We start from the raw sequence: 60,948 nt of genomic DNA, 5'->3' as shown, positions 1-60,948 counted from the left end.
GAAAGTCCCTGACTTTTACTCCCTAGTGGGACACTGGGTTGTTACCAGAATCTATGTGCCTCAAATTGCAATTCTTTGATCCCAAATAAATGTTTTTTTTTCTTGATTATTGCCTCCTAGGTTTATTTAGGTTGACAGGAACCAGAATTCCTTGGAGAAATGGCTGATTCTAAGGCTGGGCAGGAAATATACAAGATGAGCCTGCAATGTCTTGTAGTACCAGAAAATAAAGGAAGTGCTTCAAAAAACAAAATGATGGGGTATGTCAAAGGGACACAGGAGCCAACTGAAAGAGCTCACAATAGCCAAAGCTGGAACAATTTGAGAAAAACAAACAAAAACAAAAACAAAAATACATAGTATTGAATTATAACCCAAAGTATAAAATAAATATCAATGAGTCCATCCTGACATAAATAAATGGTTGAATAAATAAATGGGGGATATTGACCAAATCTCCCATATAAAAGAATTCTAAATAATTTGTGTGGATTACCCGTCCTCGAGTAGTTGAAGCATTACTCCCCACCCCTTAAGTGTGGACTGTGCATGGTGACTTCCTTCCAAAGAGCATAGTCTGGGAGGAGGGATAAAGTAACTGTACAGTGGAGAAATCTGGCAAACACTACCTTGGCTAGGAATTCAAGGCTAATATCATCAGTGATAAGTTATGTTGATAGCATATACCTCTAATATGATGTTGTAAGAATGGCAGTTAGTGTGGTCTTCCTCCCCCAAATTCAAACCCCCAGCCTAACTAGGAAAAAAAATTAGACAATCACAACTTCAGGGACATTTATAAAACAACTAACCAGTACTCCTCAAAACTGTCAAGGACATCAAAAGCAAGGAAACTCTGAGAAACTGTCACAGTCTTGAGGAGCATAAGGACACAGAAGACTAAATGTAATGTGGTATCCTGGATAGGATTCTGGAACAGAAGGACATTAGGTAAAAACTAAGGAAATTTGACTGGAGTATGGGCTTCAGTTAATAAGAATATACAAATGTACTGTAGTAGTATAAGACGTTAACAAAAGGGGAAACTGGGTGTTCATTATTCGGGAACTCTGAACTATTTTTGCAACTTTTCTGTAAATCTAAAACCATTCTAACAGAAAAAGCTTATTTAAAATAAAGTAGGGACTTCCCTGGTGGTCCAGTGGTTAAGAATCCGTGTTGCAATGCAGGGGATGCCGGTTCGATCCCTGCTTGGGGAATTAAGATCCCACATGCTGCAGGGCAACTAAGCTCGCGTGCCGCAACTACTGAACACTCGAGCCACAACTAGAGAGCCCGTGCACCGCAGGTACTGAGCCCACGCACTCTGGAGCCTGCGCACAGCAACGAAAGATTCCCGAGTGCCGCAACTAAGACCTGACGCAGCCCATAAATAAATAAACAAACAAACAAACAAATAAATAATTTAAAAAATAAAAGTATGAGACTATAGAACAAGACAATGGGTGCAGGAAACTTGCATTAGACGTTTTAAATTAAGGAGTAACAGTGAAAAGTGAGATTTATATTACTATACTAGAGTGCTTTAAGGATCCCAATGGCAAAAAAGTGGCTGAACCTCAAGAATTTGGAACAGAACTTTAAAAACTCAGTTAGGCCTCTGCCTTGCCCCCCACCACTGCCCTCCACCTCACTCCTTACCTTCTGAAATACCAGAAAGGAAAGAGTATGCATAAAACCAGATTAGGCTTTTCTAAAACCAATCTGCTTTCTTGGAGATTAAACACATGAAGTAAATAACACAACAGCTTGGCTGAATAGTAGAATTGGAGATATATGGAAGAGTAACTATAAGAATAGAAAAATCATGCTTAGAGTTTCTCCCAAAATTCTGTGCAAAAGGATAAAAGTGGAAAACATGAGAGAAAATGACATGTGAAAGGCAGTGCCAGAAATTCTAATGTCTGTCTAATAGGAATTCTACAAGGAGAAACCAATAATAAGGAAGAAAAGGGAATTTTAAGAAAAAAGGAAGACAGAGAAAAATTTTGGGAGGTGAAAAAAGACAAATTTTCGAGTAAAAGTTATAAAAGCTAAAATTTAAAGTGCTCTTTCTTTTACCAGGCCTAGTTTTAAGAATGTTACATGCATTAATTATTTTTCATAACAATCCCATCATGTGGGTACTATTTCGATCCTCATGTGACAGACACAGAAACACAGAGGTAAAGCGACCTGTTCAACATCACAGAGCAATTAATGGAGGAGGCAGAATGCAAACCTGCTTTCTTTGTTAATGAAACTTTTTATTTTGACATAATATCAAATGTACAGAAAAGTTGCAAGAATAGCACAAAGAATTCCTGTATACCCTTCACACAGATTCTGTAAATGCTAACATTTACTGCATTTATTTTACAATCCTATTTTTTTCTGAACACTTGGAATTTCATTCAGAAAAGTCAGTTGCCCACGTAAGGCTCCTTTACCCCTAAATGTTTCAGTGTATACATCCTAAAAGCAAAGACATTCTCTCCCATAATCTCCATAATTACAATGATCAAAATTATGAAATTTACATGGATATAATACTTTTATTTTAATATTTACCTTATTCAAATTCACAATTGTTCCAATAAAGCCTTTACAGAAAAAAAAATTCTGTTCCAGGGTCATATATTACACTTGTCATGTCTCTTTAGTCTCCTTTAACCTGAAACAATTCCTCAAGCTTTGTCCTTCTTGACCTTGACATTTTTCAAGAGCAAAGGCCAGTTATTTTGTAGAGCATTGCTCAATTTGCATTTTTCTGTGATTTCCTTATGATTAAATTCTGGTTATGCCTTTTGGCAGGAATATCACAGAAGTCGCTCTGTTCTGGAGGTGCAGGATGTCATTTTGTGCCACACTGGTTATGTAAACTTTGATAACTGGTCAAGATGCTGTCTGCCAGGTTTCTTCACTGTAATGTTACTACTTTCCCCTTTGTAATTAATATTTGTGGAGAGAGACTTTACGATGGTATCAAATTCTGTTTCTCATCAAATTTTCACCCATTAGTTTTGGCATACATTGATGATTCTTACCAGAATCAATGATTAACTGTGATGGTTGATGGATGGTGATTTTCTAATTTCACCATTCCTTCTACATTAGTAAGTTGGCATTCTACTATAAAGCATGTTTCATGGATGCTTCTTTTAGTCACTGTATTAGTCAATGGTTTTACTCAATCTGCTACTATTATGACCTGTTTTGATGCTCAGATTGTCCAGATTTGGCCAGTGAGAACTCCTTGAGATACTGTGACTTTTTGACATATTTCAACCATTTTTTGAGCACTTCCCTACTTTCTACCCCCTCAGAATGTTCCAATCCCATCTTGTGTTTTCTCTGCTCAGTTTCTTATGCTATTTCTCCAAGGAGCCCTTGTTCCTGGGATCTGGGTGCTGCATATTCTCATTGCTACAGCGGTGTAATTGCTTCTATGTCCTCTCTGCTAGGGGGACATACATACACACACCTTTATATGAATCTCTAATTTTTTTTTTTTTAAACACGACTTTGTAGTGATACCTCCAATTGCAATCCAACACCACAGGGTTCATCCTAGCCTCCTGCTCTCCCTATTGCAATGCCCTTCTCCAGCAACAACAAACTTGGCTCCCATTATATTTACTTACTCCGAAATACAGTTACTTTTTTGCTTGATTCTAGAATACATGAAATAGTTCCAGAATTACTAATCTGTAATCACTGTGTAAATCAATCCTACTAACGAGTTAATTACTTGTTTACGGGTTTTTTTTTTCTTCTTTTGTTTTTAGCCTGAGGGAATATGGTCAAATTGTCTTCAAAAGTTGCTTGCCTAAGTCTTTTTTCCCCCTTTAGTGTGAAGGAAACTTTTTTTTTTTTTTTTTGCTTATATTCCAATTTAGGTTCTCTCCTGTTATTCACTTTTTAAAAAAACTGAACTATAGTTGATTTACAATATTGTGTTAGTTTCAAGTGTACAGCAAAGGGATTCAGTTATACATATATATTCTTTTTCAGATTATTTTTCGTTAGAGGTTATTATAAGATATTGAGCATAGGGATTTCCCTGGTGGTGCAATGTTTAAGAATCCGCCTGCCAATGCAGGGGACATGGTTTCGATCCCTGGTCTGGGAAGATCCCACATGCTGTGGAGCAACTACGCCCGTGAGCCACAACTACTGAGCCTGCGTGCCACAACTACTGAAGCCCACGCGCCTAGAGCCTGTACTCCACAATAAGAGAAGCCACCGCAATGAGAAGCTCGCACACCGCAATGAAGAGTAGCCCCCGCTCGCCACAACTAGAGAAAGCCTGCGTGCAGCAATGAAGACCCAATACAGTCAAAAATAAATACATAAAATAAATTTATTTTAAAGAAAGATATTGAGTATAGTTCCCTGTGCTATACAGTAAATCCTTGTTGTTTATGTGTTTTATATATAGTTGTATGTTAATCCATACTCTTAGTTTATCCCTCCCCACTTTCCCCTTTGGTTGTTATTGACTTTTAAAAATTATTTACTTATTTATTTATTTATTGGCTGCGTCAGGTCTTAGTTGCAGCACGCTGGATCTTTTGCTTCAGCACATGGGCTGTTTGCTGCGGTGCGTGGGCTTCTCTCTAGTTTTGGCATGCGGGCTCAGCTGCCCCGCAGCATGTGAGATCTTACTTCCCCAACCAGGGATCGAACCAGCGTCCTCTGCATTGCGAGACAGATTCTTAACCACTGGACCACCAGGGAAGTCCCTGTTATTGACTTTTAAAATTTGTAAAACATTAATATGGTCCCCAAAGTAAAAAAATACAAAAAATAAAAAGAATGTGTCACGTCCCTGTCCCTTTATGTACTAAAATCCCCTATGTATTTAGGTTTATTTATGGAATTCTGTTCTATTCCACTGGTCTGTTCATGAGTACCACATCGTTTCGATTATAGGGACTTTTTAGTATTTTTAATTATCTGATTAGACTAGTACCACTTTGCAGCTTTTCTTTTTCAGTGTTAGCCTGGCTATACTTACATAAAACCTGTATTGCTGCCACTATAGATACTGTATACACTTGAGATGAAAAGATTAACTGAATTGTCCCCCTCCAGTAACTCTCCTTCCCAGTACCTTTCTCTTCATGACCCTTATCAATATGTGAAGTTTTCTTAGTTAGGTACTCACCGGTTTTCTGCTTTCCAGATTTTCCTGGAGATTGGGGATCTTGTCTTTAATATCCACTAACATATTGAAATAGCCAGAGCACATCATGGCACCCTCCAGGTATGCATTATGCACAAGCATTTGCACGCATTTTTTTTATTAGCTATTCTGGTGGGTGTACAGCCATATCACATTGTGGTTTTAATTTTTCCTTTTTCTTGATAATTAACGAACATGAGCACAGTCTGATATCTTTATTGACCATTTGGATATCCATTTTTTGGAAGTGCTTTTTTTTTTTTTTTTTTTGGCCGTGCTGCACGGCCTGCAATGGAAGCACGGAGTCTTAACCACTGGACTGCCAGGGAAGTACCCTCATTTCTTATTTGGTTGTCTGTCACTTATTGATTTGTAGTGGTTCTTTATATATTCTTGGTCAAATTTATGTATTGTGAATATAGTCTCCCAGTCTGTGGCTTGCCTTTTCACTTTAATGGTGTCTTTTGATGAAAATAGATTTTTAAATTTAATATAGTAAAATTTACTTTTTTTTCTCCATATGGTTAGTGCTTTTTTTTTTTTTAATTATTTATTTATTTATTTATTTATTTATGGCTGTGTTGGGTCTTCGTTTCTGTGCGAGGGCTTTCTCTAGTTGTGGCAAGCGGGGGCCACTCTTCATCGCGGTGCGCGGGCCTCTCACTATCGCGGCCTCTCTTGTTGCGGAGCACAGGCTCCAGATGCGCAAGCTCAGTAATTGTGGCTCACGGGCCCAGCTGCTCTGCGGCATGTGGGATCTTCCCAGACCAGGGCTCGAACCCGTGTCCCCTGCATTGGCAGGCAGATTCTCAACCACTGCGCCACCAGGGAAGCCCTGGTTAGTGCTTTTTGTGTTCTGTTTAAGAAATCTTTGCTACCCCAAGGCTAGAAAGATATTCTATGTTTTCTTCTAAAGCCTTTGTCATATCTTCTACAATTACATCATTAACACATCTGGAATTGGTTTGTGTGAAGTGTAAGATAAGAGCCAAGGTTAATTTTTTATCGATATGGATATGCAATTGATCCAGTGCTACTTATTGAAAAGAACATCACTTCCTCTGCAATCACACTGCGAGGAACCTTTGTCATAAATCAGAAGACCACATGTATGTAGGTCTGTTTCAGGGCTCTTTATTTTGTTCTATTGGTCTGCTTGTTCGTTTTGCATCAGTATCACGTTGTCTTAATGACCAAAGTACACCTTATCACATTAACAAATTCAAGAAGAAAAATATATCAGTGTGCCAAAAAGGCATCTGACAATATTCAGCAGGCATTTTTAATTGAAAAAAAAAAAAGTTAAATAGGGACTGAAGGAAACAAGAACCACACAAGGTCTGTTTACCTCAAACAGAGAGCAAACATTACACTAAGTGATTTCCATTAAGTTGGGAAAAACAACTAGATGCCCGCTATCACCACTAATACTAAATCTTGTTCTGGAAATTATTTCTGTTAGAGTAAGAATAATAAAATAATCACTATAAATATTCAGGAAAAATCATATCTATTTGTAGTTGACATAACTGACTGCCTAAAAAATTAAGAGTCTAGTAAAAAAATGAATTTTAAAGGTTATTGGGTAATAATGAAAGTGATGATTGTATCCATATTTAAAATTTTAATATGACAATATCACAATAAAGACAGAAATAAGCCACAGTCTGGGAGAAGGTGAGTCCATCATAATACTAGGTAAAGGATTACTATCTAGAATGTTATTTTTAAGAATCCCACTATTTTTATATGAATGTTTTTTTAAAAAGGAACATGGGCAATACATATGAATTGGCAAGCTATAGTATTTAGCAATAAACATATGTGAAAAGATGCTCAACTCATTATTTACCAGGAAAATATTAAAGCACATACCAGAAGTGGGGATATAAGGAAATAATATTTCACTGGTTGAAGGGGTTGTAAATTGGTACCATAAGGATGTTCTCCTCTTCTACAGCAATATCTAGTGAGGTTGAACATGAACATAACCTCTGACTTACCAATCTCACCTTTGATAAATACCTCAGAGAAACCCTTGTTATGTATAGCAAGAAACTCAGATATTCAACAAGATATTTTTCAGTGAGGAATTATATATAACCTAAATATTGACCAATAAAAGGCTTCAATACATATGGTGTATTTATATAAAGAAAAGGACTAGGGGTTTTCTATTCTACTGAAAAGCACCATGTTAAATCCAGAAAAGAGCAAGCAGCTAGTTGGACAGCATGCTGAGTTGCTTGCCTTGCTAGATAACCATACACCTGCCACAATGCTGACATTTCCATCCTTGAAGCCTCTCCTTTTGGTTAGGGCAACATCTGCCAAAGTGGAATTACACCTACAATAGGTGTTAGGAATGGGAGCTCTATAGTGAAGTATGAGATACATTGAGTTAGATAAAATGAAACATTTTTGATGGTCTTTTGTTAGGCACTTAATGTGATTTTTTCTCCCAAGAAATATAGAATATAGAGCTTGCATGCTTGTTTGACCACAAAATCATTTTCTTCAAGAACCATTAAGTACTGGTGTTTTGTGGAACATACTTTAAGAAATGTTGAGTTAATGTACTGTCCCCAAAAGACTTCAGTTAACAAGAAAATGTTACCAGGGAGAAGAAACACATAAAAGCACTTAAAATGCTCATTGTGTATGTTACATTTTTGTGTAAACACTGTGTTATGTCCACAAATTAAAAGCAATTTGAAATCATGAGTGGAAGAGATTTATTATTCTAGATGGTGACTGATTATTCAATGACATCTGCCCACTCTGAGCAAAATGGACTTAGAGGTACAAGTCAGTGTATGACAGTGACATTCATTTGGCTGAAAATAAAGTGCTGTGGCAATACTTGTTTTTCTTTTGTAGAAGGTAATAACTTTTAAGTATTGAATGCCTATTTTTCAAATAATTTTTCATTCCTTTTATAAAATTGATGAAGCTAAAATAAAAGAGAAAAAGAAGAGAAACAATAGAAAGAAATTATTGGGGCAGGATCACGTCATTTTTCCCAACACTGTTACACTGCTCAAGTTAGAAAACCTAAATGCCTAACTAAATCACAAAAGGTCAGGCCCTGGGTATTCCTGGTAAATCATTTTATGTTTTATAACTGTTTTTTTAGACTACTGAGTTCAATTTACTGAACTTTATTTGGAATGTCTGCATGTTATCTTAAATGATACTGGTCTAGATTTTGCTTTTTAGGGATTACCCTCATCTAAAATTTTATTATTGGGATATCTGCCTTATAGAATGATCCTGCAAAATTTTGTTAGAGGTTACCTATTCTTTAAAACTTTATTGCCTGAAAAACTATCGATTCTAGTTTTTAAAAAAACAAGAACTCCACTTAAATTTCCTTTGTTTACAGATCTCATACATTATAAAACTATAACTTATAAAATCTATAAATTATAAATTGTTTAAAATATAAAATAAAATATAAAATCTATACATTGTTCAGGCTTTCTATAGTCTCTTGAGTCAACTTTGATCATTTAGGTTTCTCTAGATAGCTCATTCTCTATATTTTTATACATACTGAAATATACGTATATAGTAACATATAAATTTTAAAACTTTTAAATCTCTTTGATATATGTACCTATTTCACCATTCCCATACATAAAGCTGTAATTGAATCATCTTTTGTCCCTCAATAATAACTGCTGATTCTATATTAATGGTATTTTCAAAGAGAATATTCTTGGATAAAATCTACTACTTTATTAACTATTCTTTTACTTTTTAAAAAAAATTCTTTTTATTTATTTATTTTTGGCTGCATTGGGTCTTTGTTGCTGCGTATGGGCTTTCTCTAGTTGCAGTGAGCGGGGGCCACTCTTCGTTGCAGTGCGCGGGCTTCTCACTGCAGTGGCTTCTCTTGTTGCGGAGCACAGGCTCTAGGTACGCAGGCTTCAGTAGTTGCGGCACATGGGCTCAGTAGTTGTGGGTCGCAGGCTCTAGAGTGCAGGCTCAGTAGTTGTGGCTAAGTAGTTGGGCTTAGTTGCTCCGCAGCATGTGGGATCTTCCCAGACCAGGGCTCGAAGCCATGTCCCCTGCACTGGCAGGTGGATTCTTAACCACTGCACCACCAGGGAAGTCCCTCTTCTACTTTTTTTAAGTTGTACTTTTACTTTTATTGTATGAATTACTTCCTGCTATTTACCTTAATTAAAAAAAATAAAGGGGGCTTCCCTGGTGGCACAGAGGTTAAGAATCTGCCTGCCAATGCAGGGAACAGGGGTTTGAGCCCTGGTCCGGGAAGATCCCACATGCCAGGGAGCAACGAAGCCTGTGCGCCACAACTACTGAGCCTGCGCTCTAGAGCCAGCAAGCCACAACTACTGAAACCCACGTGCCTAGAGCCCATGCTCCACAACAAGAGAAGCCACCGCAATGAGAGACCCGCGCACCACAACGAAGAGTGGGCCCCACTCGCCGCAACTAGAAAAAGCCCGCGCGCAGCAACAAGACCCAACGCAGCCAAAAATAAATTAAATAAATGAATAAATAAATAAATAAATAAATGTTTTCTGGGAATTTCCTGGCAGTCCAGTGGTTAGGACTCCGCGCTTTCACTGCTGAGAGCCCGTGTAAAAAACACGTTTTCTGGCTTAAGTTAATGCTTTTTTTCCCCAACACTTCTGTCAACTGCCTGCTATGTGACAGGCACGGTATGTGTGGTAACAGAGTCGTGAACTAACTGCTCAATCCAGGTTTTCTAAATGCATTAAGGTTGTTTATTTCCTACAAAGTAGAGCTTTGGTGGCTTCCCACAAATTTTTTTTAAATTTATTTATTTATTTAATTTATTTTCGGCTGCGTTGGGTCTTTGTTGCTGTGCGCGGGCTTTCTCTAGTTGCGGTGAGCGGGGGCTTCTCATTGCGGTGACTTCTCTTGTTGCAGAGCACGGGCTCTAGGCGCCCGGGCTTCAGGAGTTGTGGCTCACAGGCTCTGGAGCGCAGGCTCAGTAGTTGTGGTGCATGGGATTAGTTCCTCCGTGGCGTGTGGGATTTTCCTGGACCATGGCTCAAACCCGAGTCCCCTGCATTGGCAGGTGGATTCTTTTTTTTTTTTTTTTTTTAATTTTATTTATTTATTTATTTTGGCTGTGATGGGTCTTCGTTTCTGCGCGAGGGCTTTCTCTAGTTGCGGCGAGCGGGGGCCACTCTTCATCGCGGTGCGCGGGCCTCTCACTATCGCGGCCTCTCTTGTTGCGGAGCACAGGCTCCAGACGCGCAGGCTCAGTAATTGTGGCTCACGGGCCTAGTTGCTCCGCGGCATGTGGGATCCTCCCAGACCAGGGCTCGAACCCGTGTCCCCTGCATTGGCAGGCAGATTCTCAACCACTGCGCCACCAGGGAAGCCCGGCAGGTGGATTCTTAACCACTGCGCCACCAGGGAAGCCCTTCCCACAAATTTTTATCTGTAGGGATCAAATTATCATTTATCACTAAGTAGTCTAAAATTTCATATTTTCTACTTAAACAAAAACTTTATTATGGAAGTTTTCAAATATATGCAAAGGTAGTAAGAATAGCACAGTGAACCCTATGTACCCATTACCCGGCTTCAACAATTTACAGCATTTTTCCGATCTTGTTTCATCTATCCTTCCCATTTTTTCTTTAGTATTATAAAGCAAATCATACATATAATTTCATCCTTGAATACTTCAGTATGGCTCTCTAATGCATAAGGATTTATACACACATACACACACCCACACCCATGCCATCATCATGCCTAACAAATGAATAATAATTATTTAATATAATTTAATACCCACTCTAGGTTTACTTTTTCACAATAATGTAAAAAGTTGTCTTTTTTTTTATCTGTCCAAATCAGGATTGTATTGCCTGTATTTTCTTATTTTCCATATTCTTGATGTTCTGGCATTTGGGGACTTGATCGTGGAGAGACTACCACTTCTAGGGCTCGCAAATTCCTTGACAAACAACCCTCCTGCAAGCATGCCGTTGATATATAAACCAACCAATCCAAAGTCCACACCCCTTTATCAAACATCTCCTTTATCAAACTCTCACACACCAAGACAATATTCCTCCTGCCCTAAATCACCCCAGGGCCAGGTACTGGACAACTGAGGACCACCACTGGAGCTCAGAGCCCACAAAATTATTCAATCTACCCAGTCTTAAACTTGCTCAGTGTACCTACCTGGCATCACGTCACCCATTCCTTCCTGGGAAAACTCCAGTAAAGGTTCTGAGTCATGCTCTGCCCTCTTCCGCCTTCTGCCTCCTAACAGGACTAGGTGCTCCTTCCATGTTCTCCTATGTGTACTCAGTTCCTCCTGTTGCAGAAATCTCCGCGTATAAGCTTCTTCCTTCATCATAATCATTTCCATGTCTTCGTGACTTACCATACCTGATTAAAGCAAATCCTGGGTACATTTTAACACAAGCATCTCAATACATTCCATACACTGTATTTAATTAATATGTCTCAAGTCTCTTTTAATTTGTAAAATTCTGTTTTTATTCTCTTAACATATATTGGTTAAGAAACTAGGGCTTTAATTTTGTGGAATTTCCCACATTCTGGATTTGGCTGTTTGCTTCTTTGTGTCATGAATTTGTTCATTTATTTCCCAAGTTTCCTGTAAACTGGTAGGTTTAGGGACTAAATTACACTTCTGAATCAATATTTTGGACAAGAATACTCCACAGGTAGTATACATCCATTGCATTACATCAAGAAGCACATAGTCTTGCTGATTTAATTTAGAGATGTTACTATAGGTTAATGGGTTGTCATTCTGCTCTGTCCTTTAAAATCTTAGAATAATCTCTCACCTAGTGGTTTTCACATCCACTGATACCATCAAGACCCATTATTTCATAAATAAAAAGTGTGACTTTTTGGATTCTATCATTCCTTTGACCTTTATTAGCTAGAATTCTCTAATAATAAAGAACTTTCCTTCATCAACTTTTGGTTGTCTTGAAATATAGTTCATAAAGGAAAGGCAGGATAAATGCTCCATTTCCCCTTTATTTATTAATAAATGCCCTAATGTGCTCTGTAGCTGACCAATGCATTTTGTTAGAAAAAAAGGAAGCTATCACAGGCTACAGTAATCATGACAAAAGGACAAAGGATCCAAATTGAGGGGATTCCCACTGGCCAAATATAGGACAATTTGAGCATTTTTTTAAAAGGCTACAATGGATTTTTAAAAATTGATGCTGGACTTATAGGTGACTTTTAATTTCCAAATAGTTTCTTTTTATCTTATTCTTTGTTAATTTTATGTATTTAATTGAAGTATAGTTGATTTACAATATTGTGCTAGTTTTAGGTATACAGCACAGTGATTTGGTTACATATACACACATATATGTATATACATACATACAGTGTGTATATATATATTCATACAGTGAATATATATATATACATATATTCTTTTAAAAAATTATTTTCCATTATAAGTTATTACAAGATATTGAATATAGTTCCCAATGCTATACAGTAAATCCTTATTGTTTACCTATGTTATATACAGTAGTATGTTATCTGTTAATACCATACTCCTAATTTATCCCCCCACTTCCCCTTTGATAACCATGTTTGTTTTCTATGTCTGTGAGTCTGTTTCTGTTTTGTAAATAAGTTCATTTGTACTATTTTTAGTTTCCACAAACAAGTGATACAATATTTGTCTTACTCTGTCTGACTTACTTCACTTAGTATGACAATCTCTAGGTCCATCCATCCTCTGTTAATTTTAAATCAAATTTATACTGAGGCCAGAGAGTATAGATTGTAGAATATCTTCTTTTTTATGAAAAAATTGAAAAAGGATTTCTCACTTTCACTATTTTAACAAGAATAAGTTATCTGACATTCAATAATGGATGAGTGTTGGTGGAAGGCATTTCTATATTCACTGTGCCCATAGTCTTTCATATGGATTTTCAAGAGTAATATTAATGATGATAATAATAAAACAATATTTAGTAGCTTAAAACAACAACCATTTAATTATATCTAATGATTTCGTGGGTCAGGAATTTGGGCAGGGGCTCAGTTGGTGGATTTTTCTGTTCTACACGGCATCAACTGAGGTTATTCACTGGCATTCAGCTGATGGCTGGTTTGGAGGATCCAAAACTATTTCACTCAAATGTCTGATGTTTTCATCGGCAATCTGGAAGACTGGGCACAGCAGAGTGCCTCTCCTTCTCTATGTAGTCTCAGGGCCTTTCCATGTGGTCTCTTCAGCAGAGTAGCCAGACTTTTTAACATAACAGTTCAGGTCTGAACTTGAGAGGGTATTCCAAGAGATGAGGCAATATCTACCAGTAAAGTCTGGGTCCGGAAACTAGCACAGCAGTACTTCTGCTATTCTACTGGTCAAAGTAGTCACAGTCTGCCCAGATTCAAAGGGAAAGGATGTGGATTCCACGTCTTGATGGGTGGAGTACCAAAGAATCGGCAGTAATCTTTATTCTGCCACAGTATTATAATTTTATAAATGAAGAAATTATAGCATCTAGCAGTTAAACATCTTGTTCAATATAACACAGGTAGGAAAGTGATGGGCTAGAAATGATGATGTGTCTTTCCCACATTTGTTATATTAATAGGATTAGTTTCTAGAATGAATGTGAAGATTCTCAGGTCTAAGTGATGGTGGAATATATTAAATTAACACATTCTTTTAATGATTTAAACCCCGTTATGCCAAGTCAGGTGCATGGAGGAAGCAAAAGGAACTAATTACTACATTCATAGACTAAAAAGGCTTTCTTATATTTTTACATTATGAATTTTCAGATGATGGGTAAGGTGTGAATGTTGTCTAAAGGCCTTCTTACATTCCTTACATTCATAGGGTTTCTCACCAGAATGAATTCTCAGATGCTGAATAAGAGATGAATTAAGCCTAAAGGCCTTCCTACATTCCTTACATTCAAAGGGTTTTTCACCAGTATGAATGCTCTGATGTAGAGTAAGTTTTTGGCGCAATCTAAAGGCCTTCCCGCATTCCTTACATTTATACGGTTTCTCACCAATGTGAATACTCTGATGTTGTGTAAGTTGTGAGAGTAGTCTAAAGGCCTTCCCGCATTCCTTACAGTCATAGGGTTTAACACCAATATGAATACTCTGGTGTGAAATAAGTTGTGAGTAACGACTAAAGGCCTTCCAGCATTCCTTACATTCATAAGGTTTCTCACCAGTATGAATTCTGTGATGTAGAATAAGATGATAACCACGACTAAAAGTCTTTCCACATTCCTTACATTCATAGGGTTTCTCACCAGTATGAATTCTCTGGTGGAGTGTCAGTTGCTGTCGTACTCTAAAGGCCTTCCCACATTCTTTACATTCATAGGGTTTCTCACCAGTATGAAGTTTGTGATGTACTCTAAGGCCAGAGCCACACAAAAAGGCCTTCCCACATTCTTTACATTCATAGAGTTTGTCAGCAATATTAAGCTTCTGATGTCGAGTAAGGTGTGCATACTGTCTAAAGGCCTTCCCACATTCTGTACATACATAGGGTTTCTCACCAGTATGAATCCTCTGATGGAGAGTAAGTTGTCCACGAACTCTGAAGGCTTTCCCACATTCTTTGCATTCATAGGGTTTCTCACCAATATGAATTTTTTGATGTACTCTAAGGTCTGGGCCACATATGAAAGATTCTCCACATTCCTTACATTCATAGAGTTTTTCACCAGAATGAAGTCTCTGATGTCGGGTAAGATGTGCAGTCTGTCTAAAAGCCATCCCACACTCCTTACATTCATAAGGTTTCTCACCAGTATGAATTCTGTGATGAAAAGTAAGTTGTTGGCGTACTCTAAAGGCCTTCCCACATTCCTTACATTCATAGGGTTTCCCGACAAAATGAATTCTCTGATGTGAAGAAAAAGATGAGTGTTTTTGGTAAGAGGACACTTTTTGAGATGTAATTTTCACTTGATTGAAATATTCCTCTTGTCCTTCAAATTTTCTTTTGGACTCCCAATCATTTTTTAAAATGAGTCTCTTAAGGCCATGGTTTTTAATTCTCTCCATTATTTTCCACTGGGATAAGTTTATTTCGTGAATGTCATTTTCTGAAGATAACTTCTTGGTCTCAGAGTTGGTCTCCAAATCTGAAAGAAAACAAGAGAGCAAACATGCAGTTTTCTTTTTCTAAAAGTAGTAAAATTTCTACAGTAGAAATAAAAGACAACCAAAGTACTACCCAATGAAATTCTAAAAATAGTTACATAGCTAAAAAAAAAAAAAAAAAAAAGCAAAAGGCAACACCAGGAAAATGAGAGTTCATGCAGGAAAATGAGATTAGTGACTAAGTAAATATTTTAAGTCAGTGGTTCTCAAGCTGAAATGTGAATCAGAATCACAAGGGAGCTTGTCACAAATACTATGATTTAGACACCACCTAAACCACTTGGATTAGATTCTACAGTCCTGGGCAGTCCTATATTTAATATTCTCCATTCAATGATTTTGATGGACATGAAAGGTTGAGAATTCATACATAAATTCTTTCAACAATTTCTCTTTATTCTTAGAATAAAATCAAACTTGCTAAAAGGCCTCTGCTTACCTATAACGCATCATCTCAAACCACTGTTCTCTTTACTGCTACCTGGAAAGGCCTCTTTTCAGATCTTAGAACATGTTCCCACTTACTTCCATCGGACTTTTCAGTCTGCTCTATTTCCCCACAAATCTTCTGTTTGGGCTCTTTGCATGGCTGGCTCCTTCTCACTCTGAGGTCTTAGATTAAGTTACTCACTCTAAGGCTGAATCTACTGACAGTACTTAAAGCTATGTGCTTATTATACAGTTGACCCTTGAACAACATGGGTTTGAACTGTGCAGATCCACTATACATGGACTTTTTTCAATAAATATACAAACATATATGTGTAGAACATCATGTGCAAGACTTGTATTGAAGTGGATAATCTATCCTTACATAGGCATAAGGTGAGTGATATTTAATATAAAATTAATAATGTGTTAGCTTTCTTACTGTTTTACAACTTTGCTTTTAAAGAATTACATTACTGTACAGTGTGCTTCTCTCTCTTGTGATTGGATAAACTGCATATCAGCCTATCATCACAGTAAGTGGTTTTTTAAAAAATGTAACAATGTTTCCAATACTGTTTTATAAATGTGACTGTAATATTGTATGCCAGAAGAGTTTTATGCTGATTCATTCATTACTGTATAGGCTAGGCTACCATGAAGCATTCACATCAATTACATTAGGTTACCGTAAAGCAATCATATTGCTGCTTCTTCATTACCAATGCATGAGTCATTATATCTGTAAAGAAATATAAATTTTTTTCACATTATCTTTTCATTTCTGATGTCCAGTGTTAGTAATACATATAATACGTTCTGTATTTATCATATAAGACAATATTGATGTAGATACTGACAGAAAATTTATCTTATAAACAGACAACATAAACTTATGGTATCAATAAATACAGTACAGTACTGTAAATGTATTTTCTCTTCCTTGTGATTTTCTTAATAACATTTTCTTTTCTCTAGCTAACTTTATTATAAGAATACAGTATATAATATATATAACATATGTGTTAATCTACTATTTATGTTATTGGTAAGGCTTCCGGTCAACAATAGGCTAATAAGCAGCTAAGTTTTGGGGGAGTCAAAAGTTATATGTGGGGACTTCCCTGGTGGTCCAGTGGTAAAGAATCTGCCTTCCAACGCAGGGGACACAGGTTCGATCCCTGGTCAGGGAACTAAGATCCCACACGCCACGTGGCAACTAAGCCCACGTGCCACAACTACTGAGCTCATGCGCCTCAAGAAGAGAGCCTGCATGCCACAAACTACAGAGCCCACGTGCTCTGGAGCCCGCGTGCCACAACTAGAGAGAGAAAACCCCCATGCCACAGTTAGAGAGAAGCTCGCGTGTCACAAAGAAGACCCAACGGAGCCAAAAAAATAGAAAGAAAATAAATAAATTAAATAAATAAATATTTTTTTAAAAGTTATATGTGGATTTTTGCGTATGCTGGGGGGTCAACACCCTAAACCCTGTGTTGTTCAAGGGTTAACTGTATATCTGCATTGTTATTATACATATATCATATACAACATAGATCTATGTTGAAATTATCTATTTATTAATTTTTCCAATTGTTATTCTGCTTATTTTCTTACCCCTAAACCTCATTAAGGGCAGAAACAATCCCTGCTTTACTCTCTATTAAATAATAAATCCAGAGCACAAAATAGATTTCACTCATTTAATTCCTATATTTATATACTTATTTTGAATATATTTCTCTGCCTCTAACCTCTCACATCTTACTACAATGATTAAATATTTTCTTTATTCATTCAAGTTAGCCCAGCTGACTATATAAATGAAAAATGGTGGTTGTATTTTCCTGTACATCCTTCCATTGCTTATACCCTTATTTATGCAGTATTCTCTACATTGCCATTCCCTCCTTCGCATAGCTATGGGTTGCTCTTTCTTTGTCTCCACATCACAACAAAGACACTGAGAAACTATGTACTTAAGCTCCCTTTAAGCTTATTCTATTACTCATCCATTTTGCAAATGCTCAGTGGATTTTGTTCCTTCATCCCCTTATTCTGGTCTCCTCCCTTCCATCCCCTCAGAGGCAAGACCATTCCTTATTTCCTAGAAATGTGACTTTCAGACAGGAAAACATGTTTATACCTTACTGAAGTTTATGAAATCCTTAGCAAAAAATAAAAGACGTAATTTGTAAGTAACTCACTAATAGGGTCAAAGGGTTTTGTAGTAACTTGAGTGTGAAGAACTTGCTAACAAAGGTCATGATAGATGTAAACCAGAGGATGGTAAGCCAAGAGGAGAAATAGCCAGAGGGGAATTTAAGTGCTGAATGAGCTGTGTATGAGAGAGAAAAATGATGATGTTTTCAAATATTATAATATAGTCTGTATAAGAAAGCTGAAATCATATAGTTTCTACTAAAACTGGGAATTAATAATAACAACAAAAAAGTAAATCCACTTGGAATTTTAGAAGTCCATCTTAAATAACTCTTAGATCAATAGAGAAATAAGATCCCAAATGGTATTTGTTTAAAGAAAACAATAGTAACAATAAAAAAAAATCTACATTAAATTACCTGTGAAACTGTAACCACAGTGCTTAGAAGAAAATTCAAAAACTTAAATACATGGGACTTCCCTGGTGGCGCAGTGGTTAAGAATCCACCTGCCAATGCAGGGGACACGGGATCGATCCCTGGTCCGGGAAGATCCCACATGCCATGGAGCAACTAAGCCCATGAGCCACAACTACTGAGCCTGCACTCTGGAGCCTGAGAGCCACAACTACTGAAGCTCGTGCGCCTAGAGCCCATGCTCTGCAACAAGAGAAGCCACTGCAATGAGAAGCCTGTGCACCGCAACGAAGAGTAGCCCCCGCTCACCGCAACTAGAGAAAGCCTGCACACAGCAATGAAGACCCAACGTGGCCAAAAATAAATAAATAAATTTATTTTTTAAAAAATCTTAATACATACAGCAAAAAAATGAAAGAAAAAATTAACTAAAAATCCCACCCAAAAATATTAGAAAAGCAAACTGAAGCAAAGCAGAAAAAAGAAATTAACTATATAAAAGCAGAATTAGGGCTTCCCTGGTGGCGCAGTGGTTGAGAGTCTGCCTGCTAATGCAGGGGACATGGGTTCGAGCCCTGGTCTGGGAAGATCCCACATGCCGCGGAGCAACTGGGCCCATGAGCCACAACTACTGAGCCTGCGCGTCTGGAGCCTGTGCTCCGCAACAAGAGAGGCCACGATAGTGAGAGGCCGGCGCACCGCGATGAAGAGTGGCCCCCGCTTGCCGCAACTAGAGGAAGCCCTCGCGCAGAAACGAAGACCCAACACAGCCAAATAAAAAAATTAAAAAAAAAAAAAAGCAGAATTAAAATAGTTAGAAAACAGAAAAAAAGAACTAACACACAAAGTAAAACCAGATTCTTTTTTTATAAATGAATCAGCAAAACAGATAACCATTAGTTAATATAATAAAAACAGCAAAAACGCACAGACATAGAAATTAAAAAATGGCAAAGTGAAAATAATGATTAAATACAGAACATAGTTGGAAGAAAGATTACTCTGCCAATAAGTTTTAAAACACAGCTAAAATGAATAATTTTCTAAGAAAATATAGGTTACCAAAACTGACCACAAAAGAGATACAATGTTTCAACAGATTAATTTCCATAAAGCAAACAGAGATTGTAGTCAGACTTATCATCTCCTTCTTCGAGGAAAAAGCTTTAAAAAGGTTACTAAAGCTTTAAAGAACAGGCCATACAAATTCTGTTTAGACTGAGAACTAAGAAAAAGGAGGACTTCCAAACTATTTTCATGATGTAATATTATCATACTAAATCCTGTTCATAAAAAGAAAACTACACACCAGTTTTCTGAAAACTGATGTAAAAATTCTAAGCATCTAATAAAACAGTGTGTCAAAAGACCCAGTGTCGTTTATTCAAAGAATGTTAAAGAGGTCCAGTATGGGGAAATCTATTAAGATAATTCAACACATTTAATTCAGCTGAGGAAAGGGAAAAATAAAAATCACATGATCGGGGGCTTCCCTGGTGGTCCAGTGGCTAAGACTCCGCGCTTCCTATGCAGGGGGCCCGGGTTCTATCCCTGGTCAAGGAACTAGATCCCACATGCCGCAACTAAAGATCCTGCAAGTGTCAATGAAGATCCCGCATGCCACAACTAAGACCCGGCACAGCCAAATAAATATATTTTTTAAAATATTTATTTATTTGGCTGTGCCGGGTCTTAGTTGTGGCTCACTGGCTCCTTACTTGAGGCATGTGAACTCTTAGTTGTGGCATGCATGCGGAATCTAGTTCCCTAACCAGGAATTGAACCTGGGCCCCCTGTATTGGGAGCGTGGAGTCTTAACCACTGCACCACCAGGGAAGTCCCAATATTTTTTTTTTAATTCACATGATCAACTCCATAGACGCTGAAAAGGCACCTAAAAAAGGGAAACATTCCTGATTTTTAAAAAAAGCTCAATAAAGGAGGAATAATTACCTCCCTAAAATGATAAAATACATATTACCTTAACAAAAAGACAGCTTTGGAGTTATTAGTCAAGACACTTAAATATCAGAAAAAAATGAGCGGTAGTCTTAAGAATTTAAAAGAAGAGATAAAACTGTATTTTCAGATGATAGTTCATAATTGGAAAACTTAAGAGGTTTAAATAATAGAAATAATAACAGAATTTAATAAGGTAGGAGGATATAAAAAAAACTAATAGCCTTTATACATACATTTAATAATAAAATATGATGGAGAAAAAAAGATTCCAGTCACAACAGTTTCAAGAGTAAACTTAAAATATATATATAACCTTTATGAAGAAAACACTGAAACACTCATGAAGCATCTGGCATTAGATTTTCTAAAGATATCACACACGAAATCACAAGAGGGAGATTACTCTGCACAAGGGGACAGCAGTCTATCAAGGGTGTTCATGCTGAGAAGCTGAGCAGGTATGGAGACAATGGCAAACAACAGGGTAAATTCTGTATTCAAAGTAGCCAGGTATATCGAATCCTGCAGATTATCACCCCTGGGCCAGATAGCAACTTCTGTTGTCTGCCTGCAGAGTAGGCAACAGATATGCGGGCTAGGGCATGAGAGACAGGCCAGTGGCTGGTCACGTCCAGGGGATATGGCCACCTCCACAGGCCCAGTTGACAAAGCACTCCTATCTCACAAGAGTTAACTCTGTTTGTTCCAAACAAGTTTAGGCCAGTTTCACATTTTCCTGAAAGTACCCAATTTAATTAAACAATATGTAAACTTATAAGTAACTATGAGAAGAGATTGGTTCTATGAAAATGAAATTGAACACTTTGGAAAACCTGGTCATAAATACATTGTTAAAAATCATGGCTAACAGGGACATCCCTGTCGGTCCAGTGGTTAAGACTCTGTGCTCACAATGCAGGGGGTACAGATTTAACCCCTGGTCGGGGAACTAAGATCCTGCATGCCACATAGCACAGCCAGAAAAAATAAAAACAAAAACAAAACACGGCTAACAAAAACTAAGTGTGGGAGAGACAACAGTAAAAGATGGGAAAAACATAATAATCAAGAAGTGTTCTGTACTTGTTGCAAATTTGGTTCTTGTTCTACTTAAAAAATTTTTAACTAGAAATAGTAATAGACTATAAATTGTATGTGTGGTTTAGATGAAAAATTAAATAAGAGACACAATGGAAAGAAAGCCTTAGACACATGTCAAAAGTAATGACAAAGAGCTACATTTTAATGTTGAGATTAAAAATATTACTTTTATGGTATGTCCATAAAATATCTAACCCATTTTTATGAATAAACAAACCAAATACCAGTCCCAATTCTGTTGGACCAAAGGATTTCTATTCTATTACACAATGCTGATGAGAATATAGAAAAATATAAGCCCTTTCTTTGATCAGTTAAAAATATATAAATATAAAAAATCACAAATGTGATTCCCCCATTTCAGAGAACCAGCTTTAATTAAATGGAAAATGTCACATAAATTACCTGAACTTAGTACTTAGTCTGTTTAGGCATTTTATTATTAACCACCTTGCTTTGTTGATACAAAAAAAATTGGATATAGAAGATTTGGTTCCAAGGTAATCCTATTTGCATTTCAGCACTGTGGACAGAGTACAAAGATTGGAAAATAATAAAACCTAACATCCAAGGAACTGTACTTCTGAAGTTATCAATTTTAGTCACATCCTGAATAAGGCCATAGTGAATGCTACCATTGAATAATCCTCATTCTATTCATGATCATCTTTCTGATTTCACTGAGGAAATAACAATAGAAGAATACGCTGTCCTCTCGCCACTACCCAGACCAACTTACTTGCATTCATAACTACATTGTTTTCCCTTTAATTCTCTCTTGTTCCCTGGATCCTATCCCCTTCCTCCACCCCCACCTCAAGGACACTGTTTCCAAATTTATGCCCTCTCTACTGCATCAATTTCCCCCACCTACAGAATCATTCCCATGGGCACACAAACATGGTCTATTATTGCATACCATAAACTACACTGCTTATAACCCAAAACCCCAGTGTAACTACCAACTCTATCTCCCAGCTTCCCTTCATACATACTTCTTCCAGAGTTGTCTTACACCCATCTCATCACTGCCTTACCTACTCTTATTAAGTCACTCCAATCAGGTTTTCACCCTGACTCCACTAAAATCATTCTTGACAAGGTCACCAGCATTCTCCATCTTGCCAGAATCTGGGGTCAATTCTCAGTCCTCATTCTCTACTCCTTCCATTTTGAAACATTTTCTTTTGTTTTTATCAGTGGCTGCTCCTTCTGCATGTCCTTTGCGGCCCCCTCTTTCTAACGTCTGAATAGGGGAGTACCCCATGAATCAGTCTTTAGGCCTCTTCTCTTTATCTGCTTTCTTCTACCTGCATGTATTCCTTAGATGAACACAAACAGACCCATAGATTTCAATTTTAACCATAAAGTGAAGACACCCAGATGGACATCAGGCTGTAACCTCTCCCTGAGCTCCATGTGTATATACATATTCAGCTGCCTACTCAACATCTAAAACTGGAAAAATAAAAGACAATTCAAACTTAAAATATCCAAAACAGAAACTCTCAACGTCTACCTGCTATCCTGCTCTTCCTGTCTTCCCTACCTCAGTAAATTGTGCTTCCATTCACCTAGCTGTTCAAGCTAACACCCTTATCTCCTCCTTTGATATGTCTTTCTTACTTACTGCATTTATAAGTCCATCAGCATGTTCTTTTGGCACTACCTTCATACATAACCTGAGTCTAACAGCTTCTTACTACCTCCTACTGCTGCCATCTTTATCCAAACCACCATTACTTCCAGTCTGAACTGAAACTGCTTCCACACTGGTCCTTCCTACTTTTGCACTTGACCAGAGGGATCATTTTAAAACAGAAAGCAGACTATAGCTTCCAATTTCTCTTAATGATTATATTATATGGCCCTTGACTAACTCTGATCTCATCTCTTATTACTTTCCCTTCCTCTCCCCCATGTTCTAGCCATAATGGCTTTCAAACATGCAAAGCTAACTTCTTCCTTAGGTCTTTTCTATCTGCTCAGAATGCTCTTCCTCTAGAGTCAAATGGCTTGAGCCCTTACTTCACATCTCTCCTCAAATACCATCTCCTCAAAAAAACCTTCCTTCATTTGTCCACATTTCTATATGCATTTATACTTCAATAAAACTTACTAAAAGGAAGAAAGAAACAAAGAAAGAAAAGGAAAGGAAAAAAATAATGACCTTGTTTAAGATGTCTAACTTTGAATCAACAGTTGTTATTTTGGCTAAATATTTCCTGACTAAACTGATATTATCTTATTCACTTGGAACCACTGTATTTCATTATTTTTGTAGTATTAACAGTTGTAAATATCATTTAATCAGATGATAGAAAATAAGTTAGGTTTGGGAAAAACAGCATATTTTTCTTTCCTTTGGTAGAAAGTGAATCAGAAGATATAAACTTATAAACAGTATGGGCACTGAAATGGCCCTGGTGTTACAAAAGAACTTTTAGCCTAAAATGAGCCTCCTCTGTCAGACCTGAATATAACACAGAGCAAAATATAAAGTGACAACATATATCTCTATATCAAGAATTTTAAGGATCTTCTTTTAACAAAAGGTCCAAAGAGAGATGACAATAGCACAGAGGTAGAAGCTAAACCAAGGGATCATTTTCCCTATAGTCTATTACATTCATGTTTCTTCCTGACATGAAGGTAGATATATACATACATGGAAAAAGGTAAATAAAAATGATATTCTGTAAACTAAGGATCTATCTTCTAGAGTAATTCACATGAAACTTCAGTTGCTGATAAAACGTATGATATTATTACCACGTCAAGCACACTCATCTCCATAGTCTTCTATTTCCCATTTTAAATTTTATGAGAAAAGTTAGGGAAGAAAGGCTTTCCTGACCATAACTAAAACAGCCTTCCCATCCCATACCATTCTCTATTCCCTTACTGTGCTTACCTTTATTCATAGTACTCCCTTATTACCTAAGATATTTTCTATTTACTTACAGTTACTATGTTTCTGTAAATCAGGGTAAATCCTCATAGGGACAGGGATTCTAGTGGTTTTATTTACCACTGTATTGATGGTGTCCAGCATAGTGCCTAGCTCAGAGCCCAGTTGGTCGATCGATCTATCTGTCTGTCTGCCTATCTATCTATACATGCAAAAGAAGAAATCAAAATATAGATAGAATAATATTGGGAACAGAGAGCACCTTTCCATACCTCATGCCCCCTTCAAAGGGGAGGAAAATTAGAGAGAACAACAACAATAAAAAAAGGAGAGTGGTAAATAGGATACAGTAGTACTATTAGTAACCCCAGCTAAGTCCTTAATTTGCTCCCAGGGTCTCAGACCTTTTCTCCTTAGGCCATGGTCTTTCAAAGTGGGCTTTCTAAACAACATCAGAAGGGTGTGCCTCTTCCCTAACTAGCAGGGCAGTTTTCTCTGGTGATGGTTTCCCCTATCTTATTAGCCCTCACTTACCTGGATATCGTCTTCTTCCTTTCCTCACTACTTTCCAGGGCTCTTTTCCTTGCTCCAATAAGGAAATCACATCTGGTTTAGAAACGAAGCATCCTGGACAGAAGAAAAGAAATGTAAGGTAACATGGAAATAAAAAATAAATTCAAAATTACTTTGATTCAATCTTGGTTAAAGTTTTAATAAACTCTAGGTCAAATGGTAATTGATAAAGCCTTCAGAACAAAGAAAAGTGAGATGATTAAAAAACATCATGTTAATATTACATAAGAAATGGAGATTGCAGAGGGAGGGAAAAGGTCTTATTTTCATTTATATTCATACAAGTACTCCTTTTCTTGAGAGCAACCGTGGTTGATAGACATCTGGGTTCGAATTTTGCCTTTGCCATAACCCAGTAGTGCGACCTTGGACAAGTTACCACTATCTTTATCTTCCTCACCTATAAAATAGGGATAATTATAGTACCTATCGTACATGATTGTTGTGCAGGTTATATTAATATATATCCATACCTAAACATTGCCTAGAATATACACTAAGTGCTACATATATTTTATTAGCTATTATTTACTATAATTATTTTTTTTAAACATCTTTATTGGAGTATAATTGTTTTACATTGTTGTGTTAGTTTCTGCTGTATAACAAAGTGAATCAGCTATATGTATACTTATATCCCCATATCCCCTCCCTCTTGCATCTCTCTCCCACCCTCCCTATCCCACCCCTCTAGGCGGTCACAAAGCACCGAGCTGATCTCCCTGTGCTATGCAGCTGCTTCCCACTAGCTATCTATTTTACATTTGGTAGTGTCATATGTCAATGTTCCTCTCTCACTTCGTCCCAGCTTACCCTTCCCCCTCCCTGTGTCCTCAAGTCCATTCTCTCTACGTCTGCATCTTTATTCCTGTCCTGCCCCTGGGTTCATCAGAACCTTTTCTTTTCTTTTTTTTTTTTTAGATTCCATATATATGTGTTAGCATATGGTATTTGTTTTTCTCTTTCTGACTTACTTCACTCTGTATGACAGACTCTGGTCCATCCACTTCACTACAAATAACTCAATTTCATTCCTTTTTATGGCTGAGTAATATTCCATTGTATATATGTGCCACATCTTCTTTATCCATTCATCTGTCGATGGACACTTAGGTTGCTTCCATGTCCTGGCTATTGTAAATAGTGCTGCAATGAACATTGTGGTGTGTGACTCTTTTTGAATTATGGTTTTCTCAGGGTATATGCCCAGTAGTGGGATTGCTGGGTTGTATGGTAGTTCTATTTTTAGTTTTTTAAGGAACCTCCATACTGTTCTCCACAGTGGCTGTATCATATAATTGCTATTTTAATGAGAGGAAAATAAGAAGTTTCCTGAGGCATTTACTGTTTTTTCTTAGGATATTCATACAATGTTACATGCAAAGTTCTTGGATTTTTAACTTTTAATCATAAAAGTAGGTTGGAGTGAATATGTTTGTTTATTAATATAAGACATGAGTTCTCTTGAACTGTAAATAAATCCGGTTGATACAACTTACCACTAAAAAAATTATGTGTTCATCTGAGAGTCAGAGAAAAACCAAGATATAAGGTCTAGCTATTTTCCTTATAGGTATACCAACAAACAACAAAACACCTATAGCAATTCTGAGTTCGGATACAAAGTGAAGCCTGCTTTCTTTGACACTGGTAAGGTTGCAAATCACCCAGATTTCAAACCCAGTCCTTTCATCATTAAGGAAGGCCTGAAGGCCACATAAGGATGGGAAAGATGAATATGCTTAGTGAAGGTGCTCACTTCCAAACAAAAAAAGCTCAAACCATTCCCTTGAGAACAGGGAGCAGAAATTTAGATAGTTTCTTGAAAGACATTCCTGAAATTTCCAGAGAAGAAAGCTAATTTTGCAGAGAACAGAGTCTAAATTTCTGGAGGCAGATAACCTTACCCAATGAGACCAAGTTGCTGTAGTTCTCCAACATTACATCTCTATACAAATCCCTCTGTTCCAAGTCCAGGTAGTCCCACTCCTCCTGAGAGAAATCTATGGACACATCACTGAACATCACTGATCCCTGAAATGACAAACCATACAACTGAAATTAAAGAAAATTTGTTTTAAGATGGAAAGAGAAAAAAATGGAAGAGATACTGCAGGAAATGGATCATAGAGCAAGCAAACAGGCTTGGGCTGGAAGCCTGTAACACAGTAGTTAGGAAATGAGTGTGCTTAAAGCAGGATGCCTATATGTTCCTGAAGGATCCTGTTGTTACAGATACAGCCTCTTGTATACTCTAGCATATCTTAACTATCCAAACACATCTGGGAAAAAAAAATAATCAGTATGTATGTATGTATGTATGTATGTATGTATGCTGTGCCAGGTCTTAGTTGTGGCATGCGGGATCTTTAGTTGCAGTATGCAGACTTCTTAGTTGCAGCATGCGGACTCTTAGTTGCGGCATGCATGCGGGACCTAGTTCCCTGACCAGGGAGCAAACCCGGGCCCCTTGCACTGGGAGCGTGGAGTCTTACCCATTGGACCACCAGGGAAGTCCCTCAGTTTTCTAATTAAATGAAATACTGTGTATAAGTCTTCTGCCTGTTATATGTCTCCCTCACAAATTCTCAAAAAATGTGTTCTTCTACCCTTTCCCCTTAAAGAACAGATTTTTTAAAAAAAGTTTTCCTATGATATCTCTATGTTGGAAAAGGATCCAAATACAATTAAAAATTTCTTCCAAGTTCATCATTGAATCAGATCATATCATAAGCATTTCCCCATTTATGACAAATTCTTTAATGAAATTTTAAAAATTGGTTGTATAATAGTCTATGCAATAGATATCTGCATGATCTTCTTATCTATCATTTTCCATCCCTCACTGTATGCATTCCTTGTTCCTGAGTTAGAGGATACTGATGTAGATTCTGGATACTGGTGATCCAGAATCATAAAGATGTCATTCTAGACTAGCTCATCCTGTTCCAATATAAATGGTATACAACTCTTAGGGATTTCCAGAGAAGATACTTGAACTCTCTGCATGCAAGACCCAACTATAATCCTACCTAGTCCTAAAAGCCTCATAAAGCATGAGATCTCACCATGTACTGAGGCTGAGGTCAACCAACAGCAAATCTCACCTACTTGGAAAACTCAAGTTTGGAAACATTTAGCGTTTTCCCATGAGCAGTCAAATGGGCCCATACTCTCTCAACTACTCAAAAGAGATGGTGAAACGTCTCCCTAAAGGGATTTCATTTCTGCTCCACTGCAGCTTTTAGCAGAAGACTGAGCACATATAAGAGATGCTGAATGATTTATTCAATGAATACATGAACAATGACTGGAAAAAAGCGGACTCACAAGAAGGGCATTGTACTATTTATTTGGCCTCATCTCTCACTGGATCTGGAGGAAATGGGTCCTTAGATGGGGCTCTGATAAGTAAAAAGTTTCAGGATAAAGAAAAGTTTATAGGACCTTAACTTCCAGAAGGTGAAAGAAACAGCAACTTACATGGGCCATGGTTTAGAAATTCAAGAACTGGTCAGTCCTCCTTGGGGTTTACTTGCCTGGAGAAGCACAGTTCACAGAGGCCAGAGCTAGGGGGAGAAAAAGGGGGCCATGAGATAGGCCTCAGAACTCTCAAAACGACTCAGTTTAATATATTCTTTCCCCTCCCTGGACCTCCCCACCACACACACACACACACACACACACACAGAAATTTGAGGAGGTATGGACAAATCTAATCCCTACTTATAAATTTCAGGGCTGATAAGGGACCACATCATCTAAACCAGAATCTCTTTCAAAACCTCACATGCCTGCTTAAATTAAACAGATACAAAGAGAGAAATTCATAGGACTAATGCTAGCAGCCGTTACCACTGAGAAATTACTACACTGGCAGCCCTGCCTGCCTGCAGTCAGAACAATAACTTCCAGAATCCTCTGGGATCATCACTATTTTCAATCAGAATCATCCACATTGCTTTCCTGGATGACTTCATTTGTCATTCTGCTTCTTACAACCTAGGCTGAAGAGGTGTGGATTCATGTTCTCAGCAGTTAGACAATAACACATATCTATTTGTCAAGACTTTCCACAAGAAAATGAAATAAAAGGCATCCAAACTGGAAAGGAAGAAGTAAAACTATCTCTATTTGCAGACATGATATTATATATAGAAAATCCTAAGGACCCCACAGAAAAACTGTTAGAATAAAAGAATTCAGTAAAGTTGCAGGATGCAAAATCAATTTACAAAAATCAGTTGCATTTATATCTATTAATAATGAACTATAAGAAAGAGAAATTAAGAAAACAATCCCATTTATAATTGCATCAAAAGAATAAAATAACTAGGAATATATTTAACCAAGGAGGTTAAATAGACCTGCACACTGAAAGCTAGAAGACACTGATGAAAGAAACTGAAGATGACACAAATAAATAGAAAGATATTCCATGTTCATAAATTAGAAGAATTAATATTGTTAAAATGTCCATACTGCCCAGAGCAATCTACAGATTAAATGCAATCTCTATCAAAATTCCACTGGAATATTCCACGGAACTAGAACAAACAACCCTAAAAGTTGTATGGAACCACAAAAGGCCCCAAATAGCCAAAGCAATCTTGAGAAAGAAGAAAAAAGCTGGAGGTATCATGCTTCCTGATTCCAAAATATATGACAAAGCTACAGTAATCAAAACAATATGATATCGACCCCCCCAAAAAAACCAGCTATATAGGTCAATGGAACAGAATAGAGAGCCCAGAAATAAAATCCATGTGTACATGATCAATTAATTTACAAAAAGGAGCCAAGAATATACAGTGGGAAAAGGACAGTCTCCTCAATAAATGCTGTTGGGAAAACCAGACAGCCACATGCAAAAGAATGAAATTGGACCACTATTTCATACCATACACAAAAATGAACTCAAAATGGATAAAAGACTTGAATGTTTAAGACCTGAAACCGTAAAACTCCTAGAAGAAAACACAGGAGGTAAGTGCCTAGACATAGATCTTGGTGATGATTTTTTGACACCAAAAGTAAAGGCAACAAAAGCAAAAATAAACAAGTGGGACTACATCAAACTAAAAAGCTTCTGCACAGCAAAGAAATCATCAACAAAATGAAAAGGCAACCTACTGAATAGGAGAAAATATTTGCAAATCATATATCTGATAAGGGATCAATTCCAAAATATATAAAGAACCCATACAATAGCAAAAAACAAAAACCTTGATTAAAAAATGGGCAGATCTAAATAGACATTTTTCCAAAGAAGTCATAACAGATGGCCAACAGGTACATGAAAAGATGCTCAACATCACTAATTGTCAGGGAAATGCAAACCAAAACCACAATGAGATATCATCATACACCTGTTAGAATGGCTATTATCAAAAACAAAAAGAAATAACAAATGTTGGCAAGAATGTGGAGAATAGGGAACCTTTGTGCACTGTTGGCAGGAATGTAAATTGGTACAGCCATTAAGGAAAACAGTATGGAGGTTTCTCAAAAAATTAAAAATAGACCTACCATATGATCCAGCAATTGCACTACTAGGTATTTTCTGAAGAAAATGAAAACACTAATTTGAAAAGATTTATGCACCCCCATGTTCACTGCAACATTATTTACAACAGCCAAATTATGGAAACAACCTAAATGTCCATCGATGGATTAATGGATAAAGAAAATGTGAAACACACACACACACAGGGATATTATTCAGCCATAAAAAGAATAAAATTTTGCCATTTTCAACAACACAGACAGACTTTGAGCGCATCATGCTAAGCGGAATAAGTCAGCCAGAGAAAGACAAATACTGTATAATCTTGCTTATATGTAAAATCTAAAAAACACAAACAAACAAGCTCTAACCAAGCTCACAGATACAAAGAACAGATTAGTAGCTTCCAGAGGTGGGGGGATGGGAGGGGTGGAGAGGGTGATATGGTTGAAGGGGGGGGCAAAGGGACAAACTTCTAGTTTTAAAATTAATGTCATGGGTTGTAATGTATAGCATGGTGATATAGTTAATATTTATATATATAATATAGTATTGCATATTTGAAAGTTGCTAAGAGAGTAGTTCTTATCACAAGGAAAAAAAATTGTAACTATGTATGTCCACAGATGTTAACTAGATTTACTGTGATCATTTTGCAATATATACAAATATCAAATCATTATGTTGTACACTTGAAACTAAAACAGTGTTCTATGTCAATTATACATCAATTTAAAAACAGAAGAGAAAAAAAGGACTTTTATACGATAGGTATTTTATATGTTAATTGTATCTGCAGGATTGCTATGTAATGTTGTAATTATCCTATCTATGCAATGGATCAGAAAATTCACACTAAAAGAAGTGAAATCACTTGCAGAAATTCAGTTAATAAGTAGCAAAGCTGCATTTGGAATCCTTATTTTTCTAACCACAAAGTCAGCTCTCTTTCACCTCTAGCTCTTGCCCCTGAAACCCAGAATCTCTTGTCCAAGTGAGAGAAACATGAGCAGGTATGACTCACTAAAAAATAGAAATAGCACATCAAATTACCTAAAGATATTAAACCTCATTTTAAGAGTACTGATGCCCATATTAGCAAGTTTGTAAGGATATGAACATTCTAACCTGTAGACTGCACAAAATTTAAAGTAGGTACAAGCAGCATTTAAACCATGAAAACCCTTTGATGCAGAAATTCTAACTTATGGGATTAAAGAAAATATTAAATAATTGTATATATGGACAAAAATGTAAAAGTGTGCTGACAGACATTATTCCTAGGGGAAAAAACCTTTCCAGAACTGAAGCATCCTTCAGTAGGAATAGATTTAATAAATTATAAAGCATCCATAGCGTGAAAAAACTTTCCATTTAAAAATTATGATGTAGGGCTTCCCTGGTGGCGCAGTGGTTAAGAATCCGCCTGCCAATGCAGGGGACACGGGTTCAAGCCCTGATCCGGGAAGATCCCACATGCCCCAGAGCAACTAAGCCCATGCGCCACAACTACTGAGCCTGCATGCCTAGAGCCACAACAAGGGAAGCCCCCGCAATGAGAAGCCTGCGCACCACAATGAAGAGTAGCCCCCACTCGCCACAACCAGAGAAAAACCCACGTGCAGCAACGAAGACCCAAAGCAACCAATATAAAATAAATAAAATTTTTAAAAAAATTTTTAAAAATAAAAATAAAAATTATGATGTAGATCTTTAATAGGAAAGATGGAAATATGTTTACTACATGTTGCTGAGTGAAGAATGCAGGTAACAACAGTTGTGAGTACTGTGATACTGTCATGGCAGGTAAAAACACCTATATGTATCTATATATTCATGTATGTGCAAAGTAATCACTAAATGCTAACCTTTATTATTAAAATAATTTTTTCGATTGAGGCAAAGTTGATGTAAAATATTGTATAAGTTTAAGCTTTAGAAAATACACAGACATACAAAATATTCAAGATATGCAGTCTTTAGAAAAATAAAATGAAATGGATATTATAATTATATTTGTAAAGTATACATATATATTGGCATAAAGAGGTACTAACAGGCATCGACAGAAAAAAATCTGCAAAGATTGCTTATTTCTACATTGTGATCTTAATTTTCTTCTTTTTGCTTACATTTACTTCATAATTTTATATGGCCATATATACCCTTGAAATATATCTATTTTTTAAAATTTTATAAACAGGAAGTTTTTCTTCAAGTAGGTGAAAGGGATTTTTTAAAGCAGTCATCCCTTGAACTTGGAGGAAAAAAGCTGTTATTTTTTAATTTATTTCAGCTCCCAATATCTGAACCAACTCTATGATTTCTAAGTTTCTGCTGCTTCTCATAACTTTTTGACTGATGAATTTATCTTGGTTCTGAATTAGTCATTTTAGTCACGATGCCCTCCAAAGAGCTAATGAATTGTCTTTGTTCTGTTGGTCTCGCCCTGCATCAACATCATGAGGAAAAAATAAACTGAGAAAAAGCTTATTACATAAAATCCATTGACCTCCACAGAAATCTGATGGGTTTGGTACTATTTGGTCACAACCTGATAGTGCTTGCTATAATCAGATGATGTCTCCTTTCCAGGAACTCCCAAGCCATGCCATCAGACTTCTTCATTGAATTTATTTTAGTCTTGCTCCTGTAGAGGTTTATCTACCTTGATAGACAAAAAGCAACTTAAGGATTTTAGTTACTGTATTTTCCCCAAGCACTAGCACAGGATCTGGCATGATATGAGTTCTTTTTAAATGTCTGATAATTTAACCTAGAAATTCCAATTCTAGGAATTTATCCTTAGGGAATATTTGTAAAAGTATACACAAAGAAGTATATGCAAGGAAGTTCTTCAAAGAATAATTTATAACCAAAAGAATACCTAACAATAGTCAACAAGCTAAATAAATTATGTTCCACTGTATGATGGCATATTATACAATTATTAATAATGATGATACTGGTTCATATTAATTAATGAAGAAAGATATCCATGATAAACTGCCAAGTACACTAGGCAGACTAAAAAGAATATGCACAATGTTGGGAGGTGATTGACTCTCACATATGAAAAACACAGGCTTTGCTGTCAGGATGCAGGATGTGAATCTAAGCTCTGACAGTTATCAGCTAGGAGGCTTTGGACACGTTACTAATTTCCAGTGCCTCTGTTCCCTCATAGACAAACTGGAGAATAACAGTATCTAGGGGACTTCCCTGGTGGTCCAGTGGTTAAGACTTCACCTCCCAATGCAGGGGGTGCAGGTTCGATCCCTGGTCGGAGAACTAAGATCCCACATGTCTGGAAGCCAAAAAACGAAAACATAAAAACAGAAGCAATACTGTAACAAATTCAATAAAGACTTTAAAAACGGACCACATCAAAAAAATAACAGTATCTTATAGGGTTGTTGTGAATCGTTAATATAATACATATAAAGAACTTAAAGCAGCTTATTATAAGCACTGAATAAAATGAAAAACATGACATGTCCTTCATTCTATTTATTAAAGAAAATTATCTTTAATAATTTTTAATTAAAAATTTAAAATTTTTGATAAATCATCTCTAATAATTATTTTTTTAAGGAACATTTATTTTTTGGCCTCATTGGGTCTTCATTGCTACGTGCAGGCTTTCTCTAGTTGCGGTGAGCGGGGGCTACTCTTCGTTTCAGTGCGCGGGCTTCTCATTGCGGTGGCTTCTCATGTTGCGGAGCATGGGCTCCAGGCGCGCAGGTTTCAGTAGTTGTGGCACGCAGGCTCAGTAGTTGTGGCTCACGGGCTTGGTAGTTGTGGCTAGCGGGCTCTAGAGAGCAGGCTCAGCAGCTGTGGCGCATGGGCCTAGTTGCTCCGCAGCATGTGGGATCCTCCCGGACCAGGGCTCGAACCCGTGTCCCCTGCACTGGCAGGCGGATTCTCAACCACTGAGCCACCAGGGAAGTCCTCTAATAATTTTAATACTAGAATGCCCTTTCTCTTTTTTCTTAACAGTAAATTTTTTGAGATATTCACAACTGGTCTTTCTTACAACATCAATAAATTTTAGAACTAGGCTTGAGAAAGTAATTAACAAAAATCAATATCTCCATAACTAAGAAGTGTAAATTCTTGAAAAGTTTTTCAAATTAGAGGGGAACCATTGCACTCCCCTTTACCCTGCATAGGCATAACAATATAATAAATCTTATGACTGCACTGGATTGCTTTTTCAAAGTGTTGGAGAGTCTTTATCTCCTTAAATAACCAATTTTTATGATTCTATTTTGCAAACCAAACATATGTACACAAGTGCACAAAAAAAATATTTGGAAAAACAAACATCAAAATTGTAATATTCATTAACTCTGGATGATGGGACTAAGGGCATTTAAAATTTTCTTCTTAAAACTTCCTTAGGTTCCTGTATTTTTTTTCTTTTTACAATAAACCTGCATGAATTCTATCATCAGAAACAAAAATTACTACTTCCATATAAATAAAATAGATGGGAGAGGGAGTACCTTCCAGTTTTTTAGAGAAATGTGAGTCATAGGCCTGTGACATGAGAGGGTTCCACACACACACACACACAAATTAGTATGGCAGAAATAAATAACTGTTCTTTTACTGTTCATCAAAACGATAAGCTATCTTCACAATCCTTCTCCTGTTACTGAACACAATGAAGGTATTATACAGCATTCCCAAATTTAGAAAGAGTATACCAAAGCAGACAGAACAGTATTTGGTATACAACAGATGCTTTATCTCCTCCTTTCTCCACTGAATAACTAATTAAATTTTTATATTAGATATATCCTTGCAAAATGTCACACAAATCCCTAGTTTATTAAAAGGAATTCATACATAACTAAAAATGTCTTGAGTCATCTTGTTCAAAACTGTAACTATTGCTTAAAATTGATCATTTTACTTCTTTTCCTTCCCATGAGTCAATACCAATGGCATAAAATCGCATCACATGGATGGAATGTGATTTATTTAATAATTTCCTATTATTAGACACATTTTATTTTCTCTTATCTTACCTTATTTTATTTATTTTTGTCTGCACCACGCAGCTTACAGAATCTTAGTTCCCTGACCAGGGATTGAACCCAGTGGCCCATGGCAGTGAAAACGCGGAGTCTTAACCACTGGACCCCCAGAAAATTCCCATAGATACTAATTTTATATAGTTCTTATTTCAAAGAACATTCTCAGACATTACAGTCTTTGATTCTAGGCCAATGGATATGAATCTTCTTGGGTCATGTTTGATAATCTCATTAAATTATGGACTTCCTTCCCAGAAAAATGGCATATTAACAACTATTATAATTTTACATACAATCTCAAGGGGTTTCTGGTAAAGTGAAAGCCCCAAATGGATTTAAATTACCACTAGTTAAGAATTCCTATTCAAACCATTTGAGCACCTCATTTTTTTTTTTAAGTTTTATTGGAGTATAGTTGCTTTACAATGTTGTGTTAGTTTCTACTGTACAGCAAAGTGAATCAGCTATACCTATACATATATCCCCTCTTTTTTGGATTTCCTTCACATTTAGGTCACCGCAGAGCATTGAGTAGAGTTCCCTGGAGCACCTCATTTTTTTAAACTAGGAAATATTCAACACAATTAGCACGGTATTTCCATTTTTCCTGATCTATTGGAGGCCGATGGGGAATTGCTCCAAACCACCACTTAACAACAAATAGCTAATGTTTATCAAGTACTTATGAAGTATCAGGCACTGTTACAAGACCTTTACACATAGTTAAAAAAAAAAAGAAAGCTCTCAGAAGTAAGGGGAAGTATCTGCCACATGGATATATGCATATAGGCACTAGGGAGGGGAACTAGATATCAAGTTAATGGACAGGTCATATTAAGCAGAAGGAAGCAAATGTTCCCAGGTCCTAAAAAATAAAAATGCATTTCACAGAACAAGAGGAAATACCCACTCGTCTTGACCTTGACTTTGAAGTGGGCAATAGCAATTCATTCCTCCTCCTCATCAGAGCCCTTTTCTTAGTTTGACAAGACTGAGGAAGAAGGGAATCTTAAGACAATATAGGCCTTTCTTGGAGCCCTGCCCACGCCGGCTAAATTAGGACACGCCACGACCACATCTGTCCCCACCAACCACCACCCACGCACGCCCAGAGTAAGGAAGAGGAAGAGTACTGACTCTTCCCAGTATTAGAGAAAAGCCAGGGTCACGGCTGTGCGGGACTGGAATTGGACTTCAGAGAGGGAATTCCGTGGCTCCGAAACCTGCAGGTGGAAAGTGCGGAGCTGTGTGAGCAACCGCGCGTGTGTGTCCGCGCGCGCCCGCCGGAGGATGTAGTGCGCTGGGAATACTCCCAGGAGCCAGCCTGGGGGGCACGTTCAGTTCTAGCATTCTTATCCCAAGACGGGTCTGAGTCTTTTTGCTGGGAGTCTTTTCTCTGGCTCTCAGTTATCTGACTGGGGGCCATTTCTCTGCGGCTGGCAGAAGATTCAGCCGTGACGCTAGGGTCGGAGTCACCCAGTCCACGGCAACCGACGATCACACAAGAGGCTCTGCACCCCATTCAGTCACACAAACGCCATCACCCACTAGTTCCGGCCTCACAACCGCACATAGTCCCGATGCCATACCCCGGTGTAGGCACGCCCACAGACACACCACACCGTTACACCTCCGCGGTTCTCACGCCCACTCGGGGCTGAGATGCTGGGCTCCCGACACTCTGAGGTGCTGCAGCGCTTCCTTTCCCTATCCCTCATCGCCGGGCCGCAACGCCTTTCCTACCGATGGCCAGAACAAATGCTCCGAGCCAGGACTGCTCACCTGGGGCGCCGAACCCGTCTCACGGTGATGCCCAGTGGAAGAGAGCGCGCGACAGCTCAGGTAAGTCCACAGCCCCCGGGGCCTAACGGGCCGCGCGCGGGGCTTGTTGGGAGCGCAGGCTGCACGCACTGAGTGCGCAGGCGCGGCCGAGCCCCAGTGGGCGGGGCATCAGTGAGTGAGCTGCTTTGAGTGGGATGTGTCGACTGAGCCCGAGATCCAGTCGCTCCCCAGCGGGGCGGGGTTCTCGGCTCTTCGTCCTGAGGAAGTCGCGGCAGGGCCTGGAGCGGGGCGGGGAGGGACGACGGGCGCATTAAAGAGGGATGTGTATGCGAAAATAGGACTCTCCGTGGGGCCAACCGGAGAGGTGTGTGACCAAGGACAGCGCTTGTGTATCTGTCTTTGGAGTGGTTCTGGGTGCGATGTTTTTCACTGAATGTGGCTGGTTGTGTTTGAGATGGTGCGACTGGTGGGATTGGAATGCGGTTTATGAAGATTTTATGACTGGAATTGTGTCGGGCTGTGTCGGACTGAGAATGTTGTGAGGGCCTGTGAGATAGTGGGGCTGACTGAGTGCATGAGGTTGCGTTTCTGTGAACCTGTCTGTAATTGAGCATTTATGTGGATCGGTTTTGGTAGATTTGTTTTCCTTGGGCCTTCTCTGCAGACCCTGAATGTGAGTCACTCAGTGTGTGTCTGAGAAACGACCTGCCTGATTGTGTGGCGAGTGTGTGTGCTTCTGGTATGTTCCTGCAGGACTGTGAGGAGGTGGCTCTCTGGATGATTGGATGTGACCAGGAGCCTCACTCTCCTCAGCTCTGAAACAGAGAAAGGAATATTGCATCTTCAAGGAGCATCAACTTTACTGAAGGATTTATTGAAAAAACGGACTTTTCTGGGAAATTATTTCACATTTAATCACAGGTTTCTTATGGAGAAAAATGCAAATAAGCATTACTTTAAAAATAAGATTTCAAAGGAAATTCCTGCATAGAGTAGTTGATTTGCTTCTGCCCCAAATTCCCATGAGTGGGCTTTTCCTCTCTCATAGTGTTAAGGGGATTTTGTTAGGAAGATTTAAGAAGCCCTAGTCTATGAAAAAACATCTTTACACAGAAGAGAAGCAGTATGGCTAGAGCAGACAGTCCAGGATTAGGAAGTCAGATATCTTGAGTTCTGGATCAGACACTATTTTCCCTTTGTTAAAGGAGGGCAAGAAACTTGTTTAAGACTCAAAGCATGAGTTCATACTGACATTACTAATTCAAATTTAACATTACAGGGTTTTATTCTTACCTTTTATTTTATATTTCTGCTTCTTTTCTCTAACAGAAATCCTAGTTCCTAGTAATATTAACATATTTATTTATTTCCCTTAGCCTAGAATTGCTATAAAATAGTTTAAAATTGTAATACAAATATTATTACTAACAATCAAGCCTGTAAATATAATTTTAGACTGTAGTTCTTTTAAAGCAGGGGTTGGCAAGCTATAGCCTGCAGGCCAAATCTGGCCTGCCACCTGTTGTATAGCTAGTGAGTGTCTATGGTGTCTGTTTTTTTAATGGTTTAAAAAAATCAATAATAATAATAATCAAGAAGAATAATATTTCATGAGGTGTGAAAATTATATATTTCAATTTCAGTGTCTTACACAAAGTTTTATTGGGACATAGCCATCCTCCTTTATGTATTGTCTATGGCTACATTTGAACTACAAGGGCAGACTTGAGTAGTTAGTGTAGACTGAATGGCCTGTGGGTTCTCATTATTCATGGTAGTTATATTCTATAAAGTTGTTGCAAACACTGAATTAGTGAACTGTTGCTCCTAGCAGAGATATAAAGTTAGTTTCCTATAAATAACTGGTTACAACATTTTCCTCAACCAGTCAATACATAACATTGTTTTATGTGTTTCTATTTAAAGATACTTTTTATATGTTATTGATTTATTGACATTGAACTCAAGGCCAACAACAGCATAACTCATTCCTGAATGAAGTTTATCTAACACATGTATTGTCTCTGTAAGGCACATCTCTGTAATCCTTCTTGCCCTTAGGAACACTAGACAACACTTCAGCATAAACTTTGGGGCCATTTTAAACAGCAAAATCACCAACAAAAAGCACAAAGATGAGGGACTTCCCTGGTAGTCCAGGGGGTAAGACTCCGTGCTCCCAATGCAGGGGGCCAGGGTTCAATCCCTGGTTGGGGAACTAGATCCTGCATGCATGCCACAACTAAAGATCCCACATGCCACAACTAAAACCCAGCACAGCCAAAAATAATAATAATAAATAAATAAATATTTTTTAAAAAGCACAAAAATGAGAGGAAAAAAGTAATACCACACTGAGAAAAGGATATGTATTTATGGTATAAGAATAGAAACAAGGGCTTCCCTGGTGGTGCAGTGGTTAAAAATCCACCTGCCAATGCAGGGGACACAGGTTCCAGCCCTGGTCTGGGAAGATCCCACATGCCATGGAGCAACTAAACCCATGTGCCACAACTACTGAGTCTGCACTCTAGGCCCCACAAGCCACAACTACTGAGCCCATGTGCCACAACTACTGAAGCCCACGTGCCTAGAGCCCATGTTCCACAAAAAGAGAAGCCACCGCAATGAGAAGCCCACACACCACAACGAAGAGTAGCCCCCATTCGCCGCAACCAGAGAAAAGCCCGCGCTCAGCAACGAAGACCCAACGCAGCCAAAAATAAAATAAAATAAATTAATTAGAAAAAAAAAAAACAGAAACAAGAAGGCAGAGGGTACCCTATTTGACTTCAGCTGAGAACATGTGTGTCGGGAGACTCATAGGTCATCGATTTTCACATGCCAACGAATGACCAAAAAGGTGCTGGGAGTATTGACTCTGGGGTTACAAATGAATTTTAGCAAGTAGGTTAGTTTGCAAATATGGAATCTGCAAATAATAAGGATAGACTGCATTTACTATCTGGCCTTTTACAGAAAAAGTTTGCTGGCTCCTGTTTTAGAGTATATCCTTCTTAATTATAGAGTGTTTAAAAACTACTTGAAATAATTCTTTTCCTGTGCCATCAATAAATTCCATAATTAATTATAACCCATTAAATAAATTAAAATCCATAAACAAGAGAAAAAGAAGAATGCCAGCTAATAAGTTTGTTTTACATGGCTGTGAACTCTGCTTCAAGTACATTTACAATATTTGGATTTGATGAAGATTTTTGTATAGTATGATGTTTTCCTTTAAGTTCACATTCATTTCTGTTGTCTTCTCTCATGTCACCTATCATCTGCAGTTAGGTAAGATAGTGACATTGTTAAAATGGATACATCTTCATGGCATGAAGGCTATCCATTGGTAGGATAATATTATAACAATTTATCAGGCAATACTGAGTTTTCTTTGAAGTCAGTCTCTATCTGATTTTTCCCAATGCTTAATGTTTGCCTTGCCTGCTGCTGACCAGCACTTCTGCTTCTTTACAGAGCCTTGACACTCATAGTGCCACTTGCATTGGTGCAAACAAGGTGCCCAGAGAATAGCTTTTCCAAAGCTGGGCAATAGCTGGGTGAATGAGTTCTGATTACAAAAGATGTGCTGGTAGTTTGTGTGCATTCTCAAATGGATTTCTACTGGTCCCTGTCCAGGGAGGGAGGGGACTATTGCACTGGTCACTCCTTAGGTGTAGATTGCCTAGACTAAACCTCATATTTGCTTACTAAAGGGTTGTGCATCCAATTTCAGTGTGTGTGTGTGTGTGTGTGTGTTCCCCACACCACCAAGCAATTCTTGGACACCAGCTTGGTGTCCTGCAATTGGACTCAATTCTGACTCTGTGTACCTGGAGATGGTGTCAGATCCCAGAGGTTAAGGACTCAGCCCTACATCTCCCCACCCCCAACTTCAGATGCCAGTTGCAGGCATCTGGCATCCAGGTTATCACCTGTGCCTCTGACCAACTGGTTATAGATTGGAGGTTCGAACAACCCCCTCCTTGGGTTTGATTAATTTGCTAGATCAGCTAACAAGACTCACAGGAACATTTTGCTCCGTGTGCCACTAACGTATATTCTGTGTCTATGGATTTCTTTTGATGGCGTTCCACTAAGTCCCAGACTGGATAATTTCAAACGAGGTGTCTTCTACAATAGTTCACTGATTCTTTCTTTTTATTGGTCGACTCTGCTATTGAAGCTCTCTATTAAATTCTTCAGTTCAGACATTGTATGCTTTAGCTCTAGGATTTTTTTTTTATGATTTCTGTTTCTTTGTTGAACTTCTCATTTTGTTCATACATTGTTTTCCTAATTTAGTTTAGTTGTCTGTCTGTGTGTACTTGTAGTTTGCTGAACTTCTTTAAGAGGATTATTTTGAATTCATTGTCAGACAGTTCATAGATCTCCATTCCTTTAGGGTCAGTTATTGGAGCTTTACTAGTTTCCTTTGGTGGTGTTATGTTTACCTGATATTTTGTGGTCCTTGTATCCTTGAGTTGGTAACTGCACATTTGATTAAATGGTCTTCTCTTCCAGACTTTACATATTTGCTTCAGCAAGGAAAGAACTTCACTAGTTTACTCAGCTTGGGGTACTGGATTGGTGAGCTGGTAGCATCCATGAGCAGCTGGGGCTTGCAATCAGGGTCTCTAGATGGGTGAGGCCACTGCCCATGCTCTGAGGTCAGGGGTTGCCACTGCCTAGGCTCTGCTGTTGCGTGGAGTCACTTGCTGGGCTCTGCAATCACTTCTGGTCACATGGGGATATCAGGCTGTGTTCCCTGACAGGGCAGTGCCACTGGTTGGCTTCTGTGATTGGGCAGGGTGGCAGGGTGTGCTCTGAACTGATCTTGGTTGGCTGGGCCTCAGGCTGTGCTTCCTGACTAGATGCTGCCACTGGCTGGAGTCTAAGTTCAGGCAGGGCCATAGGCCAGGCTTCATGGTAGTTTGGGGCCTCAGGCTGTACTCTGCAATCAGCAGGGGCTGCAGGTTGTGCCCCAAAGTTGGGTGGGGCTGCAGGCTGGGCTTTGTGACTAGATACACCATTGGCTCCACTATTGGGCATGGTCACTGGCCAGGCTCTCTGGTCAGGCAGGGGCTCCTGCTGTACCCCACAGTTGGTTGGGTCTGGAAACTGTGCTCCATGGTTAGGCTAGGTCATTGTTCAGGCTCCATGACTAGGTGGGACCACAGTCTATGTTTTGCAATTGGGTGGTGTCACTGGCTGAGCTCCCTGCCTACGCAAGGACCCAGGCTGTTTTCAGTAATTGGGCAGGGTTGTGGTCTGGGATCGGCTACTGGGTGGAGTTGTAGGCTGGGCTCTGTGGTTGGGCCATAGGATGTGCTCTGCAGCTGCTGAGCATCTGTGGCTACACTCCCCAGAGGAATGGAACTAGATGCTATGCTCAGCTGTTTGGTGGTACTGTTAGTTTGCAACCCTGCCTGGGTAGGCCAAAGGATATGTTCTGTGGGTCCTAGGTGTCTGTGGTCAGGCTTCCTGGTGGGGTGAGACTGGTAACTATGCTTAGCAGTTCCTCTCCTGCCTGAGTGGAGCCACAGAATGGGCTCCATGGCCAACACAGCTCATTGGCTGGGGATCCAAATCAGGTAGAACTGCTGACTGAGCTCCCTGGCCATGGGACCACTAGCTCAGTTTTACAGGTGGGCAAAGCTACTAGCTAGGATCTTTGCTCAGGCACTGCTGTAAGCAGGAATACAGTCTGTAAAGATCTAAATGCTGGTTGATTCTTTGTCCACCTCCCTTCTTCATCTCTATCTGATCACTTGTGGTAGAACTCTATAGGCTCCCCCAGTAAATCCCATGAGGTAACACCTGAGTGGGTTTCCTGGAAAGTCCCACAATGCTGGGGAAGCTACATGTCCACCTTGGGTCCTCTTTTTCCTACTGGAATAACTGTAGGCCTGGGGGGCCCTTCTTGGTACAGTGTTGTGCTGGACTGGGGGAGGGGCAATGTGGTCAAAAGGAAGCCACTCTTCTTACCCTTCTATTGTGGTTCTTCTCATTCTTTGTGATCAAGCAGGGGTTTTTCACAATAGTGTCTTGTCTATGGATAGTTTCTGGTTGGTCTTCTTGTGAGGGGGATTGAAGTTGGGAATGATCGGTGATGCCATCTCATGTGCCCAGTCTCTAAAATGTTCAGTTTCCAACAAAAAATTGTGACACATGCAGAGAAACCAGAAAGTGTGACCCATACACAGGAAAAAAGCAACAAACAGAAAATTTCACTAATAAGGTTCAGACAAAAACTTCAAAGTAGCCATTATAAATATCTCAAAAGAACTAAGTTAAACCATACTTAAAGAAGTAAAGGAAGTTATGATGAAAATGTCTTACAAAAATAGACAACCCTCAGAATGGGAGAAAATATTTGCAAATGAAGCAACTGTCAAAGGATTAATCTCCAAAATTTACAAGCAGCTCATGTAGCTCAATATCAAAAAACAAACAACCCAATCCAAAACTGGGCAGAAGACCTAAATAGACATTTCTCCAAAGAAGATATACAGATTGGCAACAAACACATGAAAGAATGCTCAACATCACTAATCATTAGAGAAATGCAAATCAAAACTACAATGAGGTATCACCTCACACCAGTCAGAATGGCCATCATCAAAAAATCTACAAACAATAAATGCTGGAGAGGTTGTGGAGAAAAGGGAACCCTCTTGCACTGTTGGTGGGAATGTAAATTGATACAGCCACTATGGAGAACGGTATGGAGGTTCCTTAAAAAACTAAAAATAGAACTACCATATGACCCAGCAATCCCACTACTGGGCACATACCCTGAGAAAACGATAATTCAAAAAGAGTCATGTACCAGAATGTTCACTGCAGCTCTATTTACAATAGCCAGGACATGGAAGCAACCTAAGTGTCCATCAACAGATGAATGGATAAAGAAGATGTAGCACATATATACAATGGAATATTATTCAGCCATAAAAAGGAATGAAATTGAGTTATTTGTAGTGAGGTGGATGGACCTAGAGTCTGTCATACAGAGTGAAGTAAGTCAGAAAGAGAAAAACAAATACTGTATACTAACACATATATATGGAATCTAAAAAAAAAAAAAAGTTCTGAAGAACCTAGGGGCAGGCCAGAATTAAAGATGCAGATGTAGAGAATGGACTTGAGGACACAGGGAGGGCAAAGGGTAAGCTGGGACAAAGTGAGAGAGTGGCATGAACTTATATATACTACCAAATGTAAAATAGATAGCTAGTGGGAAGCAGCCACATAGCACAGGGAGATCAGCTTGGTGCTCTGTGACCACCTAGAGGGGTGGGATAGGGAGGGTGGGAGGGAGACGCAAGAGGGAGGAGATATGGGGATATATGTATATGTATAGCTGATTCACTTTGTTATAAAGCAGAAACTAACACACCATTGTAAAGCAATTATACTCCAATAAAGATGTTAAAAAAATAGGGAATATAAATAAAGAGAAAGAAATAAGAAAGCCAAATGGAAATTCTGGAGTTGAAAATAACAATAACCAAAATAAAAAATTTACTAGAGCGGCTCAGTAATAGATTTGAATTGGTGAAGAAGGAATTAGCAAACTTGTAGATTGATAGAGATCTAACAATCCAAAGAACAGAGAGAGAAATGAAGAAAAGTAGACAGCACCTCAGAGAAATATGGGACACCAATAAGAGCACCAAATTATGCATAATGTGAGTAACACAAGGAAAGGAGAGAAGGAAAAGAGCAGAAAAATATTCAAAGAAATCACAGCAGAAAAATTCCTAAATTTGATGAAAAACATGAATTTACACAGCCAAGAAACTTAATGAACTGCAAGATGGATAATCACACAGAGATCGACACATAGAAACATCATAATAAAAACACTGAAAGCTAAACACAAAGAAATCTATTGAAAGCAACAGAGCAAACCAACTTGTAATGTATAAGAGAACACCAATAAGATGAATGGCTGACTTTTCAATAGAACAAATGGAGAACAGATAAAAACTGAGAGATTTATTTACTAGCAGATACACCTTATAAGAAATACTACAGGGGGACTTCCCTGGTGATCCAGTGGTTAAGACTCTGTGCTCCCAATGCAGGGGGCCCAGGGTTCGATCCCTTGTCAGGGAACTAGATCTCGCATGCCACAACTAAGAGCCCACATGCCGCAACTAAAAGATCCTGCCCGCATGCCACAACTAAAAAGATCCCACATGCTGCAACAAATATCCCACATGCACCAACTAAGACTCGGCACAGCCAAATAAATAAATAAATATTTTTAAAAAGATAAGAAATACTACAGGAAGCTTTTCAGGTTAAAAGCAAGTGACCTCATACAGTAATTCAAATCCACATGAAAAAAACAAAGAGTACCAGTAAAGATAATTACTTAATTATAAAAGTATATAAATGCATATTTCTTTTCTATTCTTCTCTTTACTCATTTAAAAAATAATTGAATAAAACAATATGTATATAATAGTATTTAGGACCTATAACATATAGAAATATATTTGCCAGTAACAGCACAAAGAAGGTGAATGGGAGCAAAGATGTACCAGGCTAAGGAAACACCACCCAGTAAAGGGTGGTAACTCGAATCCACAGGAACAAATGAGACCCATAAATGGTCAACAAGAAGGTTAATATAGCAAACTCTATAAATATATACTTCTTCTCCTTTCTTATCTCAGCTTCTTTAATAACCATAAAATCATGTAAAGCAATAGTTAAAATAATGTATTGTTGGATATGTAGCATATATAAGTATAATATGGATAACAATATAGCAAGAAAAGGGGGAGAGGGAGGGACTACGCTGGTGGCGCAGTAGTTAAGGATCCACCTGCCAGTGCAGGGGACACGGGTTCGATCCCTTGTCTGGGAAGATCCCACATGCTGTGGAGCAACTAAGCCTGTGTGCCACAACTGCTGAGCTTTCGCTCTAGAGCCCGTGAGCCACAACTACTGAAGCCCGTGCACCCTAGAGCCCATGCTCCGCAACAAGAGAAGCCACCACAATGAGAAGCCCATGCACTGAACGAAGAGAAGTCCCTGCTCGCTACAACTAGAGAAAGCCCATTTGCAGCAACAAAGATCCAATGCAGCCAAAAATAAATAAATAAAATAAAATAAATAAATTTACAAAAAAAAAGAGGGAGAGGGAATAGAGCTATATAGGAGTAACATAACCATATCTCTAAATCTGAAATAGATTCTGATAATGTAAGATACGTATGGTAAGCCCTAGAGCAACCACCAAGAAAATAACTTTTAAAATATGGTAAAAAAAATCATTAAAAGAATTTAAATGTTATGTTAGAAAATATTCACTTAATGCAAAATAAAGAAGTAAAGAATAATAGAGGAACAAAAAGGGCATAAGACATAGAAAACAAAAGTAACAAGGCAGCAATAAATGCAACAATATCAATAACATTAGATGTGAATGAATTAAACAATCCAATCAAAAAGCTGAGATTGTCAGACGGTATTTATTTTTTAAAGATCCAACTATATTCTGTCTACATGAGTTACACTTTTGATTTAAAGATACAAAAAAGTTAGTTATAAACCAACCATAACAAAGCTGGATTGGCTATACTAATACCAGTCAAAGACAGAGTAAAACATGGGAATTCCCTGTCGGTCCAGTGGTTAAGACTTGGCGCTTTCACGCCATGGGCCCAGGGTTTGATCCCTGGTCAGGGAACTAAGATCCCACAAGCCCCATGGCATGGCAAAAAAAAAAAAAGAAAAAAAAAAGTAAAACAAAAAAGTTACTAGAGATAAAGAGGGACCATTTATTATGATGAAAGGGGGCTTCCCTGGTGGCACAGTGGTTAAGAATCCGCCTGCCAATGCAGGGGACACAGGTTTGAGCCCTGGTCTGGGAAGATCCCACATACCGCAGAGCAACTAAGCCCGTGCACCACAACTACTGAGCCCACAAGCCACAACTACTGAAGCCTGCATGCCTAGAGCCTGTGGTGCTCTGCAACAAGAGAAGCCACCGCAATGAGAAGCCCACGCACCGCAATGAAGAGTAGCCCCCACTCACCGCAACTAGAGAAAGCCCGCGTGCAGCAACAAAGACCCAACGCAGCCAAAAATAAATAATAATAAATAAAATAAATATTAAAACATCTTATCTATGATAAAAGGGTCAATACATCAGGAAGATATAACAATTTGAAACACATAAGCACCTAATAATAGAGTCCCTAAATACATGACTTAAAAATTGGAAAAAATGAAGAGAGAAATACACAATTCAACAATAACAGTTGGAGAATGCAATACCCCATTTTCAATAATGGATAGAAAAACTAAGTAGAAGATCAGCAAGGAAATGGAGGACTTGCACAACACTGTACACTGACTAGACCTAACAGACATCTATAGAATACACCATCCAACAATTCTGGAATACATAATCTCCCCAAGTACACATGGAATTTTCTACAGGATGGACCACTTGCTGGGTTATAAAATAAGCCTCAATAAATTTAAAAGGATTGAAATCATGTGCATCATGTTCTCTGACTACAATGGAATGAAATTAAAAACGAATAACAGAAGAAAATTTGGGAAATTCACAAATATGTGGAAATTAAAGAACACACTCCTAAAGAATCAATGGACCAAAGAAAAAAAAATCACAAGGGAAATTAGAAAGTACTTTGAAATAAATGAAAATGAAGACACAGCCTACCAAACTTACAGGAAGCAGCTAAAGCTAATAGCATTAAAAGGCATATATTTTTTTAAAAAAGATCTGAAATCAATAATCTAAAGTTCTGGACTTCCCTAGTGGTTAAGAATCCACCTGCCAATGCAGGGGACACGGGTTCAAGTCCTGGTCCATGAAGATCCCACATGCCGTGGAGCAACTAAGCCCATGCACCACAACTACTAGAGCCTGCTCTCTAGAGCCTGCAAGCCACAACTACTGAGCCCGTGTGCCACAACTACTGAAGCCCACGTGCCTAGAGCCCCTGCTCCACAACAAGAGAAGCCATCGCAATGAGAAGCCCGCACACCACAACGAAGAGCAGCCCCCACTCGCCACAACTAGAGAAAGCCAGTGCACAGAAACGAAGACCCAACACAGTCAAAAATTTAAAAAAAAAAAAAATTATCTGAAGTTCTACCTTACGACACTGGAAAAAGAAGAGCAAACTAAGTGTACAAGAAACAAAAGAAAGGAAATAAAGATTAGAGTGGAAATTAATGAAATAGAGAATAGAAAAACAAAAGTGAAAATCAACAAAAATAAAATGTTGGTTCTTTGAAAAGATCAACCAAATTAACGAACTTTTACCTACATTGACTAAGAAAAAGGAAAGACTCAAATTACCAAAATCAGGAATGAAAAAGAGGACATCATTATTGACCATACAAAAATTTTTTAATATTATAAAGGAATACTATGAACAATTATATACCAATATATTAAATAACTGAGGTGAAATGGGCACATACTTAGAAAGACATAAAGTACTGACTGAAGAAGAAACAGAAAGTCTGAATAGATTCATAAAAAATAAAGAGATTGAATTAGTAATTTAGACACTACCCAAAGAGAAAAGACTGGGCTGAGATGCCTTCACTGGTGAATTCTACCAAACTTGTAGAAAATTACAACCAATTCTTAACAAACTCTTCCAAAAAATAGAAGGGGAGGTTATACTTCCCAACTTTGCTTTAAGTCCAATATTAGCCTAATATCAAACCAGAAAAAGACATCACAAGGAACAAATTCTACAAATCAATATCTGTTATGAATATAGATGCAAAAATCCTCAACAAAGTATTACCAAACCGAATCCAGCTATACATATACACCATGACCAAGTGGGATTTATCCCGGGAATGCAAGATGGGTTTAACATTCAAAAATCCATTAATGTAGTACACCATATCAATGGAATAAAGGACAAAGAAGTCCCAATCATCTCAATAGATGCACAAAAAGCATTTGACAAAATCCAGTTCCCCTTCATGACAAAAATACTAAACAAACCAGGAATAGAAGGGATTTTTTTTTCAACCTGATAATGTTCTTCTACAAAAAATTCACAGATAACATCATATTTAATGCCAAAAGACTGGATGCTTTCCTCCTAAAATTAAGAACAAGATAAGGATGTCTATTTTCACCACTTCTGTTTGACATTGTACTGGAGGTTATAGGTACAGCAATTAGGCAAGAGAAAATGAAATAAAAAGCTTCAAGAATAAAAGGGAAGAAGTAAAACTATCTCTTTGAAGATGGCATGGTCTTGTGTATAGAAAATCCTAAGGAATCCACTAAAAAACTGTTAGAACTAATAAATGAGTTTAAAGAAGTTGCAGGGTACATGATCAATATACAAAGATTAATTGTATTTCCATAGACTGATACAATGAGTATCAGAATTGAAAATAAGAAAAAATTCCATTTGTAATAGCATCAAAAATTAAATATTGGGGCTTCCCTGGTGGCGCAGTGGTTGAGAATCTGCCTGCTAATGCAGGGGACACGGGTTCGAGCCCTGGTCTGGGAAGATCCCACATGCCACGGAGCAGCTGGGCCCGTGAGCCACAATTGCTGAGCCTGCGCGTCTGGAGCCTGTGCCCTGCAGCGGGAGGGGCCGCGATAGAGAAAGGCCCGCGCACCGCGATGAAGGGCGGTCCCCGCACCGCGATGAAGAGTGGCCCCCGCTTGCCGCAACTGGAGAAAGCCCTCGCACGAACCGAAGACCCAACACAGCCAAAAATAAATAAATAAATAAATAAATAAGAAAATCCTTTAAAAAAAAAAAAAAATTAAATATTTAGGAATAACTTCAACAAAATAAGTGTAAAACTTATACTTTTTAAACTATAAAGCATTGATGACAGAAATTAAAGAAAATCTAAATAAATGGAAAGGCATTTCATGTTCATGAGTCAGAACACTTAATATTGTTAAAGTGGCAATATTTCCTAAATTGATCTACAGGTTCAGTGCAATCCCTATAAAAATCCCACCTGGCTTCCTTGATAAGTTGACAAGCTGATCTGAACATTCATATTTGAATACAAGTGACCTAGAATAGTCAAAACAATCTTGAAAAAGAACAAAGATGGAGGACTCACATTTCCTAAATACAAAACAGTACACTACAGTAGTCAAGATAGTATGATAGTGGTATGAGGATCAATGGAATAGAACTGAGAATTCAGAAATAAACCCTCAGATTACAATCAATTGATTTTTTTAAAATAAATTTATTTATTTTTGGCTGCGCTGGGTCTTTGTAGCTGCGTGTTCTTTCTCTAGCTACGGCAAGCGGGGGCTACTCTTCGTTGCAGTGTGCAGTCTTCTCATTGTGGTGGCTTCTCTTGTTGCAGAGCATGTGCTCTAGGCACGCGGGGTTCAGTAGTTGTGGCACGCAGGCTCAGTAGTTGTGGCTCACAGGCTCTAGAGCGCAGGCTCAGTTGTGGCGCATGGGCTTAGTTGTTCCACGGCATGTGGGATCTTCCCGGACCAGGGCTCGAACCCATGTCCCCTGCATTGGCAGGTGGATTCTTAACCACTGCTCCACCAGGGAAGCCCTACAATCAACTGATTTTTGAGAAAGGGCAATTCCATAGGGGCAGTAATAGTCTTTCAACAAATCATCTTGGGACCACATTTTCACATGGAAACGATGAAGTTGGACTCCTACATCACACCATAAACATAAAGTAACTCAAAATTGATCAAATACTTAAATATAAGAGCTAAAAAGTATAAAACATCTAAAAGAAAACATAGCTGTAAATCTGTGAAACTTTGGATTAGGCAATGATTTAGATATGAAACTAAAAGCATAAGTAATAAAAGAAAAAAATATATGAATTGTTCTTTATAAAATTTAAAAAACAATTTTGTGCTTCTAAAGACACTGGTGAAAGAAAGTGAAAAGATGACTTCCCTGGTGGTGCAGTGGTTAAGAATCTGCCTGTCAATGCAGGGGACACGGGTGCGATCCCTGGTCTGGGAAGACCCCACATGCCACGGAGTAACTAAGCCCATGTGCCACAACTACTGAGCCTGTGCTCTAGAGCCCGCAAGCCATAACTACTGAGCCCGTGTACCACAACTACTGAAGCCCACGTGCCCTAGAGCCCATGTGCCACAACTACTGAGCCCGCATGCCTAGAGCCCATGCTCTGCAATGAGAGAAGCTACCACAACAAGAAGCCCATGCACCACAACGAAGAGTAGCCCCCGCTCACCACAACTAGAGAAAGCCCATGCGCAGCAACAAAGACCCAATGCAGCCAAAAATTCTTTTAAATTTAAAAAATAAAAATAAATAAATTAATAAAAGGAAGTGAAAAGACATCTCACGGAATGGGAAAAAATTTTGCAAATCATATATCTGATAAGGAACTTTCATCTAGAATTATATAAAGAACTCTTACAACTTAATAGTAAAAAGACAACCCAACTTAAAAATGGACAAAATATCTGAATAGACATTTCTGCAAAGAAGATATATACAGGCCAATAAGCACATGAAAATATGCTCAACGTCACTAGTCACCAGGGAAATGCAAGTCAAAACTATGAGATACCACTTCATGTATTAGGATAGTTGTAATAAAAAAGACAGATAACAACAAGTATTGACAAGGCTGTGAAGAAATCAGTACACTCATACACTCCTGGTGGAAATATAAAATGGTGCAGCCTCTTTGGAAAACAGTCTGGAAGTTCCTCGAACTGTTAAAGCCATATAACTATACAACCCAGCAATTCCACTCTTAGATATATATACCCAAGAAAAATGAAACTATATGTCCACAGAAAAATTTCATGAATGTTCATAGCATTATTAATCATAACCAAAGAGTAAAAACAACCTAGATGTCCAGCAACTAATGAATGAAGGAATGAAATGTAGTATACATACAACAGCATACTATTCAGCCATAAAAAGAATGAAGTACTGACACAAATACAACATGGATGAACCTTGAAAACATGCTCTGTGAAAGAATGCAGACACAAAAGATAGCATATTATATGATTGCATTTACATTAAACATATTGAATAGGCAAATCTATAAAGACAGAAAATAGATTAGTGGTTGCCTAGTGTTGGAAGCTATGGGGGAAGCAACCCCAAGTAATTAAAGAATTGTGTTTGAAGTCTCAAAAAAATGTGGGCAAATGAATTTTGATATGCTCATACCATAGACTATTATTATAGAGTAGTCTTCCCTGACTCCCATATTTTTATTATAATTGATATATTACTTAAACTTATGACTTGAGCTTCTTTTTTATTCACTGCCCAACTCTGAATTCTTTCAATCCATTTAAAAATAAAAGTGATAAATCTTAGTTACCCTGGTTTAGGAAATATTTCTTAGATAGGATGTAAAAAGCATGAACCATGAAAGAAAAAAAATGACAAATTGATTTCATCAAAACTAAAAACATTTTCTCTTCAAAATCCACTGTTAAGTAAATGAAAAAGCAAGCTACAGATTGGCAGAAAATAGTTGCTGACCATATGTCTAATAAAGGACTTGTATCTTGAATATACAAATAATTCACATGACACAATAAGAAGGCAAATAACCCAATAAAGACTGGTAAAAGATTTAACAGATACTACACCAAAAATTATATGTGAATGGCATAACAAAACAAAATAGAACAAAAACCCACATGAAGAGATGCTCAACATCACTAGTAGATTAAAACAGTGAGATGTAAATTAAAATATAAATTAAATGTAAATTAAAACGAGATGATACTATACACTCATTAAAATGGTTAAAATTGTTAACTGAAAATATTAAGTGTTGGCAAGTTTATGGAACAACTGGAACTCTCAAACATTGATGGTACATATCAATGTTCTTATAAAGTTAAAGATATACTCAGCATATGACTTTATTCACCCGAGAGAAATGAATACCTGCTTATACAAAGATTTGCACTTGAATGTTCATAGTAGCTTTATTCACACTGCCAAAAAATGGAAACCACTCAATGTGCATCAATTGGTGAAGAGATAAACAAATCAGAGTATTTCTGTACAATGCTGTATTACTCAGAAAGAAAAAAAGAATTAGATAATCTACTGATACACAGAACAACATGAACGAATCTCTAAAGAATTATGTTAAATACAAGAAGTCTTACATAATACATTATGTACTGTAGATTCCATTTATATGAAATTCTGGAAAAGTTGAAATTTTTGTGGACAGAAAGTAGATTAGTGGCTACCAGAGGCCAGGGGCAGGGATTGGGGAAGGGGTTGATGACAAAAAGGCATGAAGGAACTTTTTTTTTTTTGGCTGTGCCGCACGGCATGTGGGATCTTAGTTCCCCAACCAGGGATCGAACCTGCCCCCCTGCATTGGAAGCATGGAGTCTTAACAACTAGATCACCAGGGAAGTCCCTGAAGGAACTTTCTGAAGTGAAGGAAACATTCTAAATCATGCTTGTGGTAGCAATTACATGATTGTATACATTTTTCAAAAGTCATCAAATTGTACACTTAAAATTGGTGAATTTTACTGCATGTAAATTGTACCTCAATAAAGCTGATTAAACAAAACCAATAAAAAGTAAAAAAGATTCTAGAAAAATAGGAGTTACATTAGCAAAGTTTTTAAATCGTCCCAAATCCCCACATAAATATAGAGCAAGCAGCCAGTAAAACCAAAAACCTATTGGCAACATTTAAGTAAAACTGGATGAAACTATTTTATGGGCTCAATTGCACCTCCCCTCAAATTCATATGTTGAAACCCTAACCCCCAGTACCTCAGAATGTGACCATATTTGAAGACAGGGGCTTTAAAGAGATGATTAAATTAAGATGATTAGTGTGGGCCCTAATCCAGTCTCTTCTTATAAGAAGAGGAAATTTGGATACTCTGAGAAACACTAGGGAAGCGCTGGCCCAGTGGAAAGGCTATGTGAGGACACAGTGAGAAGGTAGCCATCTGCAAGCCAAGGAGAGAGGCAGGAAAAGACTTCCTGACATCTTGATCTTGGGCTAATAGCAACCAGAACTGTGAGAAAATAAATTTCTGGTGCTTAAGCCACCCGGCCTGTGGTAATTTATTATGACAGCCCCAGCAAACTAATACAGATAACATCCCCATGAATCCCCAAATAAAAGCAGATAGGGAAAAATCATAATGCAATACCTGCATGGTGAATCTGTGCATCTGTGAAGAAGGAAGCCAAGCAAAGTAATTGGACATCTGAAGTAACCTGAAAACAAGAGAACACCAAAACATATTCACTGGAAAGCACAGTGGGCCAAGTTGAGAACAACAGCTGAAACGGGATGCAGTTTGGCACACACCAATGGGAGAGGAGTGCAAGTTGTCCATGACGGAAGATCTGAAGGGGCTTGTGAAGCTTTGTCTGCGAGAACTCTCAAAGTAGACAGCCCAAATTTCTTTCCAGGAGAAAGTTCCTCCCTGAGGAGAAAATGCAAAGAATGGGGAATCATAATTGAGCCGGACAGGGAAAACAGACTCAAAGTCAAGGTCCAGATAAAAGTGGGAGGGAGGAAGAGAGCAATTAAGTGTCAGAAAGCCTATATATATATATATGTGTGTGTGTGTGTGTGTGTGTGTGTGTGTGTGTGTGTGTGTGTGTGTGTATTTCTTTTTCAACACTGTGTGAAGCCTACAGAAGGAGCTCTGTAGGTGTAAAAAATTACCCTGAATCAAGCCTCCTTCTAAAGTGGTTCAGGGAAACTACCATATAAAAATAAGTAACAGAAAGGTATCAGACCAACTCCATAAAAGTTACTATTTTAAAAGAGAGAGAGAGAGAGAGAATAAGGAATACAATAACATCCTTACAGACAATGAAAGCATATCAGAAAGATCAAAATTGGAACCTACTATTTCAAAATGAGCTAATATTGCATTTAGAAAATGATACAAAATATGAAAGAACAATATAAATTAGAACCTAAAAAAATTCAGAAATGGGGTGCTAACTCAGAAAAGAATAAGAAATAAAAGAGTCATTTCAGAAATAGAGACTCTCCTTAAAAAACTAAAAATAGAACTACCATATGACCCAGCAATCCCACTCCTAGGCATATACCCAGAGAAAACATAATTTGAAAAGATACATGCACCCCAATGTTCATTGCAGCACTATTTACTATGTACAATAGCCAGGACATGGAAGCAAACTAAATGTCCATCAATGGAAGAATAGGTAAAGAAGATGTGGTACATATATACAGTGGAATATTACTCAGCCATAAAAAGAACGAAAATGCCATTTGCAGCAACATGGACGGACCTAGAGATTGTCATACTGAGTGAAGTAAGTCAGACAGAGAAAGACAAATATCATATAATATCACTTATATGTAGAATCTTTAAAAAGGGTACAAATGAACTTATTTACAAAACAGAAAGAGTCACAGATGTGTAAAACAAACTTATGGTTACCAGGGGATGGGGCGGAGGGATAAACTGGGAGATTGGGATTGATATATCACACTACTATATATAAAATAGATAACTAGTATGGACCTAGTGTATAGCACAGGGAACTCAATACTCTGTAATGGCCTATATGGAAAAAGAATCTAAAAAAAAAGTGGATTTATGTATATGTATAACTGATTCACTTTGCTCTACACCTGAAACTAACACATTGTAAATCAACTATACTCCAATAAAATTTTTTTTAAAAAACGGAAATAAAGACTCAACCAGAAGGAATACAACAATGACTAAACCAAGAAATGCCTAAGAGAAATAGAAGGTAAAAATGAGGAAAATTTCTAAAATTGGGAAGAAATGAAGAAAGAAATTTAAAAAGACTTGAGAGACAGAGAAAAATATTGGAGATAGGCAAAGAAGATCAAACATATTAACGGAAGTTCCTGAAGAAGAAAACAAAAGCAAAGGAACAGAATACTAAAAACTTATAATAATAATAATAATACTGATAGAAAAAAGATTTGCAATTGCATATTGAAAAAGTAGATGGTGTACCTGTGAATATCAATTCAGAACAACAAACTCCAAGTCATATTAGTAAAATTACTTTAAAGAAAAGAAAAAAATTATTTGGGAACCTAGGGAGAAATAAATATAAGTAACTTTTTTTTTTTGGCCGCACTGCTTGGCATGTGGAACTTCCCCAACTAGGGATCAAACCCGTGCCCCCTGCATTGGAAGCATGTAGTCTTAACCACTGGACCATCAGGGAAGTCCATAAGTGACTTTTAAAGGGAAAAAGAAAGTCAGGTTATCACCAGACATTTTGACAGTAAATACAGTATATTTAGAAATATAAAATGGAATAGCATATTTTAAATACTCAATGAAAGAAAATATGAGCCAAATATTTTATACCCAGCAAAACTAAAAAACATTTATTAACATATGAGTATGGAGAAATATTATAGGTTAAAAGAAACTTAAAAGACATGTCAAATTAAAAAAAGGGGTAAGGTAAAACATAGTGTTTAGAGATGTACAAATGGATAAATTATAAAGAAACACAAGGAAGAAATAACACAAGGAAGAAAAGTTAGGAGAGTGGTAGTGGTTACTTTTGGAGACAGGGCAAGGTAATGATTGGGACAGAACACATGGAGGAATTTCTGACTTATCTGGTAAATTTCTATTTTTTGACCTGAGTGATGGTTACAGGGGTATTTGTCTTATAACAATTCATTTGGGTGTATTTTTGTGGTTTTTCTGTGTGTGTTTTATTTTTGCAATAAAAAAAGATTAAAAAAAAACAACAACGACGAAAAACAGAGTCTCAGGAATTATAACTTTTCTCCTCCTTCACAGCATGTAAACATGGAGGGGAAAAGTCAGTGCTGTTGAAAGCCACTCAAGCCTGAAAACATTTGTATTTGCTGGAAAACTGTTCCAGTTACACAGAGAATGAACAAACACTGAAATTCTAAAAGGATAAGATATCATGCCTACTAGCTCTCAAGCATATTTAGAGCCTGAGTAGACAAAGCCTGTATGGGACAGGAATTCAAGCCCTGAACATGGTTTAAGGTAATCTACAACAGGTACCCTTATCTTCCTGGCAGAAGTAATATTAATTGTTTCTTGATCTCAGGGAATCTTCACAAATAATTATTTTCAAGGTCAATGAGAAGCATGTGGTAAAAGAAACTAAGCCCTCAATGAAACAAGGTATTATGAAAGAGAACCAGCAGAAACACAAGATAGTGACAATAGGCCTTCATTTGAATCATAGATACAAGTTACCAAAGAACTTGGCTTATGTTTAAAGCTCGATTTTATTTCTTTAAAATATGTGTAGGGAACTATAAAAATTACGATTTGAAAAAGAACAAAGTAAAACTTTCATACATGAACAGTACAATAACTGAAATTAGATACTTATTGTACAGGTTGGGCACAAAATTGGACAAAACAGAAAAGAGAATTACTTAACTGGAAGAAAGATAAAAATACACAGAATCTATCACAGAGAGATAAAATGAGGCTGTATATAAAAGAGAGTTTAAAGATATGCCAGATAGAGTTGGAGTTGCAGCTAAACTTCAATATTAGAAGAAACAATAAATGAACAATTTCCAAAGATGATGGCAGTCTCTAAACCATTGACTCAAATCCTTCAACCTAGACCCATTATGGAGAAACTGCATAAAATCAAAGACAATGAGAAAATCTTAAAACAGCAAACAAGAAAGGATAAATTACCTTCAAATTAGCCATTAGACTGACAGCTGACTTTTCACAGCAGCAATGAAAGTAAGGAGAGTGGAATGATAGCTGAAATAAAATACTATCCACTGAAATAAAATAATAATGAGACATAGGGAAAATGATCCCCAGTGGAAGTGTTGAGAAACAAGAATGAATGAAAAGCAATATAGGAATTATGAGGGCAAATGTAAATGAACATTGACTATAAAAAATTATGTCTATGAGGTTAAAAAAAGATAATAAAAATGCAAGAAAACAATAATCTACATTGGGATATGGGTGGATAAATGTAGCTAAAGTACTCTAAGTATGTTCTATTGTCATGGGAGTGAATAAAGATATGAACTGTTTTAGACCATGATAGGTTTTAGTATTCATGATATTTTCTGAAGTAACCCTTCAAGCATAGAAATAGTATGTAGAATTTCCAATAATAGAGGTAAAAAACAAAATGACAATTTTTAAAATCATGAAGAAAACAAAGAGGAAAAAAAGAATATAGAATTGACAAGATAAACAGAAAAGATTAAAGATGGTAGATTTAAAGCTAAATATATCAGTAATTACATTGAATAAATTAGATCTAATACTCTATTTAAAAGACAAAGAATGTCATATTGAATTTAAAAATGCAACTATATTGTGTTTAGAAAACACATCTATAACTTAAGGATACAAAAAATTGAAATTAAAAAATTGAAATTTAATTAATTGAAATTAAATTATATCATACAAACAATAAACAATTCATGTAACTATACTACTAGCAGACCACCTAAACTTTAAGACATGATGCATTATTAGAGATACCTGTTTGAAGATCTTGTCTGATGTAGTTATCTTGCAATAGTGTTACTTTTCTCATGCTCCACTCCCCTTATATCCAGACCATAAATTATAATCAAATCTCAGCATATTCTGAAAGTCAAACCTAAATATCAAAAACATTGTCTAAGGATAATGTAGAGAATATATGAAGAAATACTTTCACCAATGGACACAACAGTGATTCCAATACAATGTAAAGTGAGCCTATAACTTGGCTGTTTAGAGCTCCTTGTGACCCTGGACAACAGACCAAAGGCTGGGGTGGAAGAAGAAGAAGGGTGTAGGTTGGTGTTTGCCAGGCTGATTGATCCTGGCTCTCAAGGGAAAGATAGGTTTGAAATTTCCAAATGGAACATGGATAGAACACAAAGATTCCCCTGGGTCAACTCCTACTTCTAAATCATTTCCAGTAGTAAAAGTTAATAGAAAACTATAATAACCAACAAGGATTCAGATCCTTTTTTCATCAAGGTTTAGGTCACTTTACCTATAAAAACTCCCCAATCTACTAAATTAAAAGGGAGTGTGTCACAACTGTCATTTACAGAGAAGAAGACTGGAGCATCTACCTAATTTATATGTACCTATATATTATGATTACATTTCTTTTTACTCTTTTTCTTATATGTAGGTTGTTACCACTTAAGACAAAATTTACAGAATGTCTACAAAGGATCCTGACAGATATAGAAGAGGTATAGACATTACCCAGCACATTTTCAGTTGAGTGGGGGAATGGCTATATTATTTTAAGTGAGGTTTTCATTTTCAGCTGTGGGAAGAATTATGTATGATTAATGGGATGCCATCTTATAAACACTGGCCATTCGTTTGGCTGCCCAGTTCATGTGTACCCTTGCTATGATGGGAAACATCCGTCTTTAAGAAGCAGAGGCTGGAGGCTTCCCTGGTGGTGCAGTGGTTAAGAATCCACCTACCAATGCAGGGGACATGGGTTCGAGCCCTGGTCCGGGAAGATCCCACATGCCACGGAGCAACTAAGCCCGTGTGCCACAACTACTGAGCCTGCGCTCTAGAGCCCACGAACCACAACTATTGGAGCCCACGTTCCACAACTACTGAAGCCCACACACCTAGAGTCCGTGCTCTGCCACAAGAGAAGCCACTGCAATGAGAAGCCCGCACACTGCAACAAAGAGTAGACCCTGCTTGCCGCAACTAGAGAAAGCCCGTGCACAGCAACAAAGACCCAACGCAGCCAAAAATAAATAAATAAATAAATAAATAAATAAATAAATAAATAAATTTATATATATATATATATATTTTAAAAAAGCAGCAGAGGCTGATCCTTACTAATCTGAAAATGTATCTGTCTCCACAGCAGCTAATGCACAGGGATGGAACCTAGGCTTCAGCACTCAAACACACTCCTCTCCAAACAGCAAGCTGATGGTACAAAGGAAAAAGGACTGTGGAAATTCCATCTGGGTGATGGGTAACACCAGGTACACAGGTGGCAGTAGCAGGAACATCCAGAGCCCAGCACCCATGGTGTCAGTAGTGTAAGCTAGGGATTCTGTGTACAGCAGCAGCAGTGGTGATCTCACCACACAAGCTCTGTGTCATCATTTGGAGCATTGTTTCTGGTTCTGTATCTTTGTTCTTCAGCACATTAAGATTTTCCATGAGCAACCCAAAACCATTTGAATGAATTCTTTATCCACTTAAATTAATAAAATGTAGAACATATTGACTGTAACTGATGTATTTCCATTAAAATTAGAAATAAAACAAAACTGGCTATAGAAAAAATTTTTGTGGGTGATAATTAACTATAACTCTCTCATCCTGATTTCTGGACTGATTGAGAAATAGAACATTTTTTTGGTAATGCTTTATTGAAAGAGGCAGCTTGAACCTGGAGTTAAAATGCACAACCTAATACTTCATTCAAACTCTAGATATTGGGACATATACCAGCAGAGGAATGGGTCTGCAGAGTCAGCATAGAGAATCATAGCCTGCCCCAGGAAACATGAGAAATTCAGGGTCAAATAAAGGGAGGTAATTTATGTGTTTTAATACATTTCACCAAGGTAATAAATCATTTCTCTTATGACACACAAACAAGAGTAGGGATGAAAACAGGAAGCAGAAATTATCCTCAAAATCC

General features: G+C 37.7%; 1 protein-coding gene and 1 long non-coding RNA gene across 3 annotated transcripts; both read right to left on the bottom strand.

Moving 5' to 3' along the window:
• Positions 1 to 9,548: 9,548 nt before the first annotated feature.
• On the bottom strand, positions 9,549 to 37,369 carry ZFP82 (ZFP82 zinc finger protein). Of its 2 annotated transcripts, XR_009005993.1 has the most exons (6): positions 37,253 to 37,369; positions 28,403 to 28,488; positions 26,827 to 26,953; positions 24,881 to 24,973; positions 11,390 to 15,345; positions 9,550 to 10,631 (listed from the first exon to the last, which is right to left on the bottom strand). XR_009005993.1 is itself a non-coding variant. In XM_007165194.2 (5 exons), the coding sequence occupies exons 2-5, from the start codon at positions 28,409 to 28,411 to the stop codon at positions 13,988 to 13,990; spliced, it is 1,587 nt and encodes a 528-aa protein (XP_007165256.1). In that variant the 5' UTR covers positions 28,412 to 28,488; positions 37,253 to 37,369; the 3' UTR covers positions 9,549 to 13,987. The 2 variants fall into 2 exon arrangements, 1 of the variants encoding a protein (XP_007165256.1); XM_007165194.2 differs by having other exon boundaries at positions 9,549 to 15,345.
• Positions 37,370 to 54,456: 17,087 nt separating this feature from the next.
• Positions 54,457 to 58,911, bottom strand: LOC130705654 (uncharacterized). The gene is made up of 3 exons (XR_009006007.1): positions 58,794 to 58,911; positions 54,608 to 54,725; positions 54,457 to 54,513 (listed from the first exon to the last, which is right to left on the bottom strand). It is a non-coding gene; the product is annotated as an uncharacterized LOC130705654 (long non-coding RNA).
• Positions 58,912 to 60,948: the final 2,037 nt, after the last annotated feature.

The sequence above is a fragment of the Balaenoptera acutorostrata genome, chromosome 19 (assembly GCF_949987535.1).
Source record: "Balaenoptera acutorostrata chromosome 19, mBalAcu1.1, whole genome shotgun sequence".
Lineage (NCBI taxonomy): Eukaryota > Metazoa > Chordata > Mammalia > Artiodactyla > Balaenopteridae > Balaenoptera > Balaenoptera acutorostrata.
This window is presented reverse-complemented; position numbering and strand designations above follow the sequence as displayed.

Bases quoted from the DNA above. Each gene is read 5' to 3' on its own strand.
- ZFP82 (XM_007165194.2), bottom strand. The intron at 24,974-26,826 runs GTAAGGTTATCT...TCTTCTGTCCAG, and splicing joins CAGCAACTTGGTCTCATTGG to GATGCTTCGTTTCTAAACCA. The intron at 15,346-24,880 runs GTAAGTGAGGGC...GTTTTCTTTCAG, and splicing joins AGGAAGAAGACGATATCCAG to ATTTGGAGACCAACTCTGAG.